The sequence below is a fragment of the Dipodomys merriami genome, unplaced genomic scaffold (genome assembly GCF_024711535.1).
Source record: "Dipodomys merriami isolate MVZ:Mamm:240054 unplaced genomic scaffold, mDipMer1.0.p SCAF_46, whole genome shotgun sequence".
In the NCBI taxonomy this organism is placed as follows: Eukaryota; Metazoa; Chordata; class Mammalia; order Rodentia; family Heteromyidae; genus Dipodomys; species Dipodomys merriami.
Window position 1 is genome coordinate 9,684,887 of NW_027206024.1, and position 72,089 is coordinate 9,756,975.

The window sequence follows — 72,089 nt, forward strand, 5'->3', positions numbered from 1 at the left end:
CCCTTTCCCCAATCAAATAAATGAATATACTGGATGCAGGGTACCAGAATCAAAGACAGTAATTTCCATGGATAAAACCAATAGGAAAAGAAAAATGACATAAAGTAAGAAGAAAGAACTAGCTGCGGTACATTGGCTACATCAAGCTTGACAATTAAACAAAAGAAGACCTGCTGTTTCTATGTCTTGGCGTTCATTTCAAATAGCATCATTTTGTATGGTCATATATATGTTCATAACTCCTGAGCTATTATGACCCACTTTAAGGAGTAACAGGCTAATGCTATTCATTGCAAATGAGGGAAATCATAGAGCTCATGTTGCTTTTGGCCTGGCTTGCTTCACTTAATATGATTTTTTTCCAAGTCTTTCCATTTTCTTACAAAAGGGACTGTCTCATTCTTTCTGATAGAAGCATAAAATTCCATTGTGTAAATATACCACATTTTCTTGATTCTTTCATCTATTGAGTCAATTGTGTTGGATCTGTATCTTAGCTATGGTAAACAATGATGAAATGAACATAGTTGTGCTGGTAGCTTATTGTGCCTTAGTTTGAGATCATTTGGATAAATGCTGAGGAGTAGGATTGTTGGATCTGTAGTAGGAAGACCCCTACTCAAGCAGGCCAGACCACCTATTCGTCCAGAGTGACAGAGCCCACAGCAACAAAGTTGTTAACAAAGAAGCGACTTTATTAAGAAGGCTCCTATACTGACTGGTTGGGCCGCAGCACAGGAGTGGGAGCTGGTACTGTGACCCCTAGGGGCCCATGTACTTTGGTTTTTAAAGGCAAAATTCAGGAGGCCAAACCTGGTCATGCAGGTAACCAATGAGATTGACACACATACAAAAGATTGCACAGTTATACTAGATAACATGGAGGTGGCCAATGAGGTTAGTTTGTCACATAATGGCTGTTTAAACCCGCCTATAACTTTTGGTTTAAATGACTCACTAATTCAGTGGGTAAGGTGAAGTACGCGCAAAAAGCGGAGTTTACGGTAAGAATACACAAAGGAGGAGTTTAGTGGAGTTTACCATAAGCACGTGAATAAGGTACAGTTTACGGTAAGCTCGGTAAGCTCGAGATGTTGCCAGTAGGAGCCAGTTTACAATCTATCTGTTTTATTGGTCAGTCTGTAACAGAACAATCAAGGTGACTTAGGTTGTTAAGGGGAGGGAACATAGGGCAATTCTGTCCATTCCAGGAACTGGGCTGGTTGGAACCAAGTTCTAGTAAACCTTGATTAAAGGTTTTTCCTCTTCTAAAATCCCTAAAACAAAGGCGAAGCCATGAAAGAAACTGTACCAGCTCAAGTCTCCTCTTAGGACATACTTCAGATCTTAGGGGAGTTCTAGGTTTAGTCTGCTGAGGAACCTCCATTCTGCCTTCCAGAGTGTTTGAACCAGCTTACATTCCTACCATCAGTTTAGTGTGTTTCCATTTAGCCACATCCACCTCCACATCTGTTATTATTTGCTCTCTTGATAATGGCCATTCTAACTGGGGTAAGGGGCATCAAAATGTGGTTTTGGCTTTGATTTGCATTTCTTATATGACCAGTGATGCTGAGCATCCCCCTTCTCTTTCTGAGAAGCCACACTATTACAGGTTTGTAGTGTCTCAACAGAGGCATAGAAAATTATAATATTGTATGCTTTTTGTTGTACATTCACTTCATTTGGCGCTTCCAATGACTCTTAAACTTATAGTAAAGGTTTATACTATTTCCCTTACTGAAAAAAAAACACTGATTTTCAAAAAATATAGGAAAAAGTCCCTTTGTCAGGGGTCCAGGGAATACTAAGGAAGATTCTTTACTGGGAAATTTTATTTGGTTGCTTGTTTGTTACATCACTTAAACACATGTTGAATTTGGGGTTTCCCCACCAAAGCTTCAACAAACCAGAAACTATGTTACCTCATTGGATTTTGCTACAAAAGTTACAAAATATTTTGACATATATTTGATTTGGTGTTTTGGTTTTTTTTTTACTTTTGGAGGGCTAGTGGGCCAGTACTCAGGCTTGAACTGAGGGTCTGGAGCTCTTGCTTAGGTTATTTTACTCAATGCTGTCACTGTGCCACTCGAACCACATCTGCACTTCTGGTTTTTTGCTACTTAATTGAATATAAGAATCTTGAGGATTTATTAGCTTGGGTTGGCATCAAATTGTGATCCTCAGATCCTACCTTCCTGAACATCTAAGATTACAAGAATGAGCCGGAACCTGGATATATTGTGCTCCCTATGAAACCTAAACAATGGCACAGAATTCTGAAGCATGTGTGTATGGTTACGTATTTAAAAATTAGTTAGAAAAATATAGACCTTTATGTGTATGTGTGAATGTGCTGAGGGAAATGAGGATGTATCTGCGGATTTTGAGGAAAGATTTAACCTAGGGCTTTTCACAGATTTAGCTACACTGTACAGAAAGCTTGAGACTAAAAGTGAGGTAAATGATGTCATTATTCCATTTATCTACATCCCTTGCTAACATATGCATATACTGTGGTGTTGTCATGAGTATTTTGTGTATGGGAGCCAGTACTGGGGCTTGAATTCAGGACCTAGATACTGTCCCTTAGCATTTCATGCGATTCTAATACTCTACCATTTGAAGCACAGCTCAGCTTTCTTCATTTACTGTTTAATTGGAGATAGAAGTCTTTTTTGCTGTTGTCTTTGAACTGAGTTTCTCATATCTCAGGGTCCTGAGTAGCTAGTTTTACAGGCCTGAGCTTCCAGTGTTTTAGCTTTTCATTATTACTTTCACAAGCTACATGCTCAAACACATTCCTTGCATTCAAAAATTTCACTGTTCAGGCTGACTGACAAGTTGTGAGGAAACATGGTGGAGTGAATAAGTTACCAAATGGGCCTCTAGCCCCATTAACATCATTCTTGTCAGTAACTTTCCTTTAAGTGAGTGAGTAAGTACATATTTCCACTTTCACTCTGACATTTTAACTGGAACTTATGAAATGTTTTTGATATAACTTTTAAATGTTATCTCCCAAACAGGAGATATTATTTGAATGTTTTGATAATATTTAAGATGGGGGTGGTCTTGTGTGTCTGGATGTCTGTGGACAGAGGCCATCCAGCTGGGCTTCAGGCACAGAACTGATGCTTCCTGTCTGCTGGTTGCAGAGAGGAAGGTTTTCTTCCTGGTCAGGCTTTGAATTGAGATCCTTTCATCTTAAACTTCAAAGTAGCTAGGATAACAAGCATGAACCACCACCAACTGGCTTGTTTTAGAAGCATTAATTGTTTTTCATTCATTGCTTTTTTCCTGGAAGGTTGATCTAGACAGGCTGCTTGTACCTCATGATAAGGTGATTTGAATAATACCCCTTGCCTCTGGCATTTCTGAAACCCATTTCCTCAGTCAAATGAATTTGTTGTAAAGCCAATAGCATTTTCCTTCTTAGATGTTAGGTAGCTTATTTAAATCTCTTATACTTTCATTTGACAAAGCAATCAGGAAGTTTCTGTAAAACCCTACTTCTTGAGAGCATTATAGTTAGAAGGTATAATGTGCACACTTTCATATAGTCTCGCCTTTTATAAACATATGTTACACGATTGGGTGGAAGAATGACTATTGAAATAACTTGACCACTGTAGAATTTTTAAGCTTTAATGCTTATTAACTCAGAGGAGGATTAAAAACATTCAGAATAGTAGAATGTGGCTATTACTCATTTGATGTATGTGGAAAGATGATCAGAATTCTGATTAATAAAATATATCTTCAAATTTCCAGTGGTAGAATGCTATGCTAACTAGGAGGAGACAGTGTAGATGCCAGGGCTTTGAAAGCTGGTAATGCAGCAAAATATCAGGGGCGAACATTTGCTAAGGATACAATTTCCAAGGCTTATACCAAATATATTGAATTAGAATGCTAAGTGATGAATGACAGCACCAAATTTTATTTGTTGGCTTCTTTGTTTTGGAAGTCCTGGGATTTGGACCTAGGGCCTGGGTGCTGTCCTTTAGTTTTTTCCTGAAGGCTAGTGCTCTACCAGTTGAACCACAACTTCATGTCCATATTTCTGGTAGTTAATTGTAAATAAGTCTTACCAAATTTCCTCCTTGGACTTGCTTCAAACCTGATCCTCAGATATCAGCCAAATGAGTAACTAGGATTCCAGTTGTGAGCCACCAGAGCCCAGGTAGAATCACATTTTAAAAGTATTCTTTACTGAATCAGATGTGTTTGACTACTATTGTAGCACTTTGGTTCCAGTGGGTTGTTAGATTTAAACTAAAATCAGAACTTTTCTTCTTGTAACCGGCAGCATCCAATATCTATCTAATTTATACCTATCTTCATTTTGGATCTTTTTCTTCTTTGTACCTTTCCATTCTTAATTCACAAGCAAGCATGTCAGTGCTGTTTTCATTTTCTGAAGCAAATCAGTTCCATTCCCATCAATGGGCGATGTATTTGCTGTCCTTACTGTCTGGAGTACCTGCTCCTAGATAATTACCTGGATGTTGGCTCTCATAACAACATCCCCAATATGAAGTTGTTGCCACAAAATCACCAATTTCATGTCTCTGATTTATAGAAATTATCATTATGATTTCTGGTTTTCTTTACGTCATGAAATTGCTGAGGAGAGAGCCACATTCACTTCTGTTTCTCCAACACCTGTAATAGTGCCTAGTCCTTAGTGCTCAGGGGCCTTACATGGAGATCAGCCTTCCCCAGCTCAATTTATCCTAGCTTCCGGTCAGGACAGCTGTTCAAGCTGAAGGTTAGTGGCTAGTATTCATTCCCTCTCATTCTTTGTGCCTTTTGCTGTTGTTGAGCCAACTTTAGGGCAAAATCAGTGCCTGAGACCTATTTGCTGCTATGGCAAAGATGGCTATGAAATCATAGAAGTTATGACCATTGTATTGTGAAGGTGTGTGAGGACACCAACCCCCACACAATTTCCCCAAAATATGTGTCTCCTTTGCCCAGGAGTGCATTCAACAATTCAACAACCAAACTATCACCCAGTTCTTGATAAACTCAGAGTATGTTTCCATTTCCTTTAAAAAAATTCAAGACATGCCTTTGATGATTTGTCAATGAATTACTGAAATAGAGTATATAATTTTATGTATTTGTAAGTCTTTGACCATCTATCTTGAGCCCTTGCCATATTTCTATGTGTTTGCATCTTGTGAAGGGAAATAATGTTTAATTCAGTATGATCAGAGACTACAGTTTGGAACCTTTTGGAGGGAATGCCAACTTTCCATCTGATGTTCTACAAATTGCCATGTTGGTACAGGAACTGTGTAGACTGTCATAAGATAAGAGGCTTGTCCTGATTTCTACTGACTTTCCTCTGGGGTCAGGGGGTGTGATCCCACTGCCTATGTGTTTATTTGCTACACTGGAGGGACCAGACCTCCTCTGAAAATCTACGACTTGGTTGTAAGAGATACTAAATCTCATAACCCAGCTTCCCACATCACTAGGATTACAGGACTGAGTCTCATGGACTCAACTTTTTTATACATACTATATTCAATTTCATTACATTCACTTTCATTTTATTCACATAATAGACAGATATATACAAATATATGTATATGTTTATTCATCTATTTATAATCTGTGTTATATATAGAAACACACAAATATATTCTTATAATTATAATCAAATTATATCACTACTTTCCCCAATAATATTTACACTAATATTTTGTGCAAAAAAATCAAGTTTAAAATTTAAATGCCATTGTAGTTGGAAAAATCATATTCAGTCTTATATACTATGTAATATACTATATATAACATCAAGAATATAACATGTATTTACATATAACTGATTTAAATGTGGAGGATTTTTTCTTCCTGATTTTGTATTTGTTCATCTATGTAAACCTTCTTTTTCCTATTATGGCTTTTGCTTTCCATTATACATATTTTCTATATATTTTCAGCCCTAAGTAGACTTTTTTATAATATTGGAGCCAAATTTTTCTTCCATATTTGTCCAAAGCACAATGAAGTTGTTTTCAAATTCGAACTCACTGTTGGAAGAGAGCCCACATACCACTATAAGTATTGTGGCATTTGTCGCATTTGACAGGATAGCCTTCTAGGACATCTGATCTTCTATGTACTAGACCTTTTATAGCCACCTTATGACCCCATGCAGGCATGGCCTGGCTTCCTTGCCACTCCCTGTGCATTTAACATTTCCCATTATATCCAGTAGGCTCTCTAATACAGCCCCCTGTCTCTCTGTGTTCCCCCCCAGAACACATATGCACAATGTTTCAGATTGTAGGATTAAAAAGAAATATATTTAGGATTCATGAATTTTAGAATATGTCAAAAACATTATTTTAATAAAGTTAAAAAATAAATAGGGTGAACCTTTTACATCAGGACATAAAGAAAAAAAAAGGATTGTCTCAGGAAAAGGAGAAGGAATCAGAAAATCTCCCACAGAGTCCTCAAAGAGATCTACTTCCTCATTAAAGACAGGATTTTCTTCCTGAGTCCAGGTAGAGACAGATTCTAATTTCTCAATTGGAAATTGAATCCCCTGCAAGAGGTCAGATTGGTCTGGGTATTGTGAGGAAAGATTCCCTTTCCTCAACTGAATCTAGATTTTGGACCTCACTCATTGGTTTTCCTGAACATAGACTGGGGTCATTTTCCATTAGCACACATTTACCCTGCACACCAAGAAGTGTTTTTTTGACTGGCTTGGTGGCGATCTAGTTGGATTGTGAACATCAATGGAAGACATTCTGGATTGTCTTCATCCTTGGTGTTATGTGCAGGTACACCTGCATCACATGTGGGGTTCAGAACCAGTGGGATGTCCACAGGACTCAAAACCTACTTGGGCCTTTCTACAAATTGAAAAAAAATCCTCTATGTTCACATGCTTTCTGGAGATCTTCCAATCTCAATCAGTCACCTTTGACGACATCAATGATGGGTTCTTTATCTGGAGCTCTGCAGGAGCTGCTTTACGGTGATGCAAACCTGAGAATGTAAATAGGTACAGAAATCTTAGAGTAGACCCTAGAAGTTAAGGTGTGACTAAACTTCTGAGGATTTAATGGGAGAAGCTGTAGAATTTGAGGTTGGATTGAACACTGATTAGAATGTAGGGTGTTTCAAATGAGTGGCTACTTCCAAGTTCTTTCAAAAGGAGAACAGATTATACCTGGCATAGAATATCCATAAAAGGACATTTTGCCAAACTGAGGAGTACTAAGGTCTCATGACCAATTGGGCCCATCCCTAGAGACCCAGGTTCCATCCCTCCTCACGAGCCCTGAGGCATCTAAACAAGTTCTTCCTCTTTTTCTTGGTATCATGGGTCATGGGTTCCTCCAGCTGGTCCAGAAGAATATATAAGCAGAAGAGCAGGTCTGAAGAGACCATGTTGATCTTGACATTCTGTGTAAGTTCTTTCAGGGTGTCATGGTTCTTAGGCACATAGAAATCATCAGGGTAGAAGTCCATCCACATAGGGAGGATAGAATAAACAATGCTGTGGGAAGATTAGTGAAAAGGAAAATGAGAGCCCACCCTCTCCATCCTGAACCTTGTACTATAGACTCTTTCTGGCAAGACTTGCATGTTGGGAAGTGGGAAGAGACTCCTGCAAGCAGGATGCTCCTCACAACCCACTTCTAGAAATTTCTCAAATATAATCTTAAAAATTTCTCCCTGTGATAAGAAGAGAAAGTTGTTTCCCCAATGGATCTGACTTGTTATATACAGCCCTCCCTGGCATCCATGAGAATCCAAAACTACAACCACATCCACAACTGTGTAATCTGCTATCCGCTGATGTGCCAAACCTCAACCCTCTGATGAAAATAACAACTGGTGTGCAAAGAAGAAAATTGACTTTGATTCAGAAACGTCAAAGGTACCAAGTTTCAAAGGACAAAATTTCTCTTTGTGCCAATGTCCACTTACTTTTTCACTTGTTCATCTTCCTCCCAGTTATGGTAGAAAGATCTGTACCAATGGGAGAAAGAAGTTAACTCTTTGCTTCTCCTTTTCTGAACAAGACACACATGGGACTGTCTAAGTCACAAATGGTAATGTAAACATGAAATGTCATGTCAAAACCAGCTTTACAATGTCGGTGGGGGGGGAGGGGGGTATAATTGGGTGGGGGAGGGGGAGGCTGGGAAGGGAGGTGAAGGGTAAACAAAGGAGGAGGCTGCAATGCTTGGTAAGAAATGTATGCATTATCCTGCCCATGTAATTGTAGCCCCTCTGTACAGTATGTTCTCAAATAAAATAAAATAATATTAAAAAATAAAAAATAAAAAAATGAATAAAAACTTTTTAAAAAAGTGAAGATATGTCTATACAATTTCATGGAAATACTGTGAGTGTGCTTATATACATCTTTCCAAATAACTGCGGAATGGCTCATGCCTCTAACCCTAGCAATCAGGAAGGTGAGATCTGAGGATCAGATTGAAATCAGTTTGAACCCAGTCTAGTTTGTAAAATCTAAAGACACATCTTCATTTAACCAGCCAAAGGCCAGAACTAGACTTGGGGCTCAATTGTTAGAGTGCTACGAATGTTACAGAACTCAGGCCCCAAATTCAAATTCAAGTTTCATCCTTTCTTCTGTCTATATTCCTTCAAAGGCCTCCAAGATAGTGATTTCCTAGATGAGGGTGGAGGTTGGATGAGACCGGCTCATTCTTTTAATCCTATTCTTTCAGCAAGAAAATCATTAAGGCTCCACTAGCTTATGAGGCAAATGAAATGTTCTGGCAGCCCAGTCCTAAGGAATTAGTCGAAGACTGCTCTTCTTTGTCTCAAGCCAAGCTCCTTTGATAAGACCCCAGTGATACAGTCTCAGAGAGGTACCAATTATTCCAATATTCTGGAGGGGGTCTCATCAGTCTTGGGTTTGAAGGAGGAAATCTCACTTTTTTTTGTCAGTCGTGGGGCTTGAACTCTGGGTTTGGATGTTATCCCTCAGCCTTCAACTCAATGTGAGCACTCTACCAGTTGAGCCACAGCACCACTTCCGGTTTTCTAGTGGTTTACTGGAGATGAGTCACATGGACTTTCCTGTCCAGGCTGGCTTTGAACCTTGATCCTCAGATCTCAGCATCCTGAGTAGCTAGGATTACAGGTGTGGGCCACCGGCACCCGGCTAAGGAATACTCACTTTTTAAACAGAATATCCAGCAACTGCTCTATTGTCCCCGCTTTCTATAGTGGTGGAGGAAGTTTCCAACATAGAAGAGATCAGCTTTCTGGTAGGCAGGGACCAGGTCCATTTCCAGAATTTCCAGCAAACCTGAGTCCAGGCACCATATATTATAAGGCATATTCAGGGTTTGGGCTGACTCATTGTCACACTGGGGTTGTAAAAAAGAATGGATCTTTGAAACATGGAAATGGGAGTACACTTAAATTGAGTAATTGTAATAGACTGGATTGAAAGCTACACAGTAAATATTTTCTCAGTCTACTCATATAAAAGCACACAAGAAGAAGGTTCTAGTGTGGGCTAGGATGAGATTAAATAGGTTTCCTGTCATAGTTTTACCTTGCCGGAGTTGCCTTGGTTTCTTCTTATAACAAGGCCTGAGACATTGGTTTCGTGGTTTAGCACTGATCCATTGTCTGCAGCATCGAGTGAGGCACACACCACTCATGCCTGAGACCTGAATCTCTTGAACTTTGAAAACAATACAGGAGCATCTTTCTTGTTCCTGAGCCACAGGCCAAGTGAGCTGGCTTGAGTTGACTTTTAGTTATAGTTGCTTGGCTCTCAGAGTTCCATATTCTATTCCATTATGAGGGAGGTAGAGTCATATCTCAGAGCCTAATCATCTAAGCTGCTTGCTCACATAAGACCATCCCAAAGACAAACTGTAGACTGAAATCTCCCTTCCTACTTCACTCTATACACATGTGGATATTGTCAAATCCCAACATTATCAGCTAGGCCTAGATAAAGTCATGGTCTCAGTCTCAAAAAGCCCTTCCTAGCTCAGATCCCACCCTTATTTGTCACTATTCTTCTCATCCTGCACAAATCATTTTGCCTCTCAGGGCCCTCTCAGCCTGCCATGTGTTTCTTGCATGTATTATTGACATCCACTTACTAGGACATTGTTAGGTTTTTTGTTTCCTATTTTTCTGTTTGCTCTTGAAGGCTCTGTGTGCTGTCAGCTGGAAAAAAGGTAAGTACCTAGAGGTGGGAAAATAAAAAAAGTATTGAAAAACAAACATTATACATGTAGTCAAACATTTTGTAAGACAGAAGAGCATTTTTGAAACTTTTATTATATTTTATGAATGAGGGGAAGGGGAGAAGGGAAGAGGTGCTGCGTTGTCTTCTCATAATTTAATGGTTATTATTTTAAAATACTATATTTGAAGGAATGTAATATTTAAAGATAAAAACTGTACTCCTGTTCTGTTTATAAGCTAGGCATTTATAAAGCATTCCTCACTAAAGTCTTGTCGTTTGTGTCCCATGAACTGTCCTCCTCCTTCAAAATAATCAAGGAAAACCCTTCACAAATAAGTGGGATGTTGTCCAATATCTGGATAAGAATTTAAGAGACAATATTGCCTGCCATTTTGTGCATGTACTTGTGTGTGTGTGTGTGTGTGTGTGTGTGTGTGTGTGTGTGTGTGTGTGTATGTGGGTGAACGTGTGTCTGTGCATAAAGGTGTTTTAAGATTTGAGCAAGGACTATATGACAATCCCGAGGATCTTTCCCTTCACTGTAGTGCTCTACCAATTGTGCCAAAGTTCCACTGCAAGTTTTTGTAGTGAACTGGAGAGGAGAGAGCCTCCAAAACCTGGTGATAAACATTGTTACTGGAGGTAGTGGGGTTGCATGTTTCAGTCCAGCTTCACAACACTCAATATCATAAAACAACAACAGCAAAACCTAATATCAAAATACAATAATAAGATGTAATTAGAATAAAATTTAGTGATATAGTCTGTTAGCATAACTTTCATGAAACCTTGGTTGTAATGATTTAACAACACAAAACCAAATAAATTAGATAATTTCAGTAAATTCTATAAATTTTTTAATTCCATCTTAATAACGGAACAAGAAAACATTCATACTCATAAGGAGAATGTAAAAATGATAAAAGATGGCAGATTATGAAATAGGAACTTCTACACTGCAGGAAAATTATTGTCATGGTTAATATATGGTGGTATTATAATGGTGAATATATGATAATGTTCTTCAGAACAGCAATAGATAAATATATATTTACTGCACATAGTTTAACTTGTCTATCTCTATCAACTTCCAGTCTTCAAGTGCACATTATCAATGTATTCATGTTTATGGTATATTCCAAAAAAATAACTATCAGAGGCAGGAGTTACCAAAATATATTACCTTCAAAGTGTTAGGAGATAAACTTGCTAATTATATTGACTATTTTATATATTAAGCATGTAGTCTGTTATCATTGTATCTCTAAGTATGTACAAACACTACTTCAAAGTGAAACGAAATACAACAAGGTTTTGAAGGCATATGCCTGTAAAGCTAGCTATTTGGGACATCACTTCAAGACCAGTGTAGTTTTACCTGCAATGCTCCACAACCCCTGGCTCTGTGTGATGGAATACGTCTATCATACCATGTCCATTGGGAGCTTAGAGCAGGAGGATTTCAATTCCATGCCATACTGGGCAAGAACTTCCACATGGCTCCATCTCAAGCAAAGAAGGTTCAACACTCCCCCACCTAAGTGAAAATAAAAATAAGAGCATTGTAGTATAAGAAACAAACAATATTAAAACATGCCAATACAAACCATCATGAACAACACACACCTAGTGTTTGTTTCTCATACCTGTAATCCTAACTATAGCTAGGATTATATATGTGAGCCAGAGGCACTAGGCAGTTCATTATTTTAAAAATTACTATTTGAGTGTCTGCTTTGACTCCGAGGTCTTTGATCCATTTGGAGTTGATTCTGGTGCAAGGATCTAGCTTTAGTCTTCTACAAGTAGATAAGCAAATTTGCCAGCACCATTTACTGAAAAGGCTGTCTTTCTTCCATTCTATTTTTCTAGCTCCATTATAGAAGATTAGATGGCTATAGGTCTGTAGGTTCATTTCTGGGATATCAATTCTATTCCATTAGAACTGAGGTCTGTTCTTGTGCCAGAACAAAGCTGTTTTGATTACTATGGCTTTGTAGTAGAGTTTGAAATTTGGTATTGATGTTCCTCTAGCACTGTTCATTCTATTAAGGATCATTTTTGCTATTCGGTGTCTTTTATTGTTCCATATGAATTTTTGGACTGCTTCTTCTATTCCCTTGCAGAATGAGTTTGGAATAATGATAGTTATCGCATTGAATTTGTAGATAGCCTTGGGAAGTATTGACATTTTCACGATGTTGATCCTAATCCAGGAGAATGGGAAGTTTTGCCACTTTCTAAGTTCTGTTTTGATTTCCGTTTTCAGGTTTTTAAAGTTTTCATCATAGAGGTACTTAGAGGGTAATGAGAAAATATGAAGCTAGAGATCCTTTCAGATTATCCCACCCACTCTTCTATTACTTTAAGCAAAAAACAAAACAAAGGAAAGCAAACAAAATAGACTTTATGGTTAATTAAGCTGCTATTAAAGATTCCAGGCAGAATTATACAGCTAAACGATGAGTTAGTACATATGTTTTGTCAATACTGAACTTACATGTGTCACAAAAATATCCATGGATTTATAACTAGAAATTTTGAAGTGTTAAGTATATTAATTAGGTGAGTTTCATAAGATAGCCAATGAATAGAACACCGCACGGAATTCAGTCTGGTAAAGTAGTTTATTTACTGAACTGCTGCCCATGCCATACATGGTTGAAAGGCATGTACAAAAAATAGGGTAGGAGTTCCGGGAAGATGGAGGAGGAGAAGCTGGCTAAACAAGCTCTTACATAGAAAGCAGTTTTAGTGTTCCAGGAAACAGTCCTAAGCCAGAGAATCACACCAAGTGTGCCATCACAGGACAGAGAGTTAGGCCAGAGAGGGAAAATCCAGGCAAGGAGACAGATCTGACCATTTGCCAGCAGCTGCGGCTGCAGCCGCAGTAGCAGTGGCTGTTGCCACCATACCGGTAATACAGAGAGTCCGGGACAAACGCGCAAAATATGGCAGGCAAGCAGATTCTACACAACACCAGCAAGAACTGACAAGGAGCAGACATCTTCATTCTGAAATTTGTAGACAGAGAGGACCCAGGAACTAAGACTCCAGCGTTAGTAGAAGCCTGACATCCTCACTTCTTCTGAGGGAGCAGAGGAGGGAAGGCCACCTCTCCAGATCCCCACTACAAGAGATCTCCATATTTGATACTGACAAAGGTATGGATGAGCAGCTAGCTCCAACTCAGGCCTTGGAAGGAAACAAGAGTCATTTAGCAGGTCACAGAAACCTCACCTGACCTGCCAGTCTTAGCTCTACCCAGGGAAAATTCTCCCAGCCTGGCTGAGCAAGCTCCGCCAGACCCAGGAGTGGATTTCTTCCCTGGGTAAACTGAACCAGAGGCTACCCCTCCCTACAGCATCCTTGACAACCAATTGAAATTCAGTAGACATAAACCCTGAGAATGGCTCCAGGCTGGGCTCTGTAAGTATCTCAGGAGCTAACTCCTCAGGGAAAAGTTGCTGTTTGCTGAAAGGACTCAACTCTACCCAGAACCTAGCGTCATCACAGCATCTTCATACTAGAGGAAACAGCCATCTCCCTCTTTTGAGATACTCAAAGCAGATCTCCCTCCCATTGAACTAACTTGGGAGGGAATCACAAAATCCTAGGTAAAGCAGAGAACTTTCTGCCTACTCAAACAAACTGACTTAAGAAACCATCTAAGCCACAGGAAAATCAAACACCACAAGCATACCAGAGACTCCAACAAGAGACTAGTTACATACAAAAGGGAGATACAGGATATTCCCATTCCCCCCAAAAAAAAAATCAAAGAGCATTTTTTGTACCTTTATAAAAAAATTTAATTTTTTTAAATTTTAATTTTTAACATTAAAAAATTTTGTTTTCTATTAACTTTTTTTCTTCCTCTTATAACATTATTTTAAGGGTATATGTGTGTGTACTTTTTTTTCTTTATAAAAATTTGATTTTGTTTAGCTCTACTGACCTTTCAACCCTTTTTTTCTTTCCTTCTCATTCTTTTCACTTTTTCTTCTCTTTCATTCTTCTTTGCATGACTTAGTTGCTGTTCTGCTCATCTTCAGATAAACCCATAGTAGATTATTAGACTTTAACTCCCTGTTGTGTATACATTCAATCCAGAAATTTATTACTCAATTTAAAACCTCTTACACATAAATTCCTTAATAGAAGTACTACCTCTTTATACCTATATAATATTTCAAGCATTTTTATTTTTGAGTTTTACATGTCTCCTTTCTATCCTATCACAGTCATCTCTGAATATCACATATTCATTTTGCATAATTTATAAATGTTGCACTTTTTAATTTTTGTTTTTCTATTTTTTCTTGTCTTTTTTCTTTCTCTTTCTTCTTTTCCTCTCTCTCTCTTTATTATCATTCTATCCAACCTATTTCCCGCTTTGAGATTAGGACTTAGTTAAGTTAACTCTCCCTCGGACTTTCCACATCACTCTATTTTTATTTTTAACCACATTTCTTCCTAAACCTAATAATTTCTGTTTGCCAAATACTTCTTTGCTGTTCGTAGCCCATTAATATATAGTTGATTGATGTTGAACAGCTATATCTGTTTAGCTAGATTGTATCTGCAGACTTTTGACTGTGAAACTACAGGCTTTGGTTGATGCTTACCTTAAAATAGTGTGCTAGCACAAAACTGGTTTTACTTTCATCCTAAATGGGCAGAGTAAGCCGGAAAAAAAAAAACAAGAAAAATGGCAAGTCCAGTTATCTCAACTCCCACTCATAATAATCACGGGAGAGAGCAGATAGTGAATAATCCATTGGAAAATTCCCAAAAAGCTCAACAAACACTACTGGTAAACATGATAAATGAAAAGATTGAAAACCTGCAAAGGACTCTGTATGAGCGTGATAGGGAGAGAGGAGGTCAAACAAAGGTCAATACAGGAATATCATGAGCATGAGGAAGCTACTCAAAGATTGATAAAGTAAAGGCGTGAGCAGGCTGAGAACATTCAAAGAGAAAGTCAAGAATGGCGTGAGTAGGCTGAGAATACTCAAAGAGAACTACAGGAATTGCGTGAACATGAGGAGTACTAATCAAAGAGTAATACAGGAATTGAGAGAGCGGGATGAGAATACAGAAAGATCACTAAAGCCATTCATGGAATCCATAAACAGCTGAAAGAAGGCAGGGAGACCACAAAGGGAACGCTGAATGGAACCAAACAGAAGGAATGGGAGTTCAAAGAAACCATAACCAATGAACTAAGTGATTTGTGAAAAAACACTGAACACCAAATTAAGGAAGTAAAGAAGTTCATATAAGATCTAAAACAAAGCTCCAACAAAAAATTTGAAGCCATCAAAGCTGAACAACTCGAAGGAAAAGAAAAAAACAAAGTAGAAAGTCTTGATAATAGGGTTAGACTATACAGAAGATCAAATTTCGGGGATTGAACACAGCCTAGATATTGTAGAGAAAGAACATACAACAATCCAAGAAATATGATAGATCTATTCAACACTTGGAAGACACCATCAGAAGGCCTAATCTGAGGAAAATGGATATAGAGGAGCACCTAAAGGCAGAAATTAATGGTCTAGCAAATTTGTTTCACAAGATCCTAGCAGAGAACTTCCCAAACATGCAAAAAGATAAGCCTATTCATATACAAGAAGCTTTTAGAACTCCAAATAGACCAGACGAGAATAGCACATCCCACCATCACATTATAATCCACACAGGATCAATTCAGACCAAGGAAAACATCCTTAAAGCTCTCAAGAAGAAAAGATCAATAGCCTATAAAGCGAAACCAATTAGAATCACCTCAGATGTCTCAGCGGTGACAAGAGCCTGGAATGAGGTATGCAGGCCCTAAAGACAAACAACTATCAAGTAAGAATTCTGTACCCTGCTAAACTCTCCTTCATAACGAAGGTGAAATAAAAAAACTTCCATAGTAAAGAAAAATTGAAACATATCTCCACCAAACCAGCCCTACAAAAATTCTTAAATGAATTAAAATACAAAAAAAACCATAGTAAGTATCAACAAAACAAAGAGTTGGTTCTTCGAATAAATTAACAAAATTGATATACTCTTAGCCAATCCTTATCAGAAAAACAAGAGAACACACCCAAATAAATAAACTCAGAGATGAGAATGGAAACATCACCACGGAAACAACCAAGATGCAGAACATTATAAGGGAATACTTCTCAAAACTTTATGTTAATAATTTTGAGAACTTGACAGAAATGGACCTTTTCCTAGCAAATATCGAAATGCCAAAACAAAACCAAGATGAGTTAAACCATGTTAACAGGCCCATATCAAGAATTGAAATAGAAACAGCAATAAGAGACCTCCCACCTAAGAAAAGCCCAGGAGCAGATGGTTTTACAGTGGAATTCTACAAGGCCTTCAAAGCAGAGGTCACACCCATACTCCTCCAACTTTTCAGTGAAATTAAAAGAGAAAGTTCACTACCAAACTCATTCTATGAAGGCCTCATAACCCTCATCCCAAAACCAGGCAGGGACTCATCAAAGAAAGAAAACTATAGACCCATTTTTTTTATGAACATTGATGCAAAACTTCTCAACAAAATTTTGGCCAATCGACTTCAACAATTCATCCAAAAAATCATACACCAAGATCAAACTGGATTCATTTCAAGGATGCAAAACTAGTTCAACATACGCAAATGAATTAATATAATTCATCGCATCAACAGGAGCAAGGATAAGAACCACATGGTTATCTCAATAAATGCAGAAAAAGCACTTAACATGATCCAACACTCCTTTATGATGAAGGTTCTGGAAAAATTAGTAATCCATGGGACATTCCTCAATACACTAAAGGCTATATATGACAAACCTACAGCCAGCACTATACTTAATGGTGAAAATCTAAAGCCATTGCCTCTTAACTCGGGAAGGAGACAAGGATATCCACTCTCTCCACTTCTCTTCAATCTACTATTGGAATGCCTATCTACAGCAATAAGACAAGATGCAAACATAAAGCGGATCCGAGTAGGGAAAGAAGAAGTAAAACTCTCCCACTTTGCAGATGACAGGATCTTCTATTTAAAGAATCCCATAGACTCCACTCCCAATTACTCAAGCTGATTTAAAACTTTGGCAAAGTAGTAGGGTATAAAATTAACCCGCAAAAACCAATGGCTTCTCTACATGCCAAAAATGAGAAAAGTGTAGCTGAAATTAGGAAAGCAACTCCATTCAGAATAGTCCCACAAAAAATAAAATACCTAGGAAGTAACTTAACCATAGAAGTGAAGGACCTCTATGATGAAAAGTTTAAAAACTTGAGAAAGGAAATCAAAACAGAACTTAGAAAGTGGCAAAAACTCCCATGCTCCTGGATTGAAAGGATCAGCATGGTGAAATGCCAAAGGCTATCTACAAATTCAATGCGATACATATCAATATTCCAATATTATTCTTCAAGGAAATAGAAGAGTCAATCCAAAAGTCCATATGGAATAATAAAAGACCCTGAATAGCAAAAACGATCCTAAACAGAAAGAACAGTGCTGGAAGAATAGCAATACCAAATTTCAAACTCTACTATAAAGCCATAATAATCAAAACAGTACTGGTACAGGAACAGACCTCAGAGCCAATGGAATAGTAAGGCAAGCAAATCCCAAATTATTCATTGAGGAGATGAGTTGAAATTCATCATTTTACACACTAATACTCTTTCCTCAACAAAACCAGAGGATTTAAAATAACTAATATTTTTATGTTAATGGGTACAAATGTGCACGAATTTTCTAGAAATAAAATGATCACTCATGAAACCTTACTGGTACTTCAAAAAATGCTTTCCAATTAGAGGAATAATCTTCACACTTTTTCACACAATGTGAATCTGCCTGGTAACAGAACCCCAAGCAAGACTAAGGCAGCTAATAGCTATCTAATTTTTGTTGTCTTTTTGCAATACTGCTTTCTTATCATATTGATTAGTATAAATTCTATGACCAGTATAAAATCACATTTGTTATAAAAGTTACTAGGTGGGAAATTCATGGATGAGATGGTGTGGTGTTTCTGATAGAGCCCTGTCTGGTTCAAAGGAGGAGTTGGTACTGGCAGAGCATCTGTTGTGGAGTTGGGCAAGGCTTTGACGGTGAAAGCATCTGTGTAGGGATTTGAGACAGCAGGGAGGGGACAGGAAGGACTAGATTGTTAAGGACAGGGTCTCTTGTGGAGTAGGTGGGACTTTAGGATGGAGGCTGGCAGGTGGATGGGATTTCTGTGGAAGAACGTGGGGTCACTGGGGAGGAGGCTCTTTGGGGCAAAGCTTTGAGAAGGAAGAACAAGGCTACAAGGGAGGTGGTTACTTAGAGGAAGGTTTCTGGTGGAGTACTGTGAGCCCTTTTGGGATATGTAGGGTGGGGTTTCCCATAAGGCAGGGAAGGGCATGGAGACAAGAGGCTGACAGAAGGTGGTGTTTCTGGTGCCAGAATGTGGAGCTATGAGGGAGAGGCTTTTCAGGGTCTGGTTTGAGAGGGCAGAGCGGTGCTAGGAAGAAGTAGGCTAGTAAGGGCAGGGGATTCTGGTGGATAATGGCAGGCCTTTGGGAAGTGTGTGAGGGTGGAGGTAGTTTTCTGGCAGAACAGGATGTAGTCATAATGTATGGAGGATTTTTTCAGGACCAGGGCTTTGTGAGAGCAGGGATAGGATCCAGTGGACTAGACTAGTTAGGATGGGCTTTCTGTTGTAGCCAGTCACCACTTTGAAAAAAGGAGTAAGTTTGGGTGGGGATTTCAGTGTTGCAAGGAAGGAAAAGGACTTTGGACAGGGTTTCCAGTATGGCAAGGCAACCTTCAAAAAGGGACTTCAGTGGGACAGGGATTAACAGTTGAGTTTGGTGAGGCTTCCAGATGGAGGCCAACTGTTGCATTGGCTTACAGTGAAGCAATGTGGGTGTTGAGAGATGAGATAGTGTGGTGGGCATTTTCTAGTGAGGGTTTTCTAGAGCAGGTCAGGGCTTGGAGCCATGGGGCTAATTGAAGGAGGGCTTTGAGAAGGAGTGGAAGGTCTACAAAGGTGTAGGATAATTATGGGCAAGGTATCTGGTGGAGTAGGGTGTGGATCTGAGGGAGGATGCAATAGGGGGTGGGATTATCTGGGGAGCAATACAGGGCATTGAGAGAGTAGATATGGAAGGTGGAGAGGTTTGTGGTGAAGCAGGGCTGGTTTTCCAGGTAGGAGATGGGCTGTGTGAGAAGCTTCTAGCCAAGCAAGGGGGGGGGGCTTCAAGAACAATTATAGGGAGGTGGAGGGTTTTGGTGTAGCATGATGGGCTTTGTGGGAAGAGGTAGTTTCAAGGCCGAGTTTGAGAGGTTAGGCCACTGAGAAGTAGACTACTTATGGGCAGAGTTTCTGATGAAACCAGGAGTGGCTGGAGGGAGAACTCTGGTTGGGGTGGGGTAGGGAAGGGAGGAGCTTGGAGGTACTAGGATATGGGAGCAATGGGACTATGAGTGACTAGAGTAGTTAGGAGTGGGGAATCTGGTGGATGAAGTGAGGATTTGAGGGATGAGCCTGATGTAGACGGGGTGCTTGGTGCAGCAAGTTGGGACATAGGAGGAGATATGAATGTGGCCTGGTTTCTGGTGGTGCAGAGCAGGGATTCCAGGAAGGAGTGTAGAAGAAAGCTTTCCCTATAGCAGAGGAGGGCTTTCAGGAAGGAGTCTGGCTGCAATCAGACCTTTGAAAATTTATAGTAGGACTACTAGGGGATAGGTTAGTTAAGGATGGGATTTTAAGGAAGAGGCTGACTGGAAGTGGGTTTCCAGTGGATCCAGTCAATTTCTATGGGAAGGGGAAATAGGAAAGGGGCAAGAGAGTGAAGAGTGAGGCTACAAAAAATAAACAGTTACTCTTAATAGGATCACCATTTTCTGTCAGTTTAGAATTATATTCCTTTTATGTATGCGAGAGATATTGGAGAAAGTAACCAGGCAATAATTCCTTCCTAGTGAAATTTTTCTTTATTCCAGTTCAGTGAAAATAAAATCACATCAGGTTCAGAGGCACAAAGTAGACTAAGACACAGGAAGCACTGGACTTGGTTGCCAAGCACAACCTTTAAGGATCACAAATAAAAATTTTAAATGACTCAATTGGTCATAATGGACACTCTATTGTCTTAAAACTGTGAATGAATAGAACTTTTACTCTGATCATTTTAGAAATCCTAAAAGTAAGTAAGTAGTAATGTTTTAACTTTATATAATATTGGCAAGTATACTAAAAATAATTAAGAAAATATAAATTTGTATGCAGAATGTTTGTTCTCCATAATCAATTTTAATGTAAAAGAATTTAAAACTAGAAAATTACCATATAGTGAGATTGCATCATGGTTTCCTTTCAGTTATCAAAATGGTGTCTTAAGCAATGTGTCTTTATCATTGGATACATCGATGTTAAAACATATCTAAGAATGTGAAGCACTACTATACAGACCCTGAAGAAACTCAGAAGGATCTATGAAATGATGTTGGAATAAAATTAATGACTAATTACATTAGGAACTGATCTTCACTAGGCCCATAATTATTTTGAGAAGAAAAGTCTACATTGAAAAATAAACAAAACAATGAAAAGGAATCAGGCAGGCAAACCTTGAGGTAAACATTATCCAATGAACAACATCTATTGAGGCATGATCACAAGCTTCTTTTACCTGTTACAGTTACTGATGTATGTTCTTCCCTAATGCCAAATAACAAAGACATGAAAATGCAGTAATAATTTTCAAGGCATTAGAGTTTACAGGAAGAATTCAATGAATGTATTGCTAGAAAGTAAAGATACATGTCTGAGATAAAGATTGAAGAAAATATCCCCAGTTTCTGGCCCTTCGAGTTGAGAGGGGTACAACTCAAAGCACAAGGAGAATAGACAGAAGTACAGTAGTGCATTCCAGTAGTTCCCAAGATGCAATGATGAATGAAACAGCGGAGAAAATCAACATGACCATCACTGGACTTAGCACTGGAGAGAAGAGAGAATAACAGTGAAAATCCAAGGAGAATTACAAAGGATGCCCTACCATATTTGGCAGTAGAGTGCATGGCATTGTGGTCTAAAATATGTGGAGATATTATGGGAAACTACTTGTGCTCAAATGGTGCCATGAGAAGTGATAAACTTAAGATTTACAGGACATTGAATAATCATAAAGATCTTGCTTCAGTAGTGCAGAGTTAAACCTTGATAAATTCTATTTTGAAACACCTAACACACTACAAAACGAAGACCATTCAAATTATATATAAATGGCTTGACTGCAACAATAGAGTTCAAAAAAATCAAATCATATAATGTGGATGCAAAAGGGAAACATTATTAAAGTAATCTGTAAACAACACACATTTTAGGTGAATAGTCCTGATTATAAAAGATTTGTTTTCCTTACGGATTTTGGATGCACAAAAACAACAAAAACAAAACAAAACAAAACAAAGCAAATGACACTTGGCAATAGAGGTGGATGCCAGTATCTCATCTCATGAGGCTGATATTGGAAGATCATGATTCACAGATGGCTGGGGTAGCAATCCACGAAACATTTATGTTCAATTGTTCAAGCAAACAGAGTGAAAGCTTGGTTCAAATATTACAGACTCAGTCAGTCTCTCTCTCTCTCTCTCTCTCTCTCTCTCTCTCTCTCTCTCACACACACACACACACACACACACACACACACACACACACACACACACACACACACACACGGAATGAGAGAGGAAGAGGGAGAGAAAAAAAAGGAATATTACGTGCTTAAAAAGTGAACCTATCTGCAGGACTATCCTAAGCATATTTTAATTAATAAAAAATGAGGGAAACCATAGAGCCTATGTTTCTTAGAGTCTGGTTTCCTTCACATAATATGATTTTTTCCAAGACTTTCCATTTTTTTAAGAAAGGGGCTGTGTCATTCTTTCCGATAGAAGCATGAAATTCCATTGTGGATATATATCACATTTTCTTTTGTTTTTTGAGGGTGGAGGGTCCGGTCGTGGGGCGTGAACTTTGGGCCAAGGTGCTGTCCCTCAGCTCTTCAGCTCAAGGGCTATCACTTGAGCCACAGCAGAATTTCCAGCTTTTTTCTTTTTGCTTATGTGCTGCTGAGGAATCGAACCCAGGGCGTCATGCATGCAAGGCAAGCACTCTACCACTGAGACACCTTCCCAGCACCACATTTTCTTGATACATTCATCTATTGAGGGGCATCTGGCTTGGTTCCATATCTTAACTATGGTTGTAATGCTGCAAAAAACAAAGTTGTGCTTGTAGTTTTAGTGTGTTTTAGCTCGAGATCATTTAGACAAATGCCCAGGAATGGGATTGCTGGCTCCAGAGTTATGTACATTTGACCATACAAAATGATGCTAATTGAAATGAACTCCAAGACATGGAAACAACAAGTCTTTTTTTTTCAGATGTCAACCTTGATGTCGGTAAAGTAGTGTATCTAGATCTTATTTTATTTCATTTGTCTTTTGCCATTGGCTTATCCCTGGCAATTTCTGTCTTGATTCTGGTACCTTCCATCTTGTATATACATTATCTGATTTGGAGAAGGAAAGGGAAATAACATAATAATAAAAAAAGTACCAAGAGTGACCCATTGCAACAATGATATTCACAAGACACTATATTGGCCATGAACTTAACAACTTTGGGGTCAGAGGAGGTGGGGTGGTCAAAGAGATAGGAGGACAACAATAGAGTGGGTAACTATTCAACAAGTATATACCTTACTCATGTAACTGTAACCATTCTGTACATTACCTTTAAATAAAATAAAAATTTTAAAAGTGAGTCTACCCTAGGAAAAATATCCTTTTCAAAATAATACATCGGTAACTGTACTTGTGAAGGATTCTAGAGTCAAGCTGTTAGAGCCTGGAAAGGGATAGATTGAGAAGCCATCTCAAACAGCAATCAAAAGGCTGAGAGCTCTGCTCTGGAAAGGTCAAACAGTCAAGAGAAGACAGGGGTATGCTTTATTACCTCAAGAATATTTAAGTTAGATCTGTTGGACACTAAAAGTTTAAGAATTTGGAGACAAGATGGATGTCTGTGCTATGGTTGTAATGACTATTGCTCCCTTCTGCTCCCTAACAATAAGGGATTCAATGATCAATATGTATACAAACAATAACACATGTTAATAGTTATAACCACAAGCTAGATTGATGCCTTAGTTTGTGGACATACCTGTAGCCTCTCACCCTCCACCACTCTAGTAGAATGAATATAAAGCATGTTAAGCAGGATTTTCGGATCCAGAATCTAGCAATGAGGCTTTGGGTCCTCTAGTGTCTTCTTTCTTATCACTTCCTGTGATTTCTCAATTCTTTGGCCAGGTATCCCACCATCTTTGCTGTTCCATGGTTGAGGTTAGTGACAGTACAGATATTCTGAACACTTCAGAACAAACTATGGAAAAACACTTCCTCAGAGAATAATCACAAACTTATAGGAGCACCTGGAAAATTACCATACATCAGCAGTCATCCTGTGATCCCCTAGCAATAAAGTATAATTCAGGAGTATTTTTACTTCTAATAATATAAGAGATGGACAATTGTCCCTTTTGTACATTTGTTATTTGGTATTGCATAAATTTTCAGGAATTCATATACATTGTGAAATAATGTTATTTTTTTCATAGGTCACAAACTTTGTCACTGGAGTGATGACCCTGTCTTATCTCAGTTGCTTGATTCAGACTTAGATGAGTGTGAATTGCCTAATTATGAACATTTCTTCATGAAACTCAACAGCACAGAATGAAGTGTGAGGGTCAGGCCATTCCATACTTCTAAGGATTTCACATATATTAGAGTACTATATACCTACACTGCTCAGCACTCATGGCACATTGGTGTGTTATAATTGTCTTCAGATCAGAAATACGCTAGAGCTTAATCTAAAATGATGGGCTGTACATTTTCAACGCAAGTGTGATGATCACTCCCTGCAATGATTCTCAGTGGAGAATCTTTCCTATACATTTTACTGACTTAGCTTCTACTCTGTGTTTTAGCATTATCAGGGACAGTCACACTGTATCTAGCTACAATACTGCAGCAACCTTAGCTGCCCTTGAATTTTACCTCCAATCTTGATACTAAGGTCAACTCCGCAACTCTAATCACATAGTGGACACCTAAACTTTTCAAGCCTAGTTAAAAATTCAGCTATCATTGATCATTGCCAGTGTTAAAGATCTTACTCCTTTAGATTTATTGTGTATATTCTTGTATTTCCAACACTGCCTTAGATGTTGGTTTTTGAAGTAGAACTTTTAGTTTGCATTTGATTTATGGAGGTGTTAGTGATGCCAGTTGAACTGCATCTAACGTAAGTAATTTTGATATATGAATTTAATTTTGGCAATTGAAGAAGTGAATACACATCACTCACAAAAGTTTCTTTATATGTACTGGTATTGCTTTATTGTGAACTTCCTAAAAGCCTGTCATGGGAGCACATATCCCAAATCCCATCACATCTGTCACTGAGACAAGGCTTGAAAGGTTCAGACCACTTGACACTTCACAGTGAGAACCTTATCCAAGAAGGGTGAGAGCATAGCAAAAAGAGCAAATGAATCTTCCAACTGTTTTGTTACATGTTCTTTATACTTAGCCATTAAAACACCATAATTATGACTTCTTACCTACTCTTTTCCTCTTCTGAACTGTTTTATTTATGGCTCTCTAAGAAATCACATAAAAATCATATAAAAATCTATATAAATCATACAAGAAAGCATAAACAATATTTGTTAGGGATATATAACCTAAAATGAATAATTTCAGGAAATTATTAAGCACATAAAATGTAACGCATACCTAAAATTTTCTCTTTATTGAAAACTTCAGTACTTGTAGTTTATTTATTCTGATAACAAAGATTATAAACTAAGTTACAATAGTATTCCAAATGGAACACAAAATTAGAAACGTGAAGAGTAGCACTAAAGAATGCTACTTCTACCACTAATAGAGTAAGAATGAAATTTAGATAAAACTACTCCAGATTAAAAGCCACAGAATAGTTCCAACATTAGTGACTTTTTTTTTTGTAAAGACAAATTTTCACAGATATTAACATCAATTGGGTATATATTTCTTAAGGCCATCAGGAAGGATGCTGTGACCATGTTGATGGAAGCTGACTTCTCTGGGACCTACTACACAATGTGCAGACACCATTACAAACACTGCACCTGCATTAGGGTAACTTTAGTGCTCTTGACAGTTCTTCAAGTTAGGAAATTAATTAAGTAATTTATTAAAAACAGAAGTAGGCAACAAAACCAAACAAATTTCCCAAGTACCTAATACTGATCAGTTGTAGACCCATAATTCAAATCCAGGTTTCCACCAAGCATATCTGAGGATATTCTGTAAGTGTCACATTCATTATCTTTCAAGACCTATGGAGCAGATGAGCCCACATTATCTTCCTAATTATGGTTATAACGGCAATAGCATTGATACAGAATATATATATATATATATATATATATATATATATATATATATATTTAAAATGAAAAGTGTGTGGGTAATGACATTGTATGTGATCTTTATACCAAATAAAGATCAGTTTAACGTCTAAAGAAATACCTGAGTGAACATCATTCAGCTTCCATTGTTTAGCATTCCTGGAGTGATTATTTAAGGAGAACAAATTCATGTAAAAGACACCTGTGCTGATGAGCAGAGGCTTTTTATCATTAAGTACCTTGAATACACAGGAAATAGTTAGTTATGGATATATAATCCAAAAGGAATAATTTTTTTGACTAATTACTTTCTTTTTGTACCAAAGAAAATCTATTTCCTATTCTAAAACATATATAAATTTAATGGATATTAGTGCTGTCAGTATAAATTATGCATGAATAATATATGTAATGTATTATATTATATAACATATAAATGATATATTTATAATATATGTATAATTATTGATATTCTACAACTACTATAAATAATATATGTATAAAACTGATTTTAGTATTATACTGTGAAAGATACAAAGAATGACAACTTTATTTAAATAAATATATTTGTATGCTTTAGTCACATAATTTTTTGTGTGCCAGTACTGAGGCTTGAACTATGGCCTGGGTGTTGTGCCTGAGCCATTTCACTCAGACTGGCTTCATATAGTTATCTTCAGATTTCAGCCCCTAAGTAGGTGGGATTCCAGACATGAGTCATATTATTTTTTTAATTCCATCCTTGGCATGTTCTTATGTAATTATTTTTGAATGTTAAAGTATATTATGATATGATATTTCATTTCTAAACCAATTCAGAATAAATAACTACTTATTGGGTAAAACTATATGTTGCAATAAAAATTGTAAGGACCCTACTTTACTATCAATTTTCAAAGATATTGCTAGGTTAATTCCTGGACAGACAAGTAGAAAAATTAAATTAAGTGTTCATAATATATGTAATATATTACATAACATGTAAATGATATATTTATAATATATGTATAATTAGTGATACTCTATAATTACTATAAATAATATATGTATAAAACTGGTTTTAATATTATACTGTGAAGGATAGACGGAATGACAATATTCCTATCTTAACTTTCTCATTTTCAACGGTAGACAAACTATGCTATAAAAATATATCTTCAAGAAAGCACATGTACAATCTTAATCGCTATAAACATCTTCTAAGATTGGCTACACTTATCCACTAGAATCAGCTTACCACTGCAAACACTTTGTGAAACTTTCTGGATAAAGTTTCTTGTCCTCTCATCCTCATCAACCTTTCAGCAACTTCAGTGCAGGACATTTTCTCCTGCTTAGCCTGTAGATGATATCATCCTTTGTTATTTCCCAGCAAAGAAATTGTGGCTAGCAGGCTTGAACATTGATACATTCAGAAGTTCTTTGATTGTGAAATTTTGCTTTCCTTTCTTGGCAAGTGAGCTGGAATAATGAAAAACATTTAAGGCAATATGTTTTATGGTAAAAGAAAACATACTGATTTGAAAATACTACAAATATTCATTCTTTAAATTTTTTTAATTCAAATATAATAGGGGTGGTTTAATAGAGCATGCCTTTAAATCTAGCTATTTAGATGGCTGAAAACAGAGGATCATAGTTTCAAGCTAGAACAGGTAAATAGACCATGAGTCACTTATCTTCAACTAAGAACCAAAAAGGTAAAAGTGGAGCTGTGGTTCAAATGGAAGACTGTCAGCCTGAGCAGAAAAGAAAAATAAAAAAATCTAGGCCCCAAATTTAAGTCATAGTACTAGCACACATATACCATATATATATATGGTTACTAAAGTATTCGAAACCTGGTCATAGATTAAATAAGAGGTGTGCAAAAGTATGTAAGTCTGAAATGACTCCGAGGTATTTTGATAATCAAATAGTAATGAAGGATTGGTTTGTAGATAAAGAACAAAGCTCATTTGGGGATCTTCATAGTTTGTTTAAATCAGTAGCTAGGAGTTTTCAGTAGACAGGATGCTATTAAGGACTTGAATTAAAGAAAGAACAGAGCTGGAGAAAAAATAAATTATTACATATACTCAGTGGTAACAACCATGAGAAGGAATATTATGGACCTAAACCCTGGGGTACAAATATGTAAAACATGACAAATGAAGAAAATAATAAGTATGTAATGCAGATTTATATGGATAGGTATTTTTAATGTTTAAGGCCTATGAAGTGATTGTATGATGACCTAAAATTTAAGAAATTGGTAAAGTCAACTATACCTTGGGCCAACCATAGCTGATAATTTAAGTAAAACGGGGCCACAATAGTGTGTCTTGATTTACCAAAGTGAAAACAGGCCAATATTTGGAAAGCCAATTTTTGGACATGTGGTTGGAGTGATAATTACTGCAGTTTGTTCAAGTGTCAGTAGAAGGGTACAGTTTTAGCACAATGATAGAAATCTTTCAGGGATCTGGTAGATTTTCAATCTGTCTTCAATTTTCCTTTTTATCTGAGAACCAAAATTTCATTACTGGAAGCCAGTCCCAAATTTTGCCTTTGGCAAGTTATCAGATATTGTCTATTACATGCCCAAATAATAGAGAATGAGAACAGGTCTACATTGAGCACTCACAGTAGACAGGTCTCTGGAATTTCTCAGGAAGATCCTTCTGCCATTGTTGGATGGATAAGGCTGGATAATATACGAAATAGACATCATAGATTGAAAGTAATCTGCTAAGTTGACACTTGAGATATTGGATGTTTTAACTGCATCGTATCGATTTTTATGAATCAGTTAATCAGATTCTTTATACCATATGATGTTACTAGACTATGAAATGCATGCTTATTGCATTTCCTTTGTATATTTTGAAATCTAGTATAAAATGTTCGTCTTTTTTTTTAAATATGGATTACTCCTAGTTCTCAAGAGTGGGGAAATGTCCTGGAATTTTGTAACTTGAAGTCATATGTGGCCATGTGTCATATCCTATTTTCCTTGTACAGACTTGGTAATAAATTATATGTAATTTATTTTTTTATTTTTATTTATATTCTATTGCAGCACCTGGCTATATGTAATTTAAACTGTAGTTTTTTTCAAGTATTTTATTCTACAGTGAAGTTTTTTCTTACAAGCTTTCTAATAAATATGTTATCTATTCAATTTTGAAAAGTACTGCTGTACCTCCCACTTATTTGTGGCATTTCTGAAATCTAAGTTCCTCTGTGTGCCAGTGTGGATACTTTTGTCTGTAGCAAGTATTGTTGAATACGTAACATCTGGCTACTTAGAGAACAAAGGATGTGAAGGGACAATAGCCAGATAAAGAAATTCCAGGACAATTCAAGGGCACCTCATGTACTCTCTGTGTAGGTGGATAGGGAGCATAGAAATTCTTACACTTGAAAGTGATTGAGTGTGTATGCACATAGGTGTTCACTTATTTATCTGTTGATATAGTTTTACACATTCACTATTATAAAACAATACTTTATATATGTATACACACACACACACACACACACACACACACACACATACATATATATATATATATATATATATATATATATATATATATATATATATATATATATGTATATACTGATCACAGTTGCCAAAATGCAGAGAACCACATCCATGGGCATCTGGGCATCGCTTTCCTATGTTGCTCTTTGGGTAATAAGAATGAAACCTGGTATTGTCCTGTGGTAGAGAAATTACTCAGAGATTCAAGTATTTTTCTTTCAATATGTTGCTTGTTCCTAACTCTAAATTTAGGAAGTCTGATAATACATAATATATATTATATTATAATATATTTAATATATAATGTATAATATATTGTACATTATAATATATATTATATATAATAGCTGACAGAATTATATATTCATAAGGAAAAATACAACAAACATATCAATGTCCATACTTTCCTAGCCATGATTAGGTTCAGTAGAGTTAGGTGCATTACATCTCAACAGGAAAATCTACTGAAGTTCTGATGACCTTGAGCTACATAAGGAGAATTCCTGTAAAAGGAGGCTCTCCTCAATTAAAAGAAAAGATGTTTGGAAGTTTTTTTGTTTGTTTGTTTGTTTTTATTTTGGCCGGTCAAAGGGCCTGAACTCTGGGCTTGGGCAATGTCCTTCACCACTTCTGCTCAAGGCTAGTGCTCTACCAAACGAGCCATAACAACATTTCTGGCTTTTCTGCTTATGTGGTGCTGAAGATTCGAACCCAGGGCCTCATGCATGCAAGGCAAGCACTCTACCACTGAGCCACCTTCCCAGCCCAAGTTTGGAAGTTTTTGAGAAGAGGAATTTGGAATTTGCTTTGCATCCTTGATTAGTAATGAATAAGCACCATTTTACTCCAAATTTTGTCTCCTTTTATGTTCCCTAAACAGTTACACATGATCATCATTCCATGTCATATCTTTAAGTCCTTCTTTTATTCTTTTATCATTATTGTTTTGTTGTTGTTGTTTTGCTGATCCTGAAGCTTGAACTCAGGTCCTAAGCAGTGTCCCTGAGCTCAAGGCTAGTACTCTGCCACTTGCGCCACAGCACTACTTTTGGGTTTTTCTGCCTTGGCTTGCTTTAAAGAATAATACTCATATTTCAGCCTCCTGGGTGGCTAGGATTACAGGTATGAGCCACCAGTGCCTAACAAGTCCCTCTCTTTTAGATATTATTCTAAAAGCCTCCTATCCAAGGTCGCTCTTAAGGTAGTAAATGCACCTATGCATATAGTTCCAATAGTTCCTTCAAACTCTCAACTCCTATTATAGCTATGGTGTGTCTTTTCCATTGTATCCTGAAACAACTTCACTGTTCTCTTCGTAATCCATGATTCTAGATGTGTTACTAATAATTACTTAAATTTTGTGGCTATAAACCCTAAATCACTCAACTATTAATTTCATTTAATTTTTTTTCAATTTGATTGTTCTTCAGTACAAATCTGAGTTTATACTCACCTCTTGCATCTATCTCTTGGCATGAGCAGAGCCTGGGACTATTCAATCTCAAATGCAAGAGGTTAGCAAGAGAATAGCCTATAGTATTCCTGCCTAAGAGTCAGGATATGTAGTTGAGTGCCTGAAAGTACAATGCATTCCTGGCAAGGGAAGGGGTGATAGAGACAACAGCCTAGAGAGCAAACTGACAGTCACAACATTTAATAACTTCTCCTTTGGAGAACCTGACCTCCTGCAAAGTGGCAGTGAAATAACTCATTTAGTGAGTTTTCATATATGAAGGAAGTTGTCATGTTTCACTACACAACTTAATTGTAGTCAAAGAGAGGGTAATTCTTTTGTGTCCTCCTTGGGCCCAGTCTCACTGAATCTTCATCTTAATCTTTGCTCATAGTCTATTCCTACCAGAAGGTCCCTGATGAGGAAAAAAGTGTGAAAGTATGATCTCTTGGCTTAAGATTGGCCCTGTGGGAACTAAGTCCACTTTTAGTTTTGAACCTGTTCATTCTGACATTGGGAAAGCTCATTCCCTGAATTGTGCCCTAGTACCAAATCTTTTCAGAGAAAGTCAAGGAATGACAGATTCTGCCTGAGGGAGTGAGTTTCTCCAATTCCAAAGAGGTCAATTAATATCTGATTCTAAGGTCCAGGTGGAAGTTTTTCACCAGATCCTCGAAGCTGGAGAGGATGTTAGCTCAGACTCCAGGCCATCCTCATATTTCTCCAGCTCTTTCTCATGAACCAAAAGTTTACAGGAGTTGAGTTCAGAAACAATGGGAAATGAGAGTAGCAGAAGAATCATTGGCAGGGGGATGAATTAGAAACGATGGGGGAAAGAAGGGCTCAGAAAATCTAGGATCACTCACATCATTTGGGAATTACATCATAAGATTAGGGAATAAAAGTAATAAATTACTACATAATTAGTAACTCGACTACTCTACATTACAACTGTTGAGTCAAAAGGTAGCTGTCCTAATTCTATTTTGATGAGAAAAACGGAGCACATTCTTTCCTCACAAAGTTCTACAGAGTATCTTCATCCATACCCCAGGTTGTTCTTACTCTCTACATCTGTTACTTTCCTTTGCTGGATTCAGTCAATGACACTTGAAAGTGTTTTCATCTTCAGACATGTAATTACATTTTCTTCTAATCCATTTGTTATCAAATAAAACAAATTATGTGCAAATATATGTCTATGGTAAATTTTCTTCCATGGCATATTTATTTGATGATATTAAGTATTATTTTAATAGTTTCATTTTTAAAAATTGAGGAAAATGTTTTGTTACTATTAGCACTAATTATTGGCACATTTCTTTTGTATTTTTCCTTGTCTGTGTATTTGTTATTAAGATTCTAACATTGTCTTTTCCCCCAAGTGTTGCCTTCTTAAAATTGCAACTTATAAACTATATATCATGGTCCTGTATGTGTGAATTGATATATTTAATTTTTGATCTAATATCCACATAATATACGATATCTTCAACCTATTCTAACTGCTCTGAAAATAAATAGGTAGGTCCTTCATTAAAGCAAAAACACAATGCCAAAAAATGCCAGTGAAATTAGGATTAGGTATATATCCATAAATATTTACCAATGATAGAGTAGAAACATTCACTTCTCTTATATACCAGAACATATTTAAGCTAGGAATAGCACATTTTATTTATTCCCTCTTTCTGGTGCATCTAGGTTGGTTACACAGCTTGGTTGGTATGAATATTGCTGCCATGGGAATGAATGTTCATGTTAATTTATATTACTTCAATATGTATCTAGTTGCGGTAAAGGTCATCAACATAAGTGTCTTTTTGGTATTGTGTAAACTTCCGTTATGATTTCCCTATGGGTTGCACTCGTTTACAATGCCAAAAACCAAATACAGTTCCTTATTTATTTCAACCTCTCCAGAAGTTTAATTATCTGAGTGGTGATATATATTCTGGTGTGTAAGATGGGATCTCAATGACTTTCCTTTTTTATTTTTCTATGTATTTCCTATGTGGATATGACTCTCAAACTTTTCATTTATTCATTAAACACTTACATTTGTACTTCATTCCTGATAAGTGTCTTTCCTTTTGTTTGGTATTTGATCAATTTTTAAGTTTTATAACATTTGATTTTTTTCCCATTCCAAATACTTTAGTAAATTTTTTTTCATTACAATGGTGCACAATTAACTAAAAATAACTGATTGTACATTTATACCACTGGATGTTTTTGTTTGTATTTACAGCCAGGAAATTATTCCAATAAAGATGCTGAACTTCTTGCACTAGATATACTGAAAGGATAGTATCTCATATTGGCCTAAACTAATTTCAGAATTAACAGTCACAGCCTGGGCCACAACAGTCTGAGCTAAGTAAAACCAATAACACAGCACAAACTGCACTTAAAGAGAGCAAAGGGCTTTAAACAAGTTAGAAGAAATGCAACACGTTCATGAAGCAAATGTTAAAGTTCATAAGCAGACCTTAGGAATTTGAATATCAAGAAGATCAACGGATAAAAGTATTTAGAAGGACTTTAGAACTCAAAATTGGGGAGGGGGGAAAACCACTAGATACCAAAACTCAATGCTGAAGGGAAGGAGTGTGTTTTACCCCAAACCTCAGCTTTGTCTGACTCTCTTATGCCAAACACACACACACACACACACACACACACACACACACACACACACACACACACACACACACACACACACACACACACACACACACACACACACACACACACCTAGTGAGAGGCCTTAGCCAAAGTACAGGCATTATGGACATAGACTCCATTTTGAAGCCCTTTCCCGAAAGTATCCATTGTGAAGGCCTTTAATGAAAATACCCATTGTAAATAAAGACTTTTACTGAAAATTACAACTCAGGTTCCTGGAAAAACTGTGAAATGTCACAATAATGTTCTGCCCATAGCTTCCCTAACAATAGCCATCAGTGGATGACAGGAAGGTACATAAAGCTACAGATGTTTCTTTTTTTTTTAATATTATTTTATTTTATTTGAGAACATACTGTACAGAGAGTCTACAATTACATGGGCAGGATAATGCATACATTTCTTACCAAGCATTGCAGCCTCCTCCTTTGTTTACCCTTCACCTCCCTTCCAAGCCACCCCCCTGCCCCCACCCAATTATACCCCCCTCCCCCCCCCACCGACATTGTAAAGCTGGTTTTGACATGACATTTTGTACTTCTCATTGTTGCAACAGGTCCACCTGAATCCTTAAACGACTTGTTTGCCCCCATCTCCTACACATGTTATACTGACATCAAATATAGTGAAAGCGGGGGTTACACTGTGGGGGAGGGACATACAAAGCAACAAAGAAATAATCTTATAAATGCGTTAGAAACATATGCATGAAAGAAACGAAAACATTAAAATACATATTTAAGGGTTCATTTTCCCAACATCACATTATCTGACCTTATCCGCTTGACTCATACCTATACTAGATATTGCAAATAAGGGAAACCATGGGACCTATGCTTCTTTGGGCCTGGCTTACTTCACTTAACATAATTTTTTCCAAGTCTTTCCATTTCCTAACAAATGGGGAAATGTCATTCTTTCTGATGGAGGCATAATATTCCATTGTGTATATATACCACATTTTCTTGATCCATTCATCTACTGATGGGCATCTGGGTTGGTTCCATATCTTAGCTATGGTAAATAATGCTGCAATGAACATAGTTGTGCTGGTAGCTTTAGTGTGGTCTTGTTTGTAAACATTTGGGTAAATGCCCAAAAGTGGGATTGCTGGATAATAGGGGAGATCTATACTGCTTTCCAAAGTGTTTGAACAAGTTTACATTCCCACCAACAATGAAGTAAGTTTCCTTTGTGTCCACATCCGCTCCAGCATCTGCTGTTGTTAGAGTTCTTGTTTTTTGCTGTTCTAACTGGAGTGAGGTGATATCTCAATGTTGTTTTGATTTGCATTTCTTTTATGGCTAGCGATGTTGAACTTTTCTTCATGTGTCTATTGGCCATCCTTCTTTCTTCTTCAGAGAAGCTTCTCTTTAAGTCTTTCGCCCACTTATTTATTGGGCAGTTGTTTCTTTGAGGATTTGTTGTTGGGTGGTTTAATTTTTTGAGTTCCAAGTATATTTTAGATATGATACCCTTGTCCGTTGTATGGCTAGTAAAGATCTTGTCCCAATTGGTGGGCTTTCTATTGATCTTGCTAGCTATGTCATTTGCCCTGCAGAAGCTCTGCAACCGTATGCAATCCCATTTGTCCAACCTTTCTTTAATTTGTTGTGCTTCCGGTTCTCTATTCAGAAAATTTCGGCCTGAGCCAAAGAGACCTAAGGTTTCTCCTATTCCATCCTGTAATGTTTTTAGAGTGTCTGCTTTGAGTTCAAGGTCTTTGATCCATTTGGAGTTGATTCTGGTGCAGGGTGATATATAAGGATCTAGCTTTAGTTTTCTACATGTAGTTAACCAATTTTGCCAGCACCATTTACTGAAGAGGCTGTCTTTCTTCCATTCTATTGTTTTAGCTTCCTTATCGAAGATTAGATGGCAATAGTTCTGTAGGTTCATTTCTGGGTTTTCGATTCTATTCCATTGGTCTTGAGGTCTGTTTTTATGCCAATACCAAGCTGTTTTGATTACTATGGCTTTATAGTAGAGTTTGAAATTTGGTATTGATATTCCTCCAGCAGTGTTCTTTCCGTTGAGGAGCGTTTTTGCTATTCGGTGTCTTTTATTGTTCCATATGAATTTTTGGATTGCCTCTTCTATTTCCTTGAAGAATGAGGGTGGAATTTTGATAGGTATCGCGTTGAATTTGTAGATAGCCTTGGGAAGTATTGCCATTTTCACGATGTTAATCTTGCCAATCCAGGAGCATGGGAGGTTTTGCCATTTTTTAAATTCTGTGTTGATTTCCTTTTTCAAGATTATAAAGTTTTCATCATAGAGGTCCTTCACTTCTTTGGTTAAGTTAATTCCTAGGTATTTTATTTTTTGTGGGGCTATTACAAATGGAGTTGCTTTCCTAATTTCAGCCACACTTTTCTCATTGTTGGCATATAGAAAAGCCATTGATTTTTGAGGGTTAATTTTATAACCTGCTACATTGCCAAAGTTTTGAATCAGCTTGAGTAATTTGGGAGTGGAGTCTATGGGATTCTTTAAATACAAGATCATGTCATCTGCAAAGAGGGAGAGTTTTATTTCTTCTTTCCCTATTTGGATCCCCTTTATGTCTGCATTTTGTCTTATTGCTGTGGCTAGGCATTCTAATACTAGATTGAAGAGAAGTGGAGAGAGTGGGCATCCTTGTCTTGTTCCTGAGTTAAGAGGAAATGGCTTTAGTTTTTCACCATTGAGTATAATGCTGGATGTAGGTTTGTGATGTACAGCCTTTTTTTGTATTGAGGAATGTTCCATGGATTCCTAATTTTTCCAGAACCTTCATCATAAAGGGGTGTTGGATCTTGTCAAATGCTTTTTCTGCATCTATTGAGATAACCATGTGGTTCTTATTCTTGCTCCTGTTGATGTGATGAATAATATTAGTTGATTTGCGTATATTGAACCAGCTTTGCATCCCTGAAATGAATCCTGTTTGATCATGGTGTATGATTTTTTGGATGAATTGTTGAAGTCGATTGGCCAAAATTTTGTTGAGAAGTTTTGCATCAATGTTCATCAAAGAAATGGGTCCATAGTTCTCTTTCTTTGAGGAGTCCTTGCCTGGTTTTGGGATGAGGGTTATGATGGCTTCATAGAATGTGTTCGGTAGTGAGGTTTCTCTTTCAATTTCATTGAAGAGTTGGAGGAGTATTGGTGTGAACTCTGCTTTGAAGGCCTTGTAAAATTCCGCTGTAAAACCATCTGGTCCTGGACTTTTCTTAGCTGGGAGGTCTCTTATTGCTGTTTCTATTTCAATGCTTGATTTGGGCCTGTTAAGCTGGTTTAACTCATCTTGGTTTAGTTTTGGCATGTCAATATTTGCTAGGAAAAGTTCCATTTCTGTCAAGTTCTCAAACTTATTAGCATAAAGTTTTGAGAAGTATTCCCTTATAATGTTCTCAATCTTGGTTGTTTCCGTGGTGATGTTTCCATTCTCATCTCTGAGTTTATTAATTTGGGTGTGTTCTCTCCTTTTTCTGATAAGGTTTGCTAAGGGTCTGTCAATTTTGTTAAGTTTTTCGAAGAACCAACTCTTTGTTTTGTTGATTCTTTCTATAGTTTTTTTGGATTCTATTTCATTTAATTCTGATTTAATTTTGATTATTTCTTTCCGTCTACTGGATTGGGGTTTATCTTGCTGCTCTTTTTCAAGGAGGTTTAGGTGTGTTATTAAATTGTTAGTTTCCGATCTCTCCAATTTGTTGATGTAGAATCTCACAGCTATAAACTTGCCTCTGAGTACTGCCTTTGCTGTGTCCCAGAGGAGCTGGTAATTTGTGTGTTCATTTTTGTTGAATAGCATGAACATTTGAATGTCCTTTCTAATCTCTTCCATGACCCACTCATGATTCAGCAGTGTGTTGTTCAGCCTCCATGTGATACCGGACTTTCTTTGGTGGTTTTTGGTGTTGAGTTCTAATTTTATTCCCTTGTGGTCAGAGAGAATGCAAGGTATAACTACAATGTTTCTGAATTTAGACAAGTTTGCTTTGCGGCCTAAAATGTGGTCTATTTTAGAAAACGTTCCATGTGCTGCTGAGAAGAATGTGTATTCTGATGCTGCTGGGTGAAATGTTCGGTAAATGTCTGTTAAGTCTAGTTGATCTATGCAGCTGTTTAGATCTGCGGTTTTTCTGGTGAGTTTTTGCGGAGTGTATCTATCTAGTGGGGATAGTGGTGTATTAAAATCCCCAACAATTAATGTCTTTGGATCTATATGGGATTTGAGTGAAAGTAGTGTTTCTTTGATAAATTTGGTTGTTCCATTGTTTGGCGAATAGCTATTTAGAATTGTAATATCCTCCTGAAGGAGAGATCCTTTAATTAGTATGTAGCGACCTTCTTTATCTCTTCTCACGAATTTTAATTTGAAGTCTATTTTATCTGATATTAGGATTGCAACTCCCGCCTGTTTATGAGGGCCGTTTGCTTTGTAGATTTTGTTCCAGCCTTTAACATGGAAATGTGTTTTTTTTTATGGGCAAGATGTGACTCCTGCAGGCAGCAGATAGAACGGTCTTGTTTTTTAATCCAACTAGACGGTCTATGTCGCTTAATTGGAGAGTTCAGTCCGTTAACGTTAAGAGATAGGACTGAGAGGTATTTGGGAATTCCTGCCATGTTATCCACCTTCTTGGGGGCTGTGAAAACTGGGTTCTTCCTAAGGTTCTTGGATTTTCAGTTTGGGTGCAGTTTCTTGGCCTTTGTTGCGGTCTTGTTGGTTTTCTATATGTAGGACATCTTTAAGAATCTTTTGTAGGGCTGGTTTGGTGGAGATGTATTGTTTCAATTTTTCTTTGCTATGGAAGGTTTTTATTTGGCCTTCAGTTATGAAGGAGAGTTTAGCAGGGTACAGTATTCTTGGTTGATAGTTGTTTGTTTTAGGGCATGGCATACGTCATTCCAGGCTCTTCTTGCTTTGATTGTCTCTGCTGAGAAATCTGAGGTAATTCTAATTGGTTTCCCTTTATAGGTGATTACCCTTTTCTCCTTGACAGCTTTAAGGATCTTTTCCTTGGTCTGGGTTGATCCTGTGTGGAGTATAATGTGACGGTGGGATGTCCTATTCTGGTCTGGTCTATTTGGGGTTCTAAAAGCTTCTTGTATCTGAATAGGCCTATCTTTTTGTGTGTTTGGGAAGTTCTCTGCTAGGATCCTGTTAAACAAATTTCCTAGACCATTAACTTCTGTTTCTAGGTGCTCCTCTACAACCATTATCCTTAGATTGGGCCTTCTGATGGTCTCTTGCAGGTGTTGGATAGACCTATCATATTTCTTGGACTTGTCTTGGATGGTTGTATGTTCTTTCTCTATAATATCTAGGCTGTCTTCAATCCCTGAGATTCGATCTTCTGCATGGTCTAACCTGCTGTCAAGACTCTCTACTTTGTTTTTTATCTCTTTTCCTTCTAATTGGTCAGCTTTGATGGCTTCAAATTCTTTTTTGAATCTCTGTTTTAGGTCTTGTATGAATTTCTTTACTTCCTTAATTTGGTGTTCAGTGTTTGTTCTCAAATCACTTAGTTGATTGGTTATGGTTTCTTTGGACTCCCATTCCTTCTGTTGGGTTCCATTAAGCATTTCCTTTGTGGTCTCGCTGACTTTCTTCAGCTCTTTGTTAATGGATTCCATGAATGCCTTTAGTGATCTTTCTGTATTCTCTACCTGGTCTCTCAATTCCTGAATTACTCTTTGATTAGCTTCCTCCCGTATGTGGGATTCCTGCAGTTCTCTTTCTTCCCGTTGGTGGGATTCCTGCAGTTCTCTTTGAGTGTTCTCTGCCTGCTCACGCCATTCCTCCCTTTCTTTTTGAGTATTATCAAGTTGTTCATGCAAATCCTGTATCAGTTTTTGAGTAGCTTCCTCACGCTTATGATATTCCTGTATAAATTTCTAAGATGCCTCCTCTCTCTCCCTATCACGCTCATACAGAGTCCTTTGTACATTGTAAACTTCTCATTTATCATGTTTGCTATTAGTGTTTGTAGAGCTATTTGGGTACTCTCCTCTGGATTATTCTTTATCTGTTCTAATCCCTGATTATCAAGATTGGGAATTGAGATACCGGAATTTGCCATTTTTCTTGTGTTTTTCCGGCTTACTCGGCCCATTTGAGATGAAGATTGCACCAGTTTTGTGCTAGAACACTATCTTAAGGCAACCATCAACCAAAGTTTGCGTTTGTACAATCAATAGTCTACAGATACAATCTAGTTCAACAGATACATCTATTCAACATCAAACAACTATATGTTAAAGGACTTCGAAGCGCAGAAAAGAATTTGGAAAACCAGAAATTATTAGGATTAGGGAGAGATGTGGGTAAAAAATAGGAATAGATTGGTGTGGGGAGGCACAGGGAGAGTTAACTATGTCCTAATCACAATGCAGGAAATGGGTTGGGTAGGATGCAAGTAGAGAGAGAGAGAAAAAGAAGAGGCAGAAACGGGAATGAAGAGAGACCAGAAAAAAATAGAAACGTAAAAATTAATGTTATTATAGAGGTTAAAAGACCGTCTATTTAGAGAGGAATGTGAATATGTTCAGAGAAGGGGAGGGACATAGAGGAGATGTGAAAAACTTTAAGGATGGGAAAGGGAGAAGAAAAGATCAGTAGTTCAGTAGAGCTAGACAAAAAACTAAAAGATAATTAAGAAAGAAAGAAAAAGAGAAAGAAGACAAGAAAAGAAAGGAAAATGCTCATTCACATATTCCTAAAATAAAAATTATAAGATGAGAAAAAAAAAGTTACTGGAAAACAATTATTTTTTCAGAAGAGGCAAAAATTAAAGATTAATAAAAGTTTTAGAAGGGAAAAAATTTATATATATATATATATATATATATATATATATATATATATATGGTAACAAAAAACAAAAAACAAACAAAAAAAAGAAAAGAAGAAGAAGAAAATAAAAAGAAAAAAAGAAATGAAGTCTTTTGATTTTTTTTTTGGGGGGGGGAGGAGTGGGAAGAATCCTGTATCTCTCTTTTGTCTGTAACCAGTCTCTTGTTGGAGTCTCTGGTCAGCTTGAGGTCCTGTGGCTTGATTGGTTTCTTAAGTCGGTTGGTTGGAAGAGGCAGAAAAATGCTCTGCTTTACCCAAGATTTTGAGATCCCCCTCCCAGGTTAGTTTTCTGGCAGGGTCATCTGCTTTGAGAATCACAAAAGGGGGATGTGGTGATGAGGCTAGGTTCTGGGTAGAGTTGAGGCCTTTCAGCAAACAGTAGCTTTTCCCTGGGGCTATTTTGTAATAAAGCTCACACCGCCCAGCCTGGAGCCATTCTCAGGGTTTCTGTTTTTCAATTGATTGTGGTGGCTGCTAGAGGGAGGGGCAGCCTCTGGCTCTGGTTACCCATTGGGGAAAGCCACTCCAATGGCTGGCGCCTGAGCTGGGTGACTTTTCCCTGGATGGAGCTGAGTCTGGCAGGTCACTTCGCTGTTAAGTTCTTGTGACCTGCTAAATGACTCGTTTTATTCCAAGGCCTGAGCTGGAGCTAGCAGCTCCTCCGAGCTTTGTCGGTATCCAAGATGGAGATCACCGGTGCTGGGTGGGGAGGGGTGGCCTTCCCTCCTCTGCTCCCTGAGAAGGAGTGAGGACGTCAGGCTTGTACTCACGCCGAGTCTTGGATCCTGGGTTGTCTCTGGTCTGCAAACAGCAGGATGAAGATGTCCGCTCCTTGTCGGTTCTTGTTGGTGTTGAGTAGAATCCGCTTGTCCGCTGCGTCTGGCTCCTTCGTCCCAGACTCTCTGTGTCTCAGGTATGACCCCGCAGCGGTGGTCGCCGCCGCGACCCTGCCGCCGCAGCGGCAGCTGATGTGTTTCCTTGGCTTTCCCTCTCTTGTCTAACTCTCTGTCCTGTGATGGCACACTTGGTGTCATTCTCTGGCTTAGGACTATTCACTGGAACTCTAAAACTGCTTTCTATGCGAGAGCTTGTTCAGATTCCAGCTTCTCCTCCTCCATCTTCCCCCATTTATCTAACCTACTGTTAATCTTCCTACTTGGTTTTTTATTTATTTTCCTTTTAATTGGTCAGCTTTGTAGGCTTCAGATTCTTTGTTGGAGCTTTGTTTTAGATCTTGTGTGACCTTCTTTACTTCCTTAATTTGGTGTTCTCAAATCACTAAGTTGATTTGTTATGGTTTACTTGGATTCCCATTCCTGCTGTCGGGCTCCATTCAGCATTCCCTTTGTGGTCTCTCTGAATTCTTTCAGATGTCTGTTTTTGGATTCCATGAATGCCTCTATTGATCTTTGTCTATTCTCATACTACTGTTACAATTCCTTTGCTACTCTTTGATTAGCTTCCTCACGTTCATGCAATTCCTATAGTTCTCTTTGACTTCTCTCAGCCTGCTCACACAATTCCTGTGTCTCTCTTCGTCTGTTCTCTTCCTGCTCACACAATTCCTTTCTTTCTCTTTGACTGTTCTCAGCCTGCTCACGCAATTCCTTTATTTCTCTTTGTTCTCAACCTGTTCACGCAATTACTGTATCAATCTTTGAGTAGTTTCCTCACAGTCACGAGATTCCTGTTGTTTGGTTTGCTTCCTCTCTTTCCCTATCACGTTCAAACTGAATCCTTTGCAAGCTTTCAGTCTTTTCATTCACCACGTTTACCAGTAGTGTTTTTAGTTCTTTGTGGGACGTCTCCTCTAGATTATTCATTAACTGTTCTGTCACTGGATTATCATGAGTGAGAGTTGATATACCCACACTTGCCATTTTTCTCCTGTTTTCCGGCTTGTTCTGCACACTTGATATGAAAGTGACACCAATTTTTTTCTAAAACACTATTTTAAGGCAAGCATCAACCAAAGTCCTGTAGTTGCACAGTCCAAATGGCTGTAGATACAACCTAGTTCAACAGATACAATCTATTCAACATCAAACAACTATGCATTAATGGGCTAAGAACAGCAAAGACGAATTTTTCAAATCAGAAAAAATTATGTTTAGGGAGAAATGTGGGGTAAAATAGGATTAGAAGTATGTGGAGAGGTTAAAGTAAATTTAACCAAGTCCTAATCTCAGAGAGGGAAAGGGCTTGGACAAAATGACAGGAGAGAAATTAAAAAGAAGAAAATCAAAAATGGAAAAAGAAAAATTTAAATTTAAAAAGTGAAACACTTAAAAATTATGTGACTTTAAAAAGTGATATTGAGAGAAGAAAAGGATAGGATGACAAGAGTGGGATCATAGAAAGGAGACATGAAAAACTAAAAAATAAAAATTCTTAAAAGTATTTACTTGAAAATTATATTTTAAAAGATATAATACTTCTATTAAAATGTTAAGCCTGTTTCTGGGGGTTTAGCCCAGAGGAAGGGCACCTGCCCAGCGTGTGCAAGGCCCTGGGTTCGGTGCTCAGCCCTGGGGGAATAAAAAGACCAAAAAAATGTTAAGCCTAAAAGTTTGTGAATTAAGTAATACATTTCTGGATTAATTATATACACAATAAGGGATAAGTTCTAATAAACGATGATGGGTATTTATCTGGGGATGAGGCAAAACAGCAATTAAGTCACGCAAAAAAAAAGAAAGACAAAAAATACAAAAAATTAAAAAGGACCAAAGGTCAATAGCGATTTTTTCAAAAAGCATACACACACAACACACACACACACACACACACACACACACACACACACACACACACACACACACACACACACACACACACACACACACACACACCTAAAATAAAGATTAGGAGAAGAAGAAAAAAAAAGATTAATAGAAAACAATTTAAAAAATTTAAAAAATGGTACCAAAAAGAGTTCTTTAATTTTTTGGGGGGCGAGGGGTGAGGAATGAGAAGATCCTGTGTCTCCCCTTTGTCTGTAACTAGTCTCTTCGTGGAGTTTCTGGTCTGCTTGTGGTGTTTGGTTTTCCTGTGGCTTGATTGATTTCTTACATCAGTTTGTTTAAGCAGTCAATAAAATGCTCTGCTTTATCTAGGATTTTGTTATCCTCCTTCAGGCTAGTTCAGTGGGAGGGAGATCTGCTTTGAGTATCACGAAAGAGAAAGATGGTGGTTTTCTCTAGTTTGGAGATGCTATGATGAGGCTAAGTTCTGTTTAGGGTTGGGGCATTTCAGCAAACATTATCTTTTCCCTGAGGGGCTAGCTCCTGAGACACTCCCAGAACCCAGCCTAGATCCATTCTCAAGGTGTATGTTTACTGAATTTCAATTGATTGTCTAGGCTGCTGTAGGTAGGGGCATCCTCTGGTTCTGTTAACCCAGTGAAGATAGTCACTCCTCTGGGGGGGGGGCAGAACTCTCTCTGCTTGAGCTAGGTGAGTTTCTCCTGAGTGCATCTGAGCCTGGAAGGTCAGGTCAGATTCCTGTGACCTGCTAAATGACTCTTTTCTTTCTTCCAAGGCCTGAGTTGTAGCTGTTTGCTCAGCCTGGCCATTCTCAGTATCAAAGATGATGTCTGGTGCGGGGGAGGGGCAGTCTTCCCTCCTCTGCTCCATGAGAAGGAGTGAGGATGTCAGGATTCTACTCAGACAGGAGTCTTTTTCCTGGGTATCACTGGTCTATGATCTGCAGGATGAATTTATCTGCTATTTGTCAGTTCTTGTTGGTGTTCAGTAGAATCCTCTCACCCACTGCATATTGCGCTTTTGTCCTGGACTCTCTGTTGTAGATATGGTGGCTATGCGTGCCGTAGCTGCTGCCACAACCGCAACTACTGTCAAGTGCTCAGATCTGTCTTCTTGCCTGGATCTTCCCTCTCTAGCCAAACAATGTGTACAGTGATGGCACACTTGGTGTGATTATCTAGGCTAGTACTGTTCACTGGAACACTAAAGCTGCTTTGTATGTGAGAGTTTGTTTAGCCTCCAGGTTCTCCTCTACCATCTTTCTCTGACCTCCATGAAACTCTTTATATTTTATGTTGATGGGTTATTATACAACAATTACTTTTAAATGTACATGTAATATCTAAAGATAGCCATATGAATATTCTCATGCAGCTCTTATTTATCTGTTATGTACTTTCAGTATTATGATATTTCTCTCTCTCTTATACTTTCTCTCATTTCCTCACTTTCTCTTTCATGCTTCATGTCTGCTACTTAGAATTTCTGGTGGTCTACTATTATCCTTCAGGATCCACTAGTTTGTGGGAACATGATAAAGACAATCAGTTACCCTTGCCTTATTTAAGAGTTACAACAGTGATGTGATATTATTTGCCATTCTAAATGGTAAAACAACAGATCTAGGAATTCATTTTCACTTTTATTACTATTATAAATTTTATCTCTCTAAGAATCATTGGTATGGATAAGATAATTTTAACCTGTGACCTAAAAGTACATTTTCTTTTACAAACAACCTTTTGCTTTGAGTATCAGTGAGTAACTACATGTAATGAAACAAAGCTATCCTATCGAACGTAGACTGAAGTTGTTCACAGGGATGAAAAACAAGATAATGGAGAAGTGAGTACAAAGGATACCCATCATAGAGCACAGGTCCTCAGAGTAATTTACCATGTACACTTTGTGAGAATGACAATGTGTTAGGAACTATAGATTAAATCACTGAACACTTGATATATATGCAAATATGTGTATATATATTTATATTATTTATGTATGTATATATGTATTTGCCCTTATATATGTACACATGTATGTTACTATACTCACAAATACACACATACATACACCCATGTATAAATGCACACATGGAGAAAGACACATAGTTACAGTCAACACAAGTTTCACTAGATGTTGAATATGCCTTAGACGGAATGCTTGGAACCAAATATGTTGAAGATGTATTTGTCTCTAAGAGTTTTTTTACCACTCCTCTTACCTCTTAAAACTGGTACGTTTTAAGACATGAGATTCGACTTGCAAAATGCAGTACAAGTGATAACAAGTCATTCAGAAATCTCAGTAATAAAGGTCATATGGTGTCTCCCTGCTCCCCACGGAATGCTTGCTCTTGTAGACACTCTCAACAACCAAAGTAGTAAGAGAATATCCTATCAGTGTATATACTATCAGAGGGGGTTGGAGGGAGGATTTGGGTGATGTGAAAGGAAGGGATGGTAGGGGAAAAACAAAGGATTGGGTAACAATGCTCAATAAGACATGTACTCAATACCTTCCTTATGTAACTGTAACCCCTGTGTACAGTGTCTTTACAATAAAAATATATATTAAAAAGATACAAGGAAAACTTCTGTACTTATGGGAAGTTGTATTTATCACTCAATATCAGTAAGGTATTGGTTTTAGGACCACAGGCATATTAAAATTTTGGATCCTCAAACATTTTACTTGAACACAGTATATTATTTACATTAGAATGTTTCCACAACCTAGTTCAGTGTAATTGCTATGAAACGTTTTACTACATTTTATGTTTGAAATGGAAAATAAAAGTATTTGCACTATCAAAAGAAACAATTTTTTTTCCTTTTTTTGTCTTTTTTTCTGCATTTTGTGGATGGTATTGGGAGAGCAGTTTTGAAAAGCTCAAATTTCATCACCAAGAGCTGTCTGCAAAATGTAAAAGGATCTAATACAGCATCTTGAATAATATGGAACTCCAAGGAGAAGTACTTGAATTGAGACATTATCAGAAACTAACCACGCAAGGAATTTTTAGAAGCACAGCTGCTAGATTTCTAATGGAGAGCTTTCATAACCCTTTCTAAAACACAAGTCAGAACCTCATTGAAGTGTAGATGGTTTTCCCTCACCTTTCGGTCAAGCTCAGTCATTATCAATCAACATACAGCTAATATTGAATAATCCTCTGATAACAAAATGTTGATGGAATGTCCATCCAGTTTAGGTTAAGAGCGTTAACCTAGTAATGAATTAGCTGGTAAGTAAATCTGAAACTGTTATAGGCTACAGGGGTTCAAGAAAAGGTTGGATCAATGGATACTACAGTATTTTTCCTGATAAGAGAATTTGAGGGCAAGTTATTTTATAATGGTTCATGTTAGGGAACAAGATAACTTCAGAGGAAGAGTCAGAAAATTTGTGGGAATCAGGGCCATCTGAAACTCATTTCCAGAATGCAAACTGATTAAAACTAGAGTATTTTTCTTAAGCATTAGAATTGGACTCTCATTAGGGTGAAAGTTAGGTTTCAGTTGCAGCTGTGGTTAGTGTTAGCATTAGGGCAATGGAAAGTTTAGGGTCAAACTCGAACTATCTTTGAATAACAAGTCATGTTAGAATTAGGATGAATGTGAAATAGGAAACTGCTAATTATATTAAGATTAGGATATGGTTAGTGTGAGGGTTAGCCTCAATATTCCAGTTAAGGTTAGAGTTAAAAAAATGGCAAGATAACGAGTACAACTACAAATTATTTTTAGAGAGGTGAGTTGAATCAAAGTTAGGATGAATAAATCTAATGTATTTTTATGGCTTTTAGAATCCAAAGGCTATCAGTTCTATGGTTAGGGTTACTGTTCTAGTTCAGGTTAGACTTAGGCTTAGGTAAGGGTAAGCTATAAGGTAAAACTGAGATTTCTGCTAATATTTTCAAGTAAAATAAGTGTGAAATTTAACAAAAATTACAGAGTTTTCCTAATTTTACTATTTAGGGTTCAATAGGGTTAAATTTAGAGTTAGGTTTCTAGTAAGGTTTAAATATATAGTTAGGGTTAGGAACTAGAGTATAATGTAAGTAAACCTGCAACTTCTTTTTGGAGATAGGGAAGTTCAGTAAAAGTTAAGATCAGTGGAAACTATGATAGCTTTCATGATATGAAGACTTGAGGTTAATATTCATAATAGGGTATGATTTCAGAGTCCAAGTCAGGGAATCTGTAGGATTTGGAGAAAAGTGCAAATCATTTCAAAGACCATGAGTATCTGTTAGGATATATTTTCCATTAATTTTAGGATTGGGTTACTATTATCATCAAGGTTATTCTTAGGGTTCTGACCAGGATTAGAGTTAAGATTATGGAAATGGAAGGTTGAGAACTTGAGTGACTTACTTCCTTTGTGTCTGTATATGCAGTATTCTAAGGCTTGGACTCAAGGCTTGGGTTCTATCCATGAACATTTTGCTGTAGGTTAGCATTCTACCACTTGAGCCATGATTCCACTTCCATATATCTTTGGCAGTGAATTGGAGATGAGAGTCTCACAGATTTTCCTATCCAAGCTGACATTGAACTGAGATCCCAAGATCTCTGCCTTCTGATTAATGGTAGGATTAAACTCATGAGCTACCAGTGCCATGGAAAATGCCTGACTTTTATTGATTGTTTTTACTTTTGTTCAAGATCAACATTGAATTCAATATTTGATAGCATGGTTCACTAGGTAACAAGCTGCCACTTGAGCCATATCTCCAAAAATGATTATCTTAAATAGCTGGAAATCATTAAATTTTCTTCAGTTGATATGAATCATTAGTGCTGTTCTAAAACTTATCCTAAACATTTATAGACCCTAGAGGTGATCTGAGCAGATTCTCACGGTTTTGTTCTAATTGCATAATATTTTAGGAATATGATTTTTTAATTATTATTTTAAGTAGCAAAGGAGTTATTAAACAAAGCAGTTTCTGTGTACAATATACCTTGTTCAATGCCAACCATTTCAACATTCGCATCTTTCCTCTATGCACCTCTTCCTTCACTCTTCTTAATTTTGTAGGATATTTACTGGATTACTCTCTGCACTTCCCCCCTTTTCTCCTGGTCATTCTTGTACTTTTCCCCCTTCACCCCTGTTTTAATTAGACACTTACATATGATGCAGCAACTCTAATCCTAGGCATTTACCTGAAAGATTACAAACCAGGATACAGTAAATATTTCAGCACAACCATGCTTACTGAATCAGCCCAGATACCCCTCAAGAGAGAAATGATTCAAGGAAATGTAATGCACACACACACACACACACACACACACACACACACACACACACACACACACAGACACACACACACACACACACACACACACACACAGAGGAAATCCTACTTACCCTTCAGAAAGAGTATTGTACCCTTTGTATCTCTCATTTCTCATTTCTTCTGCCTGGTATCCAATTGTTGTCGTACTGTCCCTGTACTGCAGTAAGAGACACATGCAAACTGATGTAAAAGATTTTCAGAGATTTGGCTAGCCATAGATTCCTAAATATGAGTTCTATGCTCATTCTCTTTGTTTATTCAAGCCTTTGAGTAGTGATTGCACAGATTCATTTGTACTATTTGCTACACAGAAAAGAGATGAACGCACATACATGGATATACATACATACATGGATATATGCACGCATATGGGTATATATTAAATACTTGAATTCATTTTATGTTTTTGAGAATTACTGAGCTAACAAAAATCACATGCGTTTTACTTCCTAGTCAATTCTTTCAAAGCCTAAATAACTTTTTCTCCTTTGAATACATAATTTTAAAGAGAATATCACCATCTCTAATCTTTCAATGGCCTTGAAATTAGATGTTTCAATGGGAAAAAGTTATTTAGCCAGTCCCAAATTGTGCCTTTTCCAAGTTATCAGATATTCAATCTATCACATGCCCAAATAATAGAGAATGGGAACAGGTCTACATTGAGCACTCACAGTATACAGCTCTCTGGACTTTCTCAGGAAGAGCTTTCTGCCATTGTGGGATGGATAGGGCTGGATAATAAGCAAACAGACAACATAGATTGAAAGTATTGTGCTAAGTTGACACCTGAAATATTGTATGTTTCAACTGCATAGTATTGGTTTTCATGAATCAGTTAATCAGGTTCTTTACACCATATGATGTTACTAGACTGTGGAATGCATGTTTATTGCATTTACTTTGTAGAACTTATTTTGAAATTTGGTATAAAACGTTCACCATTTTTTTTAATATGGATTACTCCTAGTTGTCAAGAGTGAGGAATTGCCCTGGCACTTTGTAATTTGAAGTCTTATGTTGCCATATGTCATATCCTATTTTCCTTTTACAGAGTTGGTAAAAAAAAAAATATATGTAATTTATTTTATTTTATTTTATTTTGGGTCTGGTCGTGGGGCCTGAACTCTTGGCCTGCGTACTGTCCCTCAGCTCTTCAGCTCAAGGCTGGTACTCTAACACTTGAGCCACAGAGCCACTTCTGGCTTTTTTTGTGCTTATGTGGTGCTGAGGAATCGAACCCAGGGCCTTAAGCATGCAAGGCGAGCGCTCTACCACTGAGCCAACTTCCCAGCACTGTAATTTATTTTTTATTTTTATTTATTATCTATTTCAGAATTTGAACTCAGGGACTGGGCACTGCTCCTGAGGTCTTTTGCTAAAGGTTAGCTCTCTACAACTTCGAGCCACAGTATCAATTTTAGTTTTCAGTGATTAATTGGTGATAAGTGTCTCACAGTGACTTTTCTCAACCTTGCTTTGAACTGTGATCCTCATATACCAGCCTCCAGATTAGCGAATATCACAGGCATGAGCTACCTCCACCCAGTTATACGTAATTTAAACTGTAGTTTTCTGAAGTCTTTCATCCTACACTGAATATTTTTTCTTACGAGCTTTCTAATAAATATGTAATCTATTCAATTTTGTAAAGTACTGTGTACCTCACACTTATTTGTGGCATTACTGAAATCCAAGTTTCTCTGTGTGTCAGGGTGGAAACTTTTGCCTGTAACAGTATGTTGAACACATAACCTCTGGCTACTTAAAGAACAAAGGATGAGAAGCTACAGTAGCCAGATAAAGAACTTCCAGGATAATTCAATGGCAACTCATGTACTCTCTCTGTAGGGGAACAGGCAGCATAGAAAAGAAATTCTTATATTTGAAAGTGATTGAGTGTGTGTGCACATAGGTGTTCACTTATTTATCTGTTATTATAGTTTTAGATATATTCACTAGTATAAAACAATATTTCATATATATATGCAATAACAGTTTCCAAAATCCAGGGAACCACCTCCATGGGCACCGCTTTCCTATGTTGCTCTATGGATAATAAGAATGAAACGTGGAATTGTCTTGTTGTAGAGAAATTACTCAGAGATTCAAGCATTTTTCTTTTAATAGGTTGCTTGTTCCTAACCCTAAAATTAGGAAGTCTGTTAATATGTATGTTATATTATAATATATTTAATATATTATTTAAAATGTATAATTATTGTTTATTATAAAATATATTTCATATAATACCTGAGAATATTATACATTTATAAGAAAAAATACAACAAACGTATCAGTCCATACTTTCCTAGCCATGATTAGCTTCAGTATATTAAGCACATTACATCTCAACAGGAAAATTCTACTGAAGTTCTGATCCCCTTGAGCTAGATAAGGAGAATTCCTGTAAAAGAAGCCTCTCCTCAACTATGAGAAAAGATATGTTTGGAAGTTTAGTTTAGTTTAGTGTTTTTTTTGTTTTTTGGGCAGTCATGTGGCCTGAACTCTGGGCCTGGGCCCTGTCCCTCAACTCTTCAGCTCAAGCTTAGTGCTCTATCACTCGAGCCATAGCGCCACTTCTGGCTTTTTCAGGTTATGTGGTGCTGAAAAATCGAACCCAAGGCCTCATGCATATCAGGCAAGCATTCCACCACTGAGCCACTAATCCAGCCCAAGTTTGCAAGTTTTTGAGAAAAGGAATTTGGCATTTGCTTTGCATCCTTGATTAGTCATGAATAGATATTATTTGGCTCCAAATTTTGTCTCCTTGTAGGTTCCCTAAACAGTTACACATCAGCCTCATTCCATCACATATCTTTAAGACCTTCTTTTATTTCTTTTTATCATTTTTGTTTCCTAAAGCTTGATTGTTGATCCTAAAGCTTGAACTCATGGCCTAGACAGTGTCCCTGAGCTCAATGCTAGTGCTCTACCACTTGAGCCGTGCACCACTTCTGGCTTTTTCTGTCTGGACATGCTTTGAATCATAATATTCAGATCTCAGCCTCCAGGGTAGCTAGGATTACAGGTGTGAGCCACCAGTGCCAAGCAAGTCCCACTCTTTTAGATATTATTCTAAAAGCCTCCAATCCAAGGTCACTCCTAAGATTGTAAATGGAACTATGCCAATAGTTCCTTTAATTGTTCTGGCTATGGTGTTTCTTTTGCAAATTATATTGAAACTACTTCACTGTTCTCTTCCTAATCCATGATTCTAGATGTGTTAGTAATAATTACTTAAATTTAGCTGCTATAAACCCTAAATCTCTCAATTATTAATTTCATTTAATTCTTTCAATATGATTGTTTTTCAATACAAATATGAACTTATACTCACTTTCTTGAATCTACCCCTTGGCATGAGCTGTGCCTGGGCCTATTCTACCTCAAATGCAAGAGGTTGGCAAAAGAATAGCCTACAGTATTCCTGCTTAAGAGTCAGGACAAGTAGTTGAGTGCCTAAAAGAAGCAATGCATTCCTGGCATGGGAAGGGGTGGGAGAGACAACAGCCTAGAGAGCAAACTGGCAGTCACAACATTTAACAACTTCTCCTTTGGAGACACTGATCTCCTGAAAAGTGGCAGTGATATAACTCACTTAGTGAATTTTCATATATGAAGGAAGTTGTCATGTCTCACTACACAACTCACTTGTAGTCAAACAGAGGGTCATTCTTTTGTGTCCTCCTTAGGTCCAGTCTCATTTTATCACCATCTTAGACTTTGCCCAGACTCTATTCCTACCAGAAGGTCCCTGATGAAGAGGAATGTGTGGTATCTTGGCCTTTGATTAGCCCGATGGGAACTGAGGGCACTTTTAATTTTGTTCCTTTTCATTGTGACAAGGCTGTGGTAGGTGGTGGGAAAGCTCATTCTCTGAATTGTTCCCTATTACCAAATCCCTTCAGAGAAAGTCAAGGAATGACAGATTCTGCCTGAGGGAGTGAGTTTCTCCATTTCCAAAGAGATCAATTAATATCTGATTATGAGGCCCACTTGGTGGTCCTTCCCCAGATCCTCTAAACAGGAGTGGATGTTACCTCAGACACCAGGCCATCCTCATATTTCTTCAGCTCTTTCTCATGAAAATAAAGGTCACAGGAGTTGAGTTGAGAAACAAGGAGAAATGAGAGTAGCAGAAGAATCATTGGCATTGGGAGCAATTAGAAACACTGTGTGAAAAAAGGGCTCAGAAAATCTAGGATCACTCACATCATTTGGGAATCACATCACAGGATTTGGGAATAAAATAAATAAATTACTACCTACATTAGTAACTCCACTGCTCTGGCTACATTACAAGTGTTCTCTCAAAAGGTAGCTGTACTAATTTGATGAGGAAAAAGGAGCACATTGTTTCCTCACCAAGTTCTACTAAGTATCTTCTTCCATAACCGAGGTTGTTCTTACCCTGTACTTGTCGGTTACTTTCCTTTGCTGGATTCAATCAATGGCATTTGAAAGTGTTATCATCTTCAGACATGTAATTACATTTTGTTTTAATCCATTTGTTATAATATAAAACAAATTTTTTGGGAAAATATGTCTATGCTATATTTTATTCCATGACATATTTATTTGATGTTATTAAGTATTATTTTAATAGTTTCATTTTTAAAACCTGAGGAAAATATTTTGTTACTGTTAGAACCAATTAGTTGCACCTTTTTTTGTATTTTTTCATATTTGTATTTGTTATTAAACTTCTAACAATGTCTTTTCCCCCTACTGTTGCGTTCTTAAAAGTGCTTCAAATTATAAACTCTATATGATGATCTGTATGTGTTCATTTATAAATTTAAATTTTTATCTATTATGCACATTTTATATGATATTTTCATCCTATTGTAATTGCTCTGAAATCAATATGGAAGTCCTTCATTAACAAAAAAACGCAATGCCACAAAACCAGTGAAATTAAGATTAGGTATCTATCCAAAAATATTTAGCAATGATATAGTAGAAACATCCACTTCTCTTATATACCAAAACATGTTTATAGCTATGAAAGGTGCATTTTCTTTATTCTCTCTTTATGGAACATCCAGGTTGATTACACAGCTTGGTTGCTATGAATATTGCTGCCATGAACATATATGTTCATATTGATTTATATTCTTTCAGTATGTATCCAATTTGCAATAATGGTCTTCAAGATATTTGTGTTTTTTGTATAGTGTAAACTTCCATTATGATCTCCATATGGGTTTCACTAGTTTACAATGCCACACCACCAAACACAGTTCCTGATTTTTTCAACCTCTCCAGCAGTTTTTTTATTTGCGTGGTGATAGCTCTTCTGGTGTGTCAGATGGGATCTCAGTGAATTTCCTATTTATTTTCCTATGTATTTCCTCTGTGGATAAGAATCTCAAACATTTCATTTATTTACAAAACATATTGGTATTTCGTTCTTGATCAGTGTCTTTCTTTGTCTTTTGGTATTTGATCAATTTTTAAGTTTATAATATTTGATTTTTTCCCATTCCAAATACTCACTTTAATAAAAAGATTTTTTTCATTACAGTCGTGTATTGCTTGGATATTTTGATTTTGTGAAGGCTAAGAGAATTTGATATTGTACTCTCAGTCAAATTATAAGCCTGTAAAAATGATGTGAACCTGATTAAATGAAGTTCTTTCTGCACATTTTCTCCCGTACAGATTTCTCTGATTCATGAAATGTGTATTTTGTGTCATGCTGGATGCCTATCTAAGTCTGTGTTTGGATGATTCAGTAAGAATTGCAGAATCGCCACATAGATTTTGGAGCAAAGGCTTATAGCTGGTAAATCGGCAATGATTCATAAGGCAGCTGAGGCTGAATCTATGATCCCTTCTACCTGTGTTCAGTTCCCAATCTCTTGTAATACACTCCTCACTTCCCATGCGGTGGTTTCCCATTCTATACAAAAGGTTTCTGGAGCTTCATGTTATTTTGGCCTCCTAGTAGGCCAACATGAGGGGAGTGAAAGCAAACAAGGCAGATATGGCAGAGGAATTTACTTTTTTTAATTGTGTAAATGCCATACAGAGAGGTTACAATTACATGGGCAAGGTAATGAGTACATATCTTATCAAGCACTGTGGCCTCCTCCTTTGATTCCCCTTCCTATACCACCCCAACTCACCACCCCCACCCCGTGGTCTCTCCTCAGACCCCCCCTCCCGCTAAAGTTGTAAAGTTCGTTTTTCAACATAACGTCTTGCACATCTCATTGTTGCAATGGATCCACCTGTACCCCAATTTAAACAATTTCTTTTTTCACTTCCCCTGCACAAAGTATTCCAATATCAAGTGCAGTGAACACAGGGGGCATACAGTGGGGTAGGGACATAAAAAGGAACAAAGAAATCAACTTATAAATATGATAGAAACAATCACAAGAAAGAAAAAAAATTGAATTCCTATCTTGGGGTTCATTTCGCCTAACATCAACTTATCTGACAGTTTCTTCTTGTCTCAGACATGTACTAGTTATTGAAAATAACGGAAACCATGAGACCTATGCTTCTTTAGGCCTGGCTTACTTCATGTAAAAAAAATTTTTTGGTCGGTTTTGGGGCTTGAAATCTGGGCCTGGGCACTGTCCCTCAACTCTTCAGCACAAGGATAGCACTATCCCACTTGAGCCACAGTGTCACTTACAGCTTTTACTGCTTATGTGGGGCTGAGGAATCGAACCTAGGGCCTCATGCATGCAGTGCAAGCACTCTACCACTCTGCCACCTTCCCAGCCCTGGCAGAGGGTTTTTATCTGTAGATCCATCACACTTGGGAGCTTCTGGCTGAAAATTCCAGAAAGACAAAAGTGAAGAAACACTTAGGAGAAAATGTAAAACAGAAAGCCACAATGTTTAACCTATAACAAATTTCTAGGATAAGGAGACTCACTAATTGGTGTCACCTGAGGAGAAAAAGGAAATATGCAGGAAGAATGAGAAAGAAGTGGGAGGGAATAGAGAGAAAGAGGACTAGACTACCTAGAGCTGGGACCTCAATGTGAGCTTAATTTTACTGGGGAAACCAACCCTAAGGAAGCAATACCTTACAATTTTGATTACTCTCTCTCTCATGCTACAAAGCCTATTCCAGATCCACTTCCACTCAGCATGGTGTCCATTCTGGGAACCAGACTGAATGCTGAAGGTTCCCAGGGGATGCAAAGAGTGAAAAACACAGGGTTAAAGCTCAGAAAAGATATATGCCATCAATTCTCACATGTCATTTGTCAAAGTAAGTTCTACAACCAAGCCTGGTACCAATGGGGATGGGAATAGATATTGAAAGCATTATAATAATATCTACTATTATTATCATATAATAATCTAACATCTATTGTTTCATCAAAGGGAGAGAGATAGCGTTTCTCCCTTTTTAGGTGTATGGGACAGGGCATTCTATAGAAAGTTTGTCAATTGGGGGCTCTCTGAATCTTTTCTCCCAAGATTGTGGCTATGAGGTTTCGGGGAGGAGAATTAGAGTAGAAAAGTGAGTTCTCAAGCTGGGTACTGATGGGTGACACGTATATACCAAGCCTGAGGTCTGAGGATTATGATTTGAAGTCAGTCTGGGCAGGAAAATCCATGAGACTCATCTCCAATTAAACAAAAAGAGCCCGAATTGGATCTGTGGGTCAAATGTTAGAGCATTAGCTATGAGTGGGTGGGGGAGACAGAATCTTGACCCTGAATTTAAACCCAGGTTGGGGGATGGGTGGAAATGTATTCTCAGTGCATGAAATCAAAGGTGTATGGTCAACATCACTATTGATGTTAACTTTGGGGTAGAGTTGATCAGTTGTATTCTGGAAATGATTTATTCCACTCTTCTCTGTCCTGTATTCTTTAAAAGAAACAGCTTTGAACAATCTATACCTAAGATGTGTGGATTGCACAGAAGCACTGGTTTCATTTTTTTCTACTTACAAAATGGTACATAAATAGTGTACAAAGGAGTTTTAATTTAATATGTCGGTTTGTGAGTACATCTTGATCGATGTCATCAATTTGATTATTCTTCTCTATCTCACCCAACCCCACCCCCTCCATTTACGTCGTCACATTTTCACACCTGTGCATTGAATATTATAACTGGATTCTCCCACTGCACCAGTTTGGCAAAGAAATTTCTTCATTGTACAGGCAAGGAAGATGAAGCTGAGGACTACATGCCCAAGACACCATAGCTATTACTTTGCATCAAGATTATTTGACTCACAAAATCTTCACCAAAAGAAGCATGATAAAAAAGAACATGGCCAGGAACCAGAAGCATCTATCTTTGTGTGTGTATGTGAGTGTGTTTGTTCTGGTGCCTGAGTGCTGTCCCTGAGCTGCTTTGCTGACTGTTAGCACTCTACCACTTGAGCCACAGTACCACTTCCAACTTTATGGTAGTTAATTGGAGGTAAGAATCTCATGAACTTTCTATCCTGGCCTCATTTTAATCCACAATCTTCAGACCTCAGTTTCCTTAGTAGCTAGGATTGCTGGTGTGAGCCACTGGCAGCTAGCAAAACATCTATTAGATAAACATGTGGGGCAATTGGTCATTTGATACTGGTGACACTCAACCTTGCTAATTAGGAGGCAGAGATTTACAAGAATGATATCATGACCAGTTTTGACAAAAAAAATTCGTAAAAAAAACTACAACAACAAAGAAAGCTAGATATAGTGTAATTTTCCTGTTAATTCACTATGTGGAAGCCATAGGTAAGAGATCATTGCTCAAGGGAGGCTTGACCTGAAAAATAATCTAAAGTGGTTAGAGCCTTAGCACCTTCAAGCACCAGTAGTGCCAAAAGAAAAAGAAAAGAAAAAAACAGAAAATGAAAGGAAAGTATAAAAAGGAACTATTTGCTCTTCATTCGTGGTTTCATTTCATTGGATACAAGAATTGAGAGTATTTTGTTTATTGTTTTAGGATTCAGGCCTCTCTAATATAAAAGCATTTATTTCAGGTAAATATTGTATTATTACTATTTATTAACTTATTATTAGACCTTTAGGTTTGGAGATTGAAATCATGGCTTTGTATATATTAGTCTAGTTCTACAACTTAGCTGTACCCAAGCTCTCTTGTATAGATTTGAAAATTGTTTATTAATTCTTCAATAGTTAGCTATTCTACTTTTCATCTTATATTTTCTCTCCCACCTTTTCCCCTATGTATTTTAGTTTATGTGTTCAAAACTCCTCAATTTTATCTTCTAAATTTAGAATTTTGCTTTTGAGTTTACAGAGAAGTCAGTTATTTGTGACATCTTTTAAAATTATATACGGATATATGTATTTCATATATATGATTGCTTCTTATAGTTCATTGCAATTGGCAACATTTATCTGACCCTGTGCACATAGCTATTGAGCCATTGTGATCCTCTCCTAAGAATAGCTTCCCTTGTTCTTCCCATGTGAATGCTTAGAGTGCTGTTAATCATATTCAAGTGTAATTATTTGTCTTTTACTATCTATTAGATAAACTTGTGGATGTATGGGCATATCTAGTTATTAGAAATGAGGAAAAGCATGCAGCATATATTTAATTGGATCTGGCTTATTTCATTTCATAGCATTTCCCCCCCCCCCCCAGTCTTTCCATTTCTTCAGAATGGGGTAATGCCATTCTTTCCCATGGAAGCACAATACAACAGAATTGAAGATCCAGAAATGAATCTACTCCTATAGGCATATAATCTTTGATAAGGAAGTCAGAAACACAGGGTGGAAGAAAAACCGCCTCTTCAAAAAATTGTTTTAACTGGCTGTACACAGAAAACTGAAATTAGATCATTTTATATCCTCCTGCACCAGAATCAATTCCAAATGGATTGAAGAGCTCAATTTAAATCCAGATGCCTTAGGAATCTTACAGGAAGAGTTAGGGGAAACACGGGGGCTCCTTGGCATAAGTCAAAATTTCCAAAGTACGTCTAGATAAATGGTATTACAGCAAACCAAATCAATCGTCAGGCTCAAAATCCATGAAAAAAAGAGATAGTGTAGCACAGATTTATTAGGTAGCAAACCTACAGATGAGAGCCTCAGCCAATGGTAAACCCTTTCTCCCGTTTCTAACTAGGTTAATTATTCTGGGTTTACATGAATATAAGTATTTTCTGATGGGGATTAGTCAGAAAACAACTAATGCTAAGACAGAGATAGTATGTAAAATGAGTTGTAGATGGAGAAAGGGAGGGATTAAGGCAAGAGTGTCTAGTTCAAAGACTTGGCTTGGTGCCAGCTAAGTAAGGTATAGCTACACAAGGGAAGGGGAGTAAAACAGGAGTGGTTATAAAAAAAAAGCACTGGTCTGAAGCCTCAAAATAAGGACCGCAATCTGTGTGGACAAAACAGTCTCTAACAATAAGTTTTATTTAAATTAACAAGCATGATTTTAATTTTTTGCAGAGTGGGATGGTGTATAGTCACAGGCAATTTCTCCTATGTCACGTAATCCAATCTACTCTTTCACATGTTACCCAGTAGCCAGGTTTCAACACAAATGACTACAATGAGATTGTACAAATGACACTGTGACTTTTCCCTCTTATGAATCAAAATTCTGTCAAATGATTTATGTCTTCCAGATGTTTACACATTTCTCATGACCTTTTTTACTATTTTGTCTTCATTATTGATAATCATAGTACATTTTGTTGTTTTCTTGTGTGTATATGTCATTTTTAGTGCTTGAACTCGATGTTTAATGGTCTCCCTTGTATTTTTTGCTCATGGCTGATGACACTCTATCCTTGAGTCATATGCTCACCTTCTGTTTCTTGCTGGATAATTGGAGATAAGTTTTCACATTTTTGTCTGTTTGGACTGACATTGAACTAAAATATTCAGGTCTCAGCCCCCTGAGTTCTAGGATTGTACATATGAATGGCTGACACCAATCTTTGCTTTACTATTATTTTAATTATGTGGTAGAGGAAAGTGGAAGTATATTTGTGTTAAGTGTGCAATTTTCAAATACAAGTTTGAATCAACTTGATATAATATAACTGTTATCAATTTTACCAGTTAAATCATGAATATTACACATTACCACAGAAATATAATGGAAAACAAAAGGCATAATTGTTTTCTTAAAACAGTCAATGAAACCATAAATTACTTTCACTTTACAAATCATGTTTTATTTAACTTAAATTAGATGGACCCATTGCAACAATGAGATGTACAAGTCGTTATGTCCAAAAATGAACTTTACAACTTTGTTGGGGGGGGTAGCGGGGAGAATTAGAGGGGCAGGGGGAGGATGGGAAGGGATGGGAAGGGGAAACAAAGGAGGAGGTTAGGATTGATAAGAAATGTACTTATTATCTTGCCCATGTAATTGTGACCCCTCTGTGCAGTATTTTCACAATAAAAAATAATGTAAAAAACAAAAATAAATAAACTGCAAAAAATTTGGACAGGGTGCTAATATACATATTTTTCCATCATCACCTACCACATCCTCCTTCTTCCTTCCTAGAAAAAACACCCAATCAATAAAAGGCATAGATATTTGGCTCTTGACCTTAGAAATGGAAGCAGAATGTTATGGATGTCTGAGATGTTCATTAAGAGTGTTTTACATAGTAATGTCACATGCAATAACCTATGAGTTCTGCAGGTCTTAACACTACTTCCTTAGTGATGTAATAGGAGGTCAGCTTTATTGGACATAGTATTGTTTTCCACTTCCTTTCCTACCACCTGACCTAAATTATAATACATATTAACAGAAAGAAAAAGTAATGCCAACTTAAGAAAGTCCCATTGGAACAAGACGTTATGTCGAAAAGGGAACTTTACAACTTTGTGGGTGGATGGGAGGATCGATGGGTAGGGATGGTAAGGGGAAACAAAGGAGGAGGCAACAATACTTGATAAGAAATGTACTCATTACCTTACTCATGTAATTATAACCCATCTGTACTGTATTTTCACACAAAAATTATTAATATGAAAAAAATTCATTTAGGGCTCGGGGAATATTGCTTCATTGCATGAAACCCTGGGTTCAATTCCTCAGCACCACATAAACAGAAAAAGAAACACTGGAAATGGTGCTTTTCCTCAAGTGATAGACTTCTAGCTCAAGAACAGTTCATGGTCCCTGAGTGCAAGCCCCAGGACAGGAAAAAGAGTCATTTAGCTAGTAAATGCAAAATAAAAAACCCATACTTGGAATATATTATTGCTCCTTCCAAGTGATACCTAACAATAGTTCTTAATTCATGTACTTTACTTATATTAGAATACTGTGTTGAACAAAAAAAACTGTTGTTAATAGGTCATGGCAATTAATGCCAGGAATGTGCTTGGATGTCAGGGGAAGTTTAATTCTGGAAATTGAAAGATTCCAGGATTTTGTGTGCTCAGTGCTAATCAGAAAGGGAAAGTTATCTTTGTGGCCAGTCATGGCACCAAAAATGCATATGCTGGTTAACATTTGTGACAGAAGAGAAGGAATAACTCCAGATGGAAGGAATAAATTATAGTAACTAAGGTATAGCAGAAACCGTTCTAGGAAACCATTTTTGGTTTTTGAAGAACTAATTATAAACTAGGTTTATTCCTTATTGCTTTTATTATTCTAATCACTTAGGCTCTTCTTAATCTCTGTGTGATAAGTTGTATATCCTTCTATGCTGCTCTTTCATACCTGATCTCCTTTGCTTTCTAAAAATCTCAGTCTTTCTCTATTTCTCTATGAACAATTTCTGATACTAAATCCACATATACTAATGTAAGATCCCATAGCTCATGAGTCATTAATGTAACAACATGGAAAAGAGGGCATATTTATTGCTACCTCAATTTTTGTGAAAAGCTGCAATGTCACATCATTTGATTTAAATTTCCATTCTTTGTCTACATAGTGTCATTAAGTGCACATAAATGCAAATATGAGCCAGGTGCTGGTGGCTCATGCCTGTAATGCAAGCTACTCAGGAGGTTGAGACCAGAGGATTGTGGTTCAAAGCCAGCCTGGTCAGGAAAATCCATGAGACACTTATCTTCAATTAACCACCAGAAATCCGGAAGTGATGCTGTAACTCAAGTGGAAGAGCACTGGACTTGAGCTGAAGAGCTGAGGTACAGCACCCAGGATCAGAGTTCAAGCCACACGACGATCAGAACAGGTGTAAATATGACTTTATGTTTCCTCAAAAGGAATGACAAAGTCAATAGTAATCTTCCCAAGCAGAGAAAATAATTGCAAAATGACTTTACACTCGCAAAAATGTTTCAATTTTAAAAGTCGATACTCCTGGAAAGATAAAACATAAGAATATAAGGAAGTCTGGGAAGTTCAGGTTGCATCAAGCCTAGGCAGAACAGTCTTTGTGACATAATCTAAAATTAACCAGCCAAAAGCTGTATTGGAAGAATGGCTCAAGTAATTGAATACTAGTTATGAGCAAGATTGCTGAATAAGAGCTTGAGGTTTTTTCATACACACATACAAGCATGCATATACACACAGAGGCACTTATATGTGTAAACACACATAAGAAACAACTTTCAGAATGTGTAGAAAAGTTAGAAAATATATACTGAGTAAGACTAGAACAAGTGATAATTTTTAATATTAGAAAGTCCTCAAGTGAACTTTCCCCAAAAAAGGTTGAGACTATTACATAGGTAGGGACCAGAGATAATATAGTCAACTATTATTAAAGTGATCAGATCCATGGAGGAACAAATCAGAGACCCCTGCAGGTGCATCTGAAAATGTTCATAACCTCTGTCAAATTCTAAAACGTCTTTGAAAATTGTACATAAACAGTTTAAGCACTTAGTCTAGTGGATAAGATTATCAGAGAAGTTCAGAATTGCTAGCCTGTTTCTAGATTAAATAAACCATCACACTATGGCAGGGCAATGTGATACAAGCCTGGAAATTTAGCACTCAGACTAAGACAGGAAATTAGAGAATGGAATTACATAGCGATATCTTCCCTGGAACAGGTAGTATAATTTTTTCTCAATAAAACAAGCCTAACAACAAGAAAGAAATATACAGTTTGAAGTTTGGGCTAATTTTGTCACTATGTTTTGAGAAGTCACGTTTCCTATTGAAATGCAACTCATATCATCCTCTGTTGTGTTTTAAATGCTCTCTTCATTTCAGAAAATCCCTAGATGCAAAATGGCTCATGATTCCCAACTAAAAATTTGAGAAAGTAAGCATCATTCTGTTGGATTCCAAAGAAATGATTAAGGATTACAAAAACTAAAGCCTGGAGAAATGGCAAAGCTCATCTAATGTAGGACTTTGTAGACCTGGCTAAATTAGAATTTAGATTTAAAATAAATATATTTTGTTTGTAATTTCATATTCGATAGGATACTACAAAATGGTTTTCAAGTAGAAGGTTTAATTTAGAAATGCACAAATGATTCTGGCATTCTATTTGCCTGGAATATTCTTTCAATTGAGGTATAATTAGAACTTAATAGATAATACCAACAGTTCATGTATAACATGATAATGTGAATAATCTAGACAGTTGCCAACAAATGGATGCTATTAATTTATAAATTTAGAAAAAGCAATTTTTGAGACATTGGTGTAGCATGGTGTGAAGAAAGTAATTGTGTTACATCTTTTTTTCTTCTACATATACATAACACAGGAAGACATTTCCTTAATTACGGACCTCTGTATACAATTAGAAAAATGCTAGGTTTGAGGTTTGTTTTTATTTTGTTTTTGTTGTTTAGTTTGTCCTAGGGCTTGACCTCTGGGTCTGGGCACTGCCCCTGATCCTGTTTTTGCTCAAGGCTACACCTCTTCCACTTGAAATTCAATGCCACTTTTGTCTGGCTTTTCCTGAGCAGTTTATTGGAGATAAGAATCTAAGAAAACTTCTTTCCTGGGTGAGCTTTGAACCATAAACTTCAGATCTTAATATTCAGATATTCAGATCTCCTGAATATCTATGATAGATAAAATAATAATAATTGTGGGGCAAGTGTGCAGCAAAGATGGTGCTGAGAGGGAGTTGAGTAGGCAGAGACCGATTTGTTTATATTCAGTGCATAAATAGCTCCTGGAAGCTTAGGTGCATGATAGAGTGTGACCATTACAGTGATTAGTTGGTTCCTTTTCCTCCCCATGCCACCTACTCTTTTTTGCTTTTAAACAGTGCTTGCTGTGTGTTAATAAACGAGTTCCTGCTTGACTTGCTCCCTGCTGTGTCTGATTGTCTCCTGGGTTAAGGGAAGCTTTGGAACGGGCAAGCAGCGCACTTACCTTTCCTCAGACCCCGTCCATCTTTCATGGGATGAAGACCCGACATCAGGAGCCCAACTCGGGCAAGAAAGGAAAATATACCGGCTGACGCTAAGCGGTCTCTCAGGGTAAGTAAAACCCTTAGTATGGGTAATGCTATTTCACAGAAGAAGGAGGAGGAGGCAACATTAAGCCTAGAGGGAGTAAAGGGGGACTTGGGAAGTGAGAAGGTAAAGGAATGGGTCAAATTTGACTGAGAATGCACTGAAACATGCACAGTGGAAGTCAAAACAAGGGTGAAGGTTATCCCCTCTGACTTGGGTGCCCTGACTTTCCTAGGCTTCCACCCTATTCCCCCGATTGGGCCAGAGGTTGTGCCTTAGGAGACCTGTGAGAAGGAGATGCAAGACGCAGACCCATACCGACCTTCCATTGAGGGGCTGAGGGCTGCAGAAGAAACCTACTCGGAGGCCTGCCCTGTAAAGGAAGTCCCACCTGGGAGCCCAGAACCTGGGCCACAGGATTCACTTCCCCAACATATCCAGTCAATCTTTCACCAGGAGCTAACAGGCCCTTGGATCTTAAAGAGATCCGCAAGGTGGTGGTGGTGAATGGCCTGAACTCTCCTTGGGCCCATACCCAATTACAGGAAATTGCTTATCACCCATGTGTCCCTAAGGATTGGCTGGATGTGGCCAAAGCCATCTTCACCAGTTCTCAGTTTATAAAATGGTGTGCTTTCTTTAAGGAGCCATGCAGATTGTGGGCGGAGAATAACTGGCAAGTTCAAGCCGCAATACCTATTACTTATGCAGTTTTAACAGGGATGGGGGAAGGGTACTCCACAATATTTGTGGTACTCCACAATATTTGTCCTGTACCATGACCAGGTGAGGCAGGCAGGACTTGCCGTGTGGTAAAAACTGGATGATGGGCCCACTGAGTCCCCCATAGCAGGAGTGAGACAAAAACCTGGTGAGCCTCTACTTGAGTTTATAGCCCTAGTCCAACAGAGTATTAATTGCAAGCTGCCAGCAGGGAACCTCCGAGATCAGTTTCTAAAGCTACTGGTCTGGGAAGGGATATATGCAGACCACATCATGGTCTATGTGGGATTGAGAGAGAATTCCCTGAGCAGATGGGTGGTGGCCTCACAGGATATGGGAACACAACAGCATCATTCCTAATCTCTACCTTTAACCTTACAGGCTCAGACATCTGCAATGACTGAGCCTATTACCCAGGCGCTGGAAGCCCAGGGCCAAGGAACCCCAAGACCATTGGGGAGAGGGACTTGTTTTAAATGCGGGCAGGAGGGGTACTTTAAGAAGGACTATTCACAATAATCCCCCACCAACCAGCCCGGGGGGCCCAATCAGACCCCTACACCCTGCCTCAGGTGCAGGAAGGGGCTGGGAAGGTGGCTCAATGGTAGGGTGCTTGCCTTGCATGCATGAGACCCTGGATTCAATTTCTCAGCAACACATAAGCAGAAAAAGCCACCAGTGGAGCTGAAGCTCAAGTGGTAGAGCGCTCACCTTGAGATGAAGAGCTGAGGGACAGCGCCCCGCCCCAGAGTTTAAGCTCCATGACCAACAAGATATATATATATATATATATATATATATATATATATATATATATATGAATACTGGTGATGCAGGAGCAGGAATTCCCTATAATCTCCAAGGCCAAGCAATTATAGAAAGAAATCACCAATGACTTAAGGAGCAATTACAATTATTAAAACAAAAAGGAGGAGTTTTAGCCCCCATATACAGTTACATATAGCTTTTTTACCATTAACATTTTACATTTTTCAACAGGGGCAACTGAATCCAGATTTCAGAAGCACTGGGGACAACTTAACCCTAAGCCCTAAGTGAAAGTCAGGTGGAAGGACCTCCCTGACAAATCAATTGAGACGACCTGACCCCCTAGTTACTATGGGCAGGGGATTTGGATGTGTTTTTTCAATAGGGGACACAGCCCCTTTGGGTAGAGCCGGTCAGATCTGGTTGAGTCAGCTAGAGTAGCAGTTGAAGCACATTTCCTTCTCATAGAGATGTGACCCACAGGAACGTCTGCCTAGCTTGACAACCATGAGCTGTCCAAGCTCTCTACATGCCTTAGTACCTGTCACCAAGCAGTGCCTGTCACAAGTGCCTTACATCAACTCCCCGCTAAGTGATTGGCCCAGAAGGACTCAGAAGGTTGGGAAAGCTGGGGTGTAAAATCCCCCCCCACTTGCACAAGAATAAATGAGACCTGCTTAAGCCTAATCTCCCAGTGTGTGTTCCTTGCGGGCATCATTCACGCTTACCCCCTGCAGGACATCTAGCCCTATAAGTGGCGCCCAACGTGGGGCTCAAGTGTTTTTGGCAGATGGACGGTCTAATGCAAGGTAAGTGCCTCCAAGAGCAACCTTCCCCCTGCAGCATGAGAGCCTTAATTACGAGCGCTTGTTGCCCTGCTTCAGAGTAGGCGGTTAAAAGTATCACAAAAGGAAGCTAGTTTAATATGGGAAATAGTAAATGAATTGTGTCCGTGGATTGACTCCGGGGCCATTTGGGATCCAGACAGCTGGACCTGCTCCTTCAGGCAGCTCATAAAAAAGAAATATGAGAAGGCACTGAGCTACCCCTAAAATTTACCCCATTGTAGTAGCCATCCAAGCCTGTCTATTGGGGAGAGAAGAAGGGGAAACTCTGCAGGCATTTAAGGCCTCACTATGAAAAGAAACAGCATACAGAAAATGGTGAAGCTGCTCAGGCACTCCCATCTTCTTGTAATAATGCAGATGACCAACAACTGCCACCATCACGTGACCCACAGGGCCAGCCAGCTATGCTTGTAAAACCCCTCTCCCACACATTGGGTCCCAGGAATCCTGCCCAAGGACTTCTTTTGGCCATTTAGGCTAGCCTGGGAACTCCCCTCAGGGAATTTTGTATCCTTGGGCCTTCATAGCCAACTTTGCCCAAGAAAGAAAACCCGTTGTTCCCCCTATAATACAACAGTTTTTTGCGGGCCCCACAACTACCATGGCAATGGCCGCCAAGCCAATGGATGAACCCCAGTTCGTGTTCCCGGTAAACTTCCACCGAACCACTGCACCACCTAACCAATGGTACCCCCATGGCCCCAAAGTGCTTGACAAATATTGGACCACTGTTAAGGAAGATGGGTTGCACTCCCCATATGCTCAACAGATGCTCGAAACCATTAGCATTGATCTGAGTTGCCCCAATGATTGGAAGAACTTAATGTACACAACATCATCTTCAAGGGACTTCCTTTTATGGAAGGCTGCTTTTTATGATGAATGTGAACAACAAAGCACATGAAATGTCACTGATGGAGGATATGATGCAACCATAGCGGACCCTGATTGCTTAAAAGGGGAGGGAGCTTATGGGACTCCCATTGCACAAGCAGTGGCATCTCCGCAGTACTTTGACCAAGTATTCCTCTGTGCATTGTGGGCTGACTCCTTGGTCCCTTGGAAAGAAGGGAACAAACAACTAAAAACCCTCATACAACATCGCAATGAATCTTTCACTGACTTCGTTGCCTGTGTTCTAGAAGCAGTAGCCCAGAAGTGATCTCACGTTGGAGCCCAAGAAGCACTAACGAAGACCCTGATATGGGAAGGGGCCACAAAGGAATGCAGAAAAGCCATTGCCCCTGAACGAAATGGGGAGATCACTGATTGCATCCTAGCCACCAAAAATTTGGGGACATCAACTCATGCTAGGACTGCCCTTGCACAGGTTTTCACCTCTATGACCGCCAGTGCGTGCGCCCCCTAATGGCGCAATGGGAAGTTGACCTTGTTGGGGATGTGGCATAACTGGTCATTTTATTTTTATTTTTTTAATTTTAATTTTTTATTATGAAAGTACTGTACAGAGGGGTTACAATTACATGGACAAGACAATGAGTACATTTCTTATCAAGCATTGTAGCCTCCTCCTTCGTATCTCCATCCCATCCCTTCACATCCTCCCCGAGGCCCCTCCCACTCAATCCTCCCCATTACCTCCGCACACCCGCACCAAAGTTGTAAAGTTCATTTTCCACCAAAACGACTTGTACATCTCATTGTTGCAGTGGGTCCACCTGTATCACTATTTAAAGGATTTGTTTTTCCCCTTCCCCTCAACAAATTATACGGATATCAAATAGAGCGAAAGCAGGGGTTATACTATGGGGGAGGGAAATACAAAGCAATAAAGAAATAATCTTCTAAATGTGTTAAAAAAAATCAACTGAAAGAAAAAAAAACACTTGAATACATATCCTAGGGTTCATTTCATTAACATCACCTTATCTGACATTTTCTGCTTGATTTAGAAATATATTAAATATTACAAATAAGGGAAACCATGTTTGATTGGGCCTGGCATACTTCACTTAATATAATTTTTTCCAAGCATTTACATTTCCTAACAAATGGGACAATGCCATTCTTTCTGATAGAGGCATAGAATTCCATTGTGTATATATACCATTTTTTGATCCATTCATCTACTAAGGGGAATTTGGGTTGGTTCCAGATCTTAGATATACTAAATTGTGCTGTAATAAACATAGTCGTGCTGGTAGCTTTAGTGTGGTCTTGTTTGTAAATATTTGGGTAAATGCCCAAAAGTGGGATTGCTGGGTTATAGGGGAGCTCTATGTGGAGTCTTTGGAGGAAACTCCATACTACTTTCCAAAGTGGTTGAACAAGTTTACACTCCCACCAACAATGAAGTAAGGTTCCCTTCTGTCCACATCCCCTACAGCATCTGTTGTTCTTAGAGATCTTGATTTAGCCATTCTAACTGGAGGGATGTGGAATCTGAATGTTTTGGTTTGCATTTCTTTTATGGCTAGGGAATTTGTGCATTTCTTCATGTGTCTATTGGCCATCCTTCTTTCTTCTTCAGAGAAGTTTCTATTTAAGTCTTTAGCCCACTTATTTATTGGGCAGTTGTTTCTTTGAGGATTTGTTGTTGGGGGATTTAATTTTTTGAGTTCCACGTATATTTTAGATATGAGAACCTTGTCGATTGTATGGCTAGTGAAGATCTTCTCCCAATCCGTGGCCTTTCTATTGATCTTGCTAGCTATGTCCTTTGCCAGGCAGAAGCTCTGCAACTTCATGCAATCCCATTTGTCCAACCTTTCTTTGATTTGTTGTGTTTCCAGGTCTCTATTAAGAAAATTTCGGCCTGTGTAAAGGAGACCTAGGGTTTCTCCTATTCCATCCTGTAATGTTTTCAGAGTGTCTGCTTTGACTCTGAGGTCTTTGATCTTTTTGGAGTTGATTCTGTTGCAGGGTGATATATAAGGATTTAGTTTTAGTTTTCTCCAAGTAGTTAACCAATTTTGCCAGCACCATTTACTGAAGAGGCTGTGTTTCTTCCATTCTATATTTTAGCTCCATTATCGAAGATTAGATGGCTATAAGTCTGTGGGTTCATTTCTGGGTTTTCAATTTTAGTCCATTGGTCCTGAGGACTGTTCTTATGCCAGTACCAAGCTGTTTTGATTACTATGGCTTTATAGTAGAGTTTGAAATTTGGTATTGATATTCCTCCAGCAGTGTTCTTTCCGTTGAGGAGCGTTTTTGCTATTCGGGGTCTTTTATTGTTCCATATGAATGTTTGGATTGCCTCTTCTATTTCCTTGAAGATTGAGGTTGGAATTTTGATAGGTATCACATTGAATTTGCAGATACCCTTGGGAAGTGTTGCCATTTTCACGATGTTGAACTTTCCAAATCAGGAGCATGGGAGTTTTTGCGATTTTCTAAGTTCTGTATTGATTTACTTTTTCAAGTTTTTAAAATTTTTATCATCGATGTCCTTCACTTCTTTTGTTAAGTTAATTCTTAGGTATTTTATTTTTGTGGGGCTATTACGAATGCAGTTGCTTTCCTAATTTCAGCCACAGGTTTCTCATTGTTGGCATGCAGAAAAGCAATTGATTTTGGGGGGGTTATGTTTATACCCTGTTACTTTACCAAGGTTTTAAATAAGCTTGAAGGATTGGGAGGGGATTCCGTGGCATTCTTTAAATAAAAGATCATGTCATCTGAAAAGATGGACAGTTTTACATCATCTTTCCCTACTTGAATCATTTTTATGCTTTCATCTTGTCTTATTGCTGTAGCTAGGCATTCTAATAGTAGATTGAAGAGAAGTGGAGAGTGTGGGCATACTTGTCTTGTTCCTGAGTTAAGAGGAAATGGCTTTTGTTTTTCACCATTAAGTATAATACTGGCTGTAGATTTGTCATATACAGCCTTTACTGTATTGAGGAATATTCCATGGATTCCTAATTTTTCCAAGGCCTTCATCATAAATGGGTGTTGGATCTTGTCAAATGCTTTTTGTACATCTATTGAGATAACCATGTGTTTCTTATCCTTGCTCCTGTTGATGTGATGAACAATATTAACTGATTTGCGTATGTTGAACCAGCTTTGCATCCCTGAAATGAATCCTGTTTGATCGTGGTGTATGATTTTTTGGATGGATTGATGTTGACTGGCCAAAATTTTGTTGAGAAATTTTGCATCAATGTTCATCAAAGAAATGGGTCTATAGTTCTCTTTCTTCGATGAGTCCCTGCCTACTTTTGTGATGATGGTTATGATGGCTTCATAGAATGTGTTCAGTAGTGAACTTTCTCTTTCAATTTCATTGAAGAGTTGGAGGAGTATTGGTGTGAGCTCTGCTTTGAAGGCCTTGTAAAATTACACTGTAAACCATCTGGTCCTATACTTTTCTTAGATGGGAGGTCTCTTATTGCTGTTTCTATTTAAATGCTTGATATGGGCCTGTTAATATGGCTTAACACAACTTGATTTAGTTTTGGCATGTCAATATTTGCTAGGAAAAGGTCCATTTCTGCCATGTTCTCAAATTTATTAGCATAAAGTTTGTTTTTTTTTGGCCGGTCATGGGACTTGAACTCTTGGCTTGGGCACTATCCCTCAGCTCTTTAGCTCAAGGAGAGCGCTTTACCAATTGAGCCATAGCGCCACTTCCTAGCATAAAGTTTTGAGAAGTATTCCCTTAAAATGTTCTGAATTTTGGTTGTTCCTTTGGTGATGTTTCCATTCTCATCTCTGAGTTTATTTATTTGAGTGTGTTCTCCTCTTTTTCTCATAAGATATTCTAAGAGTCTGTCAATTTTAATTTTTTCGAAGAACCAACTGTTTGTTTTGTTGATTCTTTCTACAGTTTTTTTGGATTCTAAATCATTTAATTCTGTTGAAATTTCAATTATTTCTTTCTGTCTACTGAATTGGGGTTTAACTTGGTGCTCTTTTTCAAGAAGTTTCAGATCAACTAGATTTAATAGTCATCTACCAAATATTTCACCCAGCAGCATCAGAGTACACATTTTTCTCAGCAGCACATGGAATATTTTCTAAAATAGACCACATTTTAGGCCACAAAGCAAACTTGTCCAAATTCAGAAACATTGAAGTTATACCTTGCATTCTCTCAGACCACAAAGGGAATAAAATTAGAACTCAACACCAAAAGCCACCAAAGAAAGTCCGTTAACATATGGAGGCTGTACAACCCACTGCTGAATCACGAGTGGGTCATGGAAGAGATTAGAAAGGAAATTCAAATGTTCATGATATTCAACAAAAATGAGCACACAAATTACCAGCTCCTCTGGGAACTGGTCATTTTCAAAAGGATTGCCCTTCACTCTGGGGTTCACCCAAAAGAAAGCAACCTCCTTCCGTATGTCCTAAATGTAAAAAGGGTTTTGGGGGGGGCCTCTGAATGCCACTCTAAGACTCAGACTTTAAACTAAATATGGGGTATTCCTCAGCCCCTACCCCAAGGGGACAAAAACTACAACCACCACCTCAAGTGAAATGGACTTTTCCTATCCAAAATGGAAAATCTAGAATGGAACTTAAGGTTAAAGAACAAAATTTAAGGGCATCATTGATACGGGGGCTAAGTGTACAGTCCTTAGAAAAAAAGAATTCGAAGGGTTGGGGTGGAACCTAATTCCTGGCCCCTGCATACATGGTGTCGGTGGAAAAACAGATTCCCTCCATGTCCAATGGCCTGTAAAATGGAAAGACTGTGATGGGGTCACCGGGGCTTTTAAACCTCTTGTTGCCCCTGGCCTTCCATGCAATATTTGGGGAAGAGATGTCCTCACTAATATGGGTATTGTGATAACAACAGATGATAAGGCTTTTTATGAAGACATCAAAACCGATCAAGCCATTAGGCACCCACAGTACCCCCAATTCTAATGGCCAGTGTTGTAGGACCAGAGTCATTTCCACTCCAATGGGATACCACCAAACCCATTTGGGTAGAACAGTGGCCTATTTTCCCTGAAAAGTTCCCTCATCTTCACACTGTAGGGGAGGAGCAACTAGAAAAAGATATATTGAACAAAGCATCAGTCCCCACAATTCTCCCATTTTTATTATCCAAAAAA

General features: G+C 37.9%; 1 long non-coding RNA gene across 3 annotated transcripts; it reads right to left on the reverse strand.

The window, feature by feature from the left end:
* Nucleotides 1–7,026: 7,026 nt before the first annotated feature.
* Nucleotides 7,027–9,769, reverse strand: LOC138808619 (uncharacterized). 3 transcript variants are annotated; one of them, XR_011366528.1, is made up of 3 exons: nt 9,578–9,769; nt 7,969–8,010; nt 7,027–7,534 (listed from the first exon to the last, which is right to left on the reverse strand). It is a non-coding gene; the product is annotated as an uncharacterized lncRNA (long non-coding RNA). The 3 variants fall into 3 exon arrangements; XR_011366526.1 differs by lacking the exon at nt 7,969–8,010 and adding an exon at nt 9,194–9,325; XR_011366527.1 differs by lacking the exon at nt 7,969–8,010 and adding an exon at nt 9,194–9,386.
* Between the last annotated feature and the right edge of the window lie 62,320 nt (nt 9,770–72,089).